The following is a 54,595-nucleotide window of genomic DNA, read 5'->3' as shown; positions in this document are numbered from 1 at the left end:
GCATCTTGGCCATTCCCTGCAGTTCTCCCCATCCTGGACTGTCTCAGATACGGGGGCAGTTCAGCGCTTCCAGCGAAGGCCAGCCCACCCCTTGGGCAGTGACCCCATCTCCTGTCTTGACTATTCCAGAACTTGTTCAAGCGATTCTCCTTTCTTTTCAACCCTATTGGATCCCCTCTTCCACCATTAGCATAGAAGCCTACTGCTAGCACTGCATCTCTTGGAGGTTCCCTGGTGATACCATTTCCTCCAGCTCTCACTCACACATTTCTCCATTCTTTCTGCAGCAAAGCTTGAAAAAATTGGATACATTCCCTGTCTCCACTTTTTCTCCTCTCCTTTTCTTTGGAAGCCAGTCAATCTTCCATTCCACCCAAAGTGCCGGTCAAAGTTGACCAGCGATTACCATGTGGTGCACCCAAAGGTGGATTCTCATTTTGAAGCTTAGTACACCCCAAGCATCACAGGACTCAGCAAAACACATGTGCAACTTCCCTCCCTTTTCCTTCTCAGCCTCCTTCACTGGGTCTCCCTCACCTCCAGGCTCCTTTGACAGCTCTTTGTATACACACGGTTTCCCCAGTAATCTCCATCTTGTGACTTTAATTTCCTCCTGTGAACTGATGATCCCCAAATTTATATCTTTGGCCTGAACTCTCCAGAGGATTCCAGACCCTGCTTCCACATCGTCTAACAGACATCTCAAAACAGAATTCCTGAACCTCTCCCCTCAAAACCCATGCCCACCCACAAAAAAATATAAAGTATGTTTATGGCCTAACCCCCAAAAAGGGTGAAAGTGACCTTGTTTGGAAAAAGTGTCCTTGTGGGTATGATTAAGGATCTCAAGATGAAATCATCCTGGATTATTTGGGTGAGCCCTCAAACCCAAAAAAAAAATCTCTCCAGGTGACGACATCTGACTACCCCCGCTCCCTTTCTGCTGAGCACCACTGATCTCTGGTATTTTGTGATGAAACAGAGAGGGAGGAAAGAAACAAAAACATTGGAGGAAAGGAAGGGGAAAAAAACAACACACATGTACCCAGGCACACACTCTACTCATTTCCATTCCTTTAGACCCGAATTATAATTTCAGAATCTGTCCCATAAAGATCATTGTCTTCTCACGTGAAAATAATTTAAGAATAACAGGATAAATCTAATTCTAGGAGCACAAATCTAATTAAGCTATGTGTTGTAGCTATGAGACAAGCTTTCTATAAATCATTTCCACACAAAGAGACACAAGTGAATTTTCTCTGAGCCTGTTTCCGGTATCAGCCATAATTAAAACTAATCTGAGGGACTGACAGGGTGTGCGCTGCCCAAATTCGTGATCTTTCAGCATGAACTTGAACCTCAAAGATACATATGTATGAATCCAGCAGAAGATGAAAAGATAAAATTACCACTTACAGAATTGTTCGGGTTGAGACATGTCAGGAGGCTTGCGGTAAATTACCTAGCATTTCTAGCATGAAGGGAGAAAAAATTAACCCACAAACCTTCGCACACAACTTGAGCACCTCACTTGTGCAGGGCTGTCTGCAAAGTAGAGGAAAATAGTGGACAGCCACCCTTCCTGTAAGCAGAGTGTTCACAGCTTAGCTGGCGAGAAAGTAAATTCTTGCAAGGGCAGGCAAGCTGCAGGCGGAACTTCTCCCCAAGGCGTGTGTGCGGCCAGAGGAGAGGGAGACAGGCACCAGGAGACTCTGCTGGGGGGAAGCAGGGTTAATGGTCCCGATTTCAAGTTGCCCAGGAATGAAGAGACCTGTCAGTCCTGCTGTATGTTCCGCCTTCCATGGCCCCTTGTGTGTATATTCCAGCTCGGCATTTATAATCTTCATATATGTACATATGTTTGGGGCATCTGGGTGGCTCAGTCAGTTAAGCATCTGCCTTTGGCTTAGGTCCTGATCCTGGGGTCCCAGTGGGGAGTCAGCTTCTCCCTCTGCCTCTTCCCCTCCACCCGCTTGTATTTTCTCTCACTTACTCTCAAATGAATAAATAAAACTTTAAAATATATATATATTTTTTAAAATATGTGTGTGTGTGTGTGTATTTAAGGTCTGATGTTTTGTGATCAAATGTAATACATAGGCATTGTAGAAAAATTGAAACTAGAGAAAGAATTTTTCAAAACTAAAATTCACTCATGCTCCTGCTCTCCAGGAGAAAACTTGTGTGAAAATCCCATGTATTTTTCTCCATTCATATACAGTTGGAACAAGGAGCCTGACAAGGGACTGGATCCCAAGACACTGGGATCAAGCCCTGGGCTGAAGGTAGATGCTTAACTGCCTGAGCCACCCAGGCATCCTAAATAGCTACTTCTAAAATCCTCAGATCTTGGGGCACCAGCCTGGCTCAGTCTAAGCAGCATGTGACTCTTTGTCTCAGGGTCATGAGTTCAAGCCCCATGGGGTGTAGAGTTTACTTACATAAACTTCAAAAAAAAAAATCCTCAAATCTTAGTAGCTAGGGTATGGATGTACAATAACAAGGTTTTCAACATTCCAAGGATTAGCACTGAACACAACTTAAGGTGAAGGGACTGGAGACATTTGGGAATATCTTCAGTATTTATCTATATTTCAGCAACTGAGTATCTTGCAGTCATACAATGGAAAACTAGAGGGGCGCCAGGGTGGCTGAGTGGGTTAAAGCCTCTGCCGTGGGCTCAGGACGTGATCCCAGGGTGCTGGGATTGAGCCCCGCATCAGGGGGCTGCTTCCCTTCCTGTCTCTCTGCCTGCCTCTCTGACTACCTGTGATCTCTCTCTGTCAAATAAATAAATAAATAGAATCTTAAAAAAAAAAAAAAAAAACTACATTAGGGTTAACATGAATGGGGATATTTCTGTGATCTATGATTGGGAATTATGATAGAAAATGATAGGAAGTTATGTTTAGGATATAGTAACTGAGAAGAAACACTCTGCACAACTATATATGTATATATTATGTAAAACTAACTATATATGTGACTATGTATATATATATATATATATATAAATATATAAGTATATGCCAATTTTTTAAAAAGATTATTTTAGAGAGACAGAGAACATGAGTGGGAGAGGGGAAGAGGGAGAGGGAGGAGAAAAGCAGACTTCCTGCTGAGTGCAGACCAGACTCAGGGCTCCATCTCATGACCCTGAGATCAGGAGCCGAGCTGAACTCTTAGATGCCCAACCGACTGAGCCACCCAGGTGTCCCTATACCAATTGTTTTAAAGCTGCACCTCTCATTTGGTATTTCTCTTAGTTTAGCTTACCTCAGTGATTTTTTTTTAAGATTTTATTTATTTATTTGACAGAGAGATCACAAGCAGGCAGAGAAGCAGGCAGAGAGAGAGAGGAGGAAGCAGGCACCCCACGGAGCAGAGAGCCGGACACGGGGCTCGATCCCAGGACCCTGGGATCATGACCTGAGCCGAAGGCAGAGGTTTTAACCCACTGAGCCATCCAGGCGCTCCTTACCTCCGTGATTTTATATCCAGAAGTTCTCACATACTATAAAATCTGCCATGGAAATGCTGTGGCTAGATTCACGGCACTCTGATCACCTGAAATCATCTGATCGTCTGGGGATGTTCCCCCACCCACCACTTGGCAGTGTCACAATGTCTGCAGTTTACTTATGACAGTGACTCTACCAAAACAAAGGAATGTTTATGTGTATGTCCATATGTGTGTGTGTCTGTGTGCATATGTTCTACATAGGCAGGTGTGGTAGGATATCAGCACCTTAACATTTCTAGAAGTGTCTGTTGTACTATTTTGTTAGTTTTTACTTAAACTTGCTCAAAATAAAAGTTGGGAAACAGAAATAAATGTCATCTGGATTTTAAGCACCCCACAAACTTACTATAAGTGGATTTACTAGACTGATTTGACTCGCTAAGGTGGATAATGGCTATTTAATTTTACTTTTACATTTTCTTAAGATTTATACATTTATTAGAGAGAGACTCTCATGCACCCGTAGAGTGGAGTAGGGAAGGGGGAGAAGGAGAGAATCCAAAATAGACTTCCTGCTAAGTGCTGAGCCCAATGTGGGACTTGATCCCATGACCCTGAGGTCACGACCTAAATGGAAACCAAGAGTCAGATGCCCAACCAACAGAGCCACCAGGGTGCCCCTTTACTGATAACTTTTTAAAGTCCTGGTTAACAGTCTCATTCTAATACTTGAGAAATCCTTTATAGATGTATCTGATTCGTGTGTGTGTGTGTGTGTGTGTGTGTGTGTTTATTTATTTATTTGACAGACAGAGATCACAAGTACGCAGAGAGGCAGGCAGAGAGAGAGGAGGAAGCAGGTTCCCTAGTGAGCAGAAAGCCTGATGTGGGGCTCAATCCCAGGACCTTGGGATCATGACCCGAGGCGAACACAGAGGCTTTAACCACTGAGCCACCCAGGCACCCCTTCTTTGTGTTATTTCTTAATGTGCTAGAAACAGAATCTAGCTTTTTACTTTTACTTAAAACTTAAAAATAGGAGTTCATGGACGGACCTAGAGGGTATTCTGCTAAGTCAGAGAAAGCTGTACCCTATTATTTCACTTATATGTATAATCTATTTTTTTAAATATGTGGAATCTTAAAAACAAACAAAAAGCAGAAATAGACCCATAAAGACAGAGAGCTGACAGTTGCCAGAGGGGAGACTAGTGCAGGGATGGGCAAAGTGGGTGAAGGACAATGGGGGGGAGGGGTACGAGCGTCCGGTGGTGGAAAAGTAAGATACCGGGAGGAATGGAACAGCAGAGGGAATAGAGTCATTATTTTAATAGTGGTGACAGATGGTAGCTGTACTCGTGGGGAGCACAGCATGAGCATGGTAGGGTTCGACTACTATAATTTTCTTAATTATTTAGATGGACCAAAGTGGGGCCATGCTCCAGGAACCACTATATATCATTCTTCTCTACTAACCAGGCAAAATAGAAGACATTATACTAACTCACTATTTCATAGGTCTCAATGAACCTCTAGACGCATTTGCTTTTGTTCTTGAAATACAGATTAAAAATATGTTGGCTATTCTGCAACCAGATCGCTAGTACGGGGAATTTTCTCTTTCCTTCCACAAAGTTTTGGCAGGCTTCATTATATGCCAGCCTCCCAAGCAGGAGCTTCCCTCCACAAGCAACAGGACTGGGAAGGACAATCAGAAACCACTAGAAACACCAAGTCAGAGATCAAATATTGATGAACCTAAAAATAGGAAATACAAGAAACCCTACAGAGAACATACCTGGGAACTATCCCCCGCGATGTCCACGGACCTGCCCAAAGCAACCGGGAGGCTTGGATTCTGCGACTCTTGAGCAGATCTAGACATCCATGGGCACCCTGTCCCACCAATGATTTCACTTGAGGAAGACCAAGCGAGACTATGGTTCACTAGGTTGAGCCACATTTAGGTTCAAGACAGAGACTCAACCAGAGGCAAAATGCTATTCCCCACACTTCACTTTAAGGAATTGTTTTTGAATCTGTTGGCTTTCCCTGTGTACCTTGGCAGGTTCAAAAATTGCAATTGTTCATGTGTCAACTTCTCATGAGAAAAGGTACAACTTACGGTTGAAAATAAATTATATTATCTGTGCCACCAATACTTCATCTAGAGAAAGACGTTCATCTGAGCATGTGAAATGAGCAGCTCAGGGACGTAGGTAGAGAGAAATCCAGATCTATGTACACACACACATGCAAACACATGACAATTATCTGAAGCATCGTTATTTGTGCTTGCTTTACTACTTCTGAAAATATAGTAGTAGTAGAATAGTATAGCTATTCTGTCTCTCTTTATGCAGAACTGTAAAACTTAGAATTCAGATTTAACTCTTTTAAAGGCAATGCTAAATTCAGATTGAAACTGCTGGCTCATTCATCTAAAATCAGAACTTAAACACTCACATTTATTTATCATAAGGCATGCTTGGGAGACTAGAGTACTAATTCAAAAAATATTGCCCAAAAAGTACATATTGCTTACACAGTATTTTAGTCTCTTCCTGGAAAAAAATTACCGGACAGTCCATGTTTCCACACAGCCTGTGCAAATAACAAGCTAAGCTTGGATATTCTTGGGAAGTCACTCCTGTGGCCTGAAGGATGATTGAGCTCACCAGGGCCCCGCCTTTTCAGACTGTATGTAAAAAATTCGGTGCATTTTAACAAATTGTATTTTTGGATGCAGCTATGCCATAGGACTTAAAGAAAATAAATCGCTATCCCGAGATCAATGTGAAGTTTGAAAGTACTAGCAGGAAGCCAAATAATTGTCTATTAACTACTCACCAAATTTTAAGATACCTTACACAGATATTGCTAGAAGTCAAAGATGCATCACTGGATTCAAGAAACTTCCAAAATAACATGGGGTTTTTTGTGTGTTTTGTTGGGCCCAGATGTCAACCCCCAGAGTGGTCAAAATGGGCAAGAACGCTTCCAGGACAAGTGTACTGTGACAGCAGCTCCACTGTCCGTCCCTCCTTGGCCTCTCCTGGCCCTTGGTACCTAACTTCAGTACGCTCGGCCACGTGGGGTGTGTGTCCAAGTCAGACTCCCTAGACCACCCGAGCTCGGACTGCACATCTGTGGCGTGACTGGAGAATGTGCCTGGGACAAGCTGCCCCAGCTGATGCTAAGGGAGGTAATCTGGAATGCTCTCTGGGAAATCCCGCTTTAGAGACCTGTTCTTCCTCCTCAGGATCACTCGAATTATCCAGACCACCATGTACCCAGCATTTTCTAAATACTAATTTTCATGAAGATGGTTTCCTCGGGTGCATAATCTGCTTAGCTCCCTTCCTCTCAGCAGGCTTGCCACCGAGGAAATCAGCATTCAAGACACGATCAACATTAAAAAGAATTCAGTTAGTCATCACTAGTGAAAGAAAAAAAAAAAAGCCCAACAGTCTGTTCACCTTACTCAGAGGTTTCCAACACATTTTATTTTTGTCGACCACTGGTCTTTAGCTTTTGAGGACCAACATCTGTTTAAATCCCTAGAAAACGTCCAACGAATGTCCGTTCCGAAGCAGCCTTTTGGGTGCCGCACACCGTACTTATGGCTTGAGTTCCAGCTACACTTGCAAAAAGGCTGCCCTCTGGCTCCTGACGGAGGGCGCATCCAAAGGGAAGCCTCTTCGGGGGCGTCCTCTCCGCAGGGGTGGCTTCCTTTGGCAAGAAGATCTGTCGTCACGGCTTTGGTGCCCGGGCGCAGGAGGCATCAGAGACTCTCAGGGCCGGCGGCTGCTTCCCTCAGGCGGACACTCGAGGAGTCAGCGCGCTGCTTACTAACCACGATCCCTCCTTATGGTTTAGTGGGTTAAAATAGAAGGAAGCCTCTGTTTTTAAGTAACACAGATAAACACCTTTTTAGATCGTCTATTTGTTCTAGCACTACAAAATTTAATTCAAGAAAATATAGGTCCCATGAAAGACTTAAAAGTTTTATAAAACTAAAATCTAGTTTTCCCCAATAAATTGTACTTTTAGCCAAAACCCTCCCAACGCTTCTCAAATGATACTAAAGGGGGCATCTGATTATACAAGAGCAATAAAAAAAATTAAATATTTATTTGAATAACAAGTTTCAGTTCGAGCTGCGACGTTGGCAATGCAGATTTTTAACACAGATCACAAAAAGCGTGCACAAAAACGTACTGGCGCCAAGGACAAAATAATGCTAAGATTTCGGCTAAAGAACTGCTGAGTTCAGGAAAACAAAAGGCCTGAAATCACTATACAAAATATAAAATGTAGTAACCACTACCATCCACAGAACAGTCTTTATTATTGATTATATTTCAAAATTATTTGTGTAGTTAATTATAGACTGAATTGTAAAGGAGTATTATTATACATAAACCCCCTTCCGGAAGGCCGATTCCTTGTTGCACGAGCGAACATCTAATTACATTGCAGTAAGGATCCTTGCTTGCTGTCCATAAAGAAAACAGTTAATAGTATTACTGTAAATATTAGGAAGGCTACAAAAAAAGAAACTAGCTTTCTTTTTTTGTCTTCAAAGTGCTTTCCATGCAGAGTTAAGCACTTGCCTTGCTGAACTGAATACACTACTGGGGAAATGTCTTGGGTCAAAAGAGACACTCTTGAATGAGGAGACCGGGCTTTACAAAGCAAGGACTAGAAGGAACCATGCAACCCTCTCACTCATGGGATACCAATGTGTCACTTACCAGTTCCATCTTTTCAGAATACCATCCAAGACACTTACAAAAGACCAGACCGAGAATGATAAATACGCACAAAATGGAAAGACACCAACTGCTATCTGACACCACGACGGGCATGTCTGTGCTACGGGAAAGCACCTTTAAAAAGAGCCTATGCGGCAAGAGATAAGTGTCTAAAGATTCAAAATGAATCAACAGTATTGGATAACAATATAATTCTCAACTCAGAAGCTGCCTCAAGATTAGGTGCATCTTCAGTTAATGTAACAGGAAAAAAAGGCGATGGATTTTATTTTATTAATTGCATCCACTCACAAATCGACCTAAGGTCACCAGATGTGTAGACACAATGAGATTTTTTTTGTGGCCGTTTATAGTCTTTAATTGAAACGATGAAAAAGGAAATAGATCTATTTAAAAACAAAACCAAAGAGCTACTTGGGTTGAGATTAAGAGGTGGCCCCCGGGGTGGGGTTCACGTTCTGAGTGGCCACCTGCGGTGCGACTTCGATGATCCGGGGCTTGTCTATGATTCTGGCCGTGCGGTTGCCCTTCTCCACGATCCCAATAATCCATGCTTGGTGGCCTTCCCCGTATTTGGGAGACTTGATCTCTGCGCAGAACCGGGCGGCTTGCTCTCGCGGTAAACAGATGAGGAGGCCTCCTGGCAAAGGGAAAAAGAGAGAGAAAGGATCATCGTCTACTGGGATGCCCTGTTGGTGGTTTCTGGGCTGCTGGCTTTCCAGGGCACATCCACCCCCACCGCCGGCTGGCCACCAACCCGTTTCTGCCTCTAAGTGAGCCACCCTTTTCAGTCAACAGACTTTCCGCTGATGACACGGTAGAGCAATGTGCGGCTTCTTGGTGAACAGCTTACTCTATTAGAGGAACACATGCAGTGAACCTTAAACTCTGAAAATGACCTCGTGAATCCCTGAACATCGTGCACAAGTGAGGGGTCTGAGGGCTCAGTAACACACGTGGTAGCTACTTTCTTCTTCCCACACTAAAAGTACTTAAAACCGAAAACGAACTTTTCTTTTTTGACTTGATTTTCTACGTGGATTCCTCCTTTTATAAAAAAAGACTTTTCTGTATTTTTTTTTTAACTTAAAAGTTAAGATCATGAAGAGGTGTATGTCTCAAAGTACTAAAGGTCCTGTCACTGGCTCTGTTGCCTCCAAAAGAGCAAAAGCATAAAATATGTTACAAAAGCCTTCACCACAATGTCGCTAGCTAGGACAGAAAATTTTATGTATTCTTAAGTAGAAATAATACAATCAGGAAAAAATATAGATCTATACTTATCAAAAAGTAGAAACTTCTCATTTTTGAGTAAAGGAAACAAAAGGAATTTGATGGTACTATTTGTTTGTTCTTTCAACACTTATTCCAGGCCCACTAGGTGGCGGACACTGTTCTAGCCAGATGCGGAACCAACAGTTCCCACTGCCCGCCTGGAACTTTCTTACTAGAAACTGGATTTTGGTTTGTTGTTGTTTTAAGGACAGGAAACTGCAGGCTCCTGGACAGAGGCCGTGGGAAGCCTATAGGCAAAGCGCAGGCCTGCCTAGCTGGCGGGTGGGCAGAGCTCTGTGGTCTCGCCTCTGGCTGTACCCCCAGAAGCCCACTGAGGCACGGATAGAATTCCTGCGCACTGGGCCCACCCTAGACTGCCAAAGTCAGGTTTCCTGGGGGTCGGGTGTAGGCACTGGTATTTTTAAATCCCCAGATGATTTCACTGCTTTGTTAGGGCAGGGAAACTATGAAGTTTGAAAGAAAAGAGAAATATGAAAAATCGAAAAGAGTGGGAGGATATCCAGAGCGAAATACAAGAGTCCAGGTAAAGGGCACTCTGGAGACATCACATACTACCTCATTCTTAAAATAGCAATTTTGGACATTTTCTTCAAGGAAAAAAATAGCATGTTCAATGTAACCTATAGGGAATCACAGTTCATTCAAATGCTAAGTTTCCTAGGAAAGCCGAGGAAGGACTCATTTCCCCATATTCTCCCTCCCTCCTGTCCTGTCACCAAAAAAGCCACGGAGTTTCATGCCGCCGGATCACACACAGACGGGCAGGAGTCGGGTGACCTACAGCCCCCAGGGAAGCTGAGGACATTCGTGTGAAGAAGGCCTAGGTTATCTGCCAGCACTGACCTCACACACAGTGGGGTCGTGCTCATGTACTTGGCTTCCTCCTTGTCAGGGGAATTTCCGTTAGCCTCGCTAGTTTAATCCTCAGGTCTGGGCCCAGGATCCTTGTACCTGATGTCTCCGGGCAAGTCCCGTGCATGAGGCCAAACATGTTTCCACAGGCCTTGCTCACAGCAGCCATCTTGGCCAGGACAGGAAGGTTGTGGATCACGAAGGACACCTCATTCCTCTGCTGCTTGGCCAGGTTCTGCGCATGACCCAAAATTCCAAAGCCCGTGATATCAGTGGCAGCGTGGGCATTGAATGTGTGCATGAGCCCGGCAGCTAAGAGAAAACAGAGGAGCCATTTATTATCTGCTGACATAAATGAAGATGGACAAAAAAGCCGCCTTTCCTCAACTCAAAATTTTGCACACTTTGATCTCAAAATTGCAAATTTGTCAGGGTGGTGGCATACTGGAATAATGAAAATGTAATTTCTAAAACAAAACAAAAAAAAGATCAGAGTGAAGTTTTGAAAGCAGATTTTTTTTTTTAAGATTTTACTTATTTGAGATAAAGCAAGAAAAAGAGAGAGAGCATGAGCCATGGGGAGAGGCAGAAGGAAAAGCAGGCTCTTCTGAGCAGAGAGCCCGACGTGGGGCTCAATCCCAGGACCCTGAGAACATGACCTGAGTTAAGGCAGATGCTTAACCAACTGACCTACCCAGGCGCCCTGAAAGCTTGTTTCTTATTCTACAAGAACCATTTAGAACTATCAGCAGCTTCAATCAACAGTAATTTTCCAGTAAACAAACAAACAAAAAATCTGTTCAGAAGAATCAGATCTAAGCCATTCTAAAATCAAAGAACAAGACTTTTTAAGACAGACGTAATTCAAAGCACTATTATAAGTGACTTGCCTAGAAGGTTAAATTTTCTAATTAAAAAAAATAGTTCTCCAGTTTTAGGTTTAAAGAAAATTGAGCAGGATTACCAGAGGTTCCCGTATAGTCCTGCCTTCTTCTCCCATTATTATTGTTATTATTATTATTTTTTAAAGATTTTATTTATTTATTTGACAGAAAGATCAGAGTAGGCAGAGAGGCAAGAGCTTGATCCCAAGACCCTGAGATCATGACCTGAGCCAAAGGCAGACGCTTAATGCACTGAGCCACCCAGGTGCCCTGCCCCTTCTCCCATGATTAACATCTACATCTGTTACAAGGGATCCAAGCCATTACTGATGCATTAAGTGAAGCTCATAGTTTACATAGACACCCACTCTTGATGCTGTACAATTTCCGGGTGCTGACGAGTGTACGATGTGTCCCCATGATTGCAGTATCATATAGACTAATTTCACTACCCTAAGAATCCTGTGCTCTGCCTACTCAACCCACCCCTCTCCCCAACTCTTGGCAACCACTCATCTTCCAACTGTCTCCATAGTAGTGTCTTTTCCAAAATACCAGAACTGGAATCAGAATATTTTTTCTTTTCAGATTGGCTTTTTTCACTCAGAATGATGTGTTTAAGTTTCCTCCACATCTTTTATGGCTTGATAGCTCATTTCTTTTTAGAACGGAGTACTATTCTATTGTCTGGATGGACCTGTTTACTTACCCATTCACCTGCTGAAGGACTTCTTGGTTGCTTCCAAGTCTTGGCAAATATGAATAAAGCTAGGACAAACATCCGTGTGCAGGTTTCCGGGCGGAGAGGTTTCAGTTCAGTTTGGTAAATACCAAGGAGAATGATGCTGGATCATATTAGTGTTTCTTGTAGGACTCTGTGGGGTATAAGGACTTTCTCCCAGTCTGTGGCTGGTCTCCTTTCTTAGCGTCTTTCACTGAGAAGTATTTTTATAAAGTCCAATTTCTCAATTTTTTCTTTAATGGATCGTGCTTTCAGTGCTATATCTAAAAAAGTCATCACTAAACCTAAGGTCACCTGCATCTTCTCCGAGGTTACCTTCTAGAAATTTAACAGTTTGGGTCTATGATCCATTTTGAGTTAATTTTTATGAGAAGTGTAAGGTCACTGACTTGAATTTCTGCCTGCGAATGTCCACTTGTTCTGAGCCATTCGTTGAAAGGGTGATCCATTCTCCATTGAACCACCTTTCCTCTGTCAAAGATCAAACTACGATTTTTATGGGTCCATCTCTGGACTGTGTATTCTGTTCCACTGATACATCTATTATCCTCTGACCAGTATCACACTGTGGTGATGACTGTAGCTTACACCGTCTTGGAACTGCTCTTTGGTGTCTGTCCTCCAAATGCTCTTCAACACTGTGTTGGCTGTTCTGAGTCTTTCCCCTCTGTATATAAACTCAGAATCAGGGGCGCCTGGGTGGCTCAGTGGGTTAAGCCTTCAGCTCAGGTCATGATCCCAGGGTCCTGGGATCAAGGTTTGCATTGGGCTCCTTGTTCAGCAGGGAGCCTGCTTCTCCCTCTGCCCCTCCTCAATCTCTCTCAAAAAAATAATTTTTAAAAAAAAAAAAAAAAAAAAAACCCTCAGAATCAGTAATAACTGGCTAGGATTCTGAAGGAGACCACACTGAAACCATACTCCAAGTTGGGAAGAAGTGACATCTTGACAATAGTGAGTCTTTCTATCCCTGTGCCTCGAAAACTTCTCCATTATTTACATCCTCTTTGACTTCTGCCATCAGTTTTACAGACTTTCTTTACATGGAGCACATACTTTGTTAGATTCATATTGAATTATTTCATTTTGGGGGGGTAAATGAAAGTCTAATTTTTAAAAAATTAAATATCTCTTTCTCATGAAATAAAATACACCCTACGTTTACAGGAGTACCCTGGAGGAAATGTGGGTTTTTTGGGCAAATATTCTCTTTGTAGTCCAACATTCTCAACCACAGAGGTGGAGAGAAGAATTGACATTTTCTGGTCCATCGTGGTAGTTAGGCAACCAGACATCCCATTCTGTTAATGCATTTGCCCCAGGGCAGTGGGGTAAGAAGCCAAGACCTCCACTTCAGAAGCTCTTCCTGGTGTCATCTTGGGAGAGCTTAGAGGCCCAGAGGATACAAGAGGACACACGCGGACTCCTAGTCAGTAACAGGGATTCCATTTTTAAGGTACTCATCACCACCTTGTCCCTGCAAAGGGAACTCCTGCCGCTAATATTTCCTATGGACATTTTAATGAAACACAGAAGCAGAGAAGAACAGTACAACAAACTCCTGTGTACCCAACAAAACCCAGCTTCATTCACTACCACCTTTCCCCTAGGGTTCCTTCTCTTCTGGACTACTTGTTCCGGGACGGGAGTAGGGTGGGTGGATCACTTTATTTTATTTATTTTTTATTTGACACAGAGAGATCACAAGTAGGCAGAGAGTCAGGCAGAGAGAGGGGGAAGCAGGCTCCCCACTGAGCAGAGAGCCCAATATGGGGCTCGATCCCAGGACCCTGAGATCATGACCTGAGCCGAAGGCAGAGTTTTAACCCACTAAGCCACTCAGGCGCCCAAAGGGGTGGATCACTTTAAAGCAAACCCTAGTCCTACCACTTCTCCTGTAAATATTTTGATATGTAGCTCTTAAGGAGTTACGTATCAAATAGATCTTAACCATAATACCACTGTTATTCCAATGCAATTAATATTGTATGTAACAGATCTCTCTTAAACCTCTGAATTTTTAAGCTTCCCCTTTTCTCCCCTATGCCCTCTGTTTGTTATGGAAATGGAGTCCCTAGAAGTTCCTGCATTCTGGATTTGGCTGTCCTCCCTGATGAGATAGATTCAAGTTCTTTTTTTCTGGCAAGACTACTTCGTTGGCAGGGATAAGGAGCACTTGTCACCTCCACTTGAACCTTTCACCTAATGGTTTTAGCAGCTGTTAATGCTTGTTGAGATTCCTTAAATCAAAGCGGGCAGCAAAAGTGGCAAGTGTGTGATTCAATCATTTCTCCTGCATTAATGAGAAGTGACTATTCTAAAGAGTTTAAAAAACAATTGTTTGGATTTCCTGAAGTACAGCCCATACAAGAAAGGTGAAATGTGGGACTGATTCCTTTAATTTATTTTCAGGATGCACTGGTGTTCTAGCAACTTCCAAAGGTGGTGGCCCAAAATGTTAATTATTGCTATGGTTTCACTGATGTTTAGGGATGTGCTTCCGCTGGCTTCAGTCACTCTCCTTGCTGATGTCCACACGGCCCTCCTCCCCATTTGATTGGCGGGAGCCTCTCGAGTTCTGGTGCAGTGACATGACCCCATCAGTTGACACCTCCATTACTTTCAGGCACAGGAGGTCCCAGGCTTATCTTCTGTACTTCCTTTCCCAGAGCTGGAATCCGCTGTTTCCCCAGGGAGTGCTGGCACTTTTTCGTGGGAAATGTTAATTTTCGGATTAGAATCTGGGCACTACAAGTTCATTACTACGGGCTTATTATCACTTCCAGGCTTGGAGATAAACATATTTGGGGGGAAAAAATAGTCCTGAGTTCATACTGATGATTCCAAAGTAAAGATTATAGTTTTTAACAACTTAGCTTCTTCAGTCTTCTTTTTATTCTTAAAATCTTTGCTGCAAATTGTATTAACTTATTTGCTTTCAGGGGCGCCTGAGTGGCTCAGTCAGTTGAGCATCTGCTTTTGACTCAGGTCACGATCCTGGGGTCCTAGGATCAAACCCTGTTGGGCTCCCTGCTCAGTGGGGGAGTTTGCTTCTCCCTCTCCCCCGCCCCTCTCACCTGCTGATTCTCTCTCTCTCAAAATAAATCAATATTCTCACAAACGCAGGCCCGGTGAATACAATGAGATTTCTTTGTGGGATTTTGTCCCAAGGATACACATTGAAAATATCGGGCTCAAAGTGACTTGAAATAATTTTTCCCCGTGTGGTTTTGCCACTAATTTAATATGTTAGGCAGCTTTTAAAAAAATTTGGTTTAGAATTGTAAGCAATGTTATTTTTTACATAATTTTTAACCATAGAAAACATTCATTCTGAAGGCAAACTACAAAAAGTTCTACTTCCTCTTACATGGAACTATTTAAAAAAAATTTTTTTTTAATTTATTTATTTAACAGAGAGAGAGAGAGAGAAATCACAAGTATGCAGAGAGGCAGGCAGACAATGAGGGAAGCAGGCTCCCTGCTGAGCAGAGAGCCTGATGTGGGGCTTGATCCCAGGACCCTGAGATCATGACTTGAGCTGAAGGCAGACACTTAACCCACTGAGCCCCCCACGTGCCCCTATGTGGAACTACTTTTATTCGGGATTCATTTTCCCATTGTTCTTTGTGAAAGTATAAAATACATATTATTAACATAAGAATGCACAAAATGTAGCCTACCATATATGTTCTTCTGTCCCTTTCTTGTTTGATTATATCTTAGAGCATCCAGGAATAAAGAGCCTGCTTTCCTTTTAATGGCTGTATAGTATTCCACAGTGACCATGTAGACTAGACAACTCTATAACCTACTGGTGGACATGTAGATTGTTCCCCTTTTTTGCAATTATAATTAGTGCTTCAATGCATAGTCTTATAGACCTGCCATTTCATATTTTGGCCACTGCAGCTTTGAGGCAGAGTTATATAAGTAGGACTGCTTAGGTCAAAATAAATGTACACATAATTTGCTACATATGATCAAATACTCCCTCATAAGCTTCTGCCATGTTGTCACTACCAGCTGTGCATAAAAATTAAGGACAGGGAATCTTAAATGCTCAAATACAAGGAAACTGAAAATTCCTACAAATAAAAATTAATCCATTACAAATCCCTTACTGTTAAATGACTTAACTTAAAGAATCAGAAAAGGGAAAAAGACTCCTTGTACAGTTTAAATTGCACAGGAATAGAAAGGAAAAGCCTTGGTGGTAAGTGAAGAGAGCATCGGGGGACAAAGAATTAAACAATTATGATGTTACTTTGGAACAGGGCCAAAGAAATAATCCTGGAATGCAGAAAACAAACTATGGAAAAATTTGATGCCCCAAAAAACTATTCAGGAGTGGGCAAAAGGTAAATTATGGTGTACCTCTCTGGTAGACCATCCAGGCATTAAAAATTGTGTTCTAGGATTATATAATGTGAAAAAAAGAACTCAAAAAGCAGACTCAAATGCAAATAAAATGTACGATAATCACTAGCTCAGAACATGAACAATAAAACATTAAGACAGTAAGCCCCGACCAACCACAGGAAAAAACCCTGGAAGGAAACACAAATATACAGTAAGAGAAGATGTTTTGGAGGGTGAAGACTATGGAAAAAGTTTCTTCTCTCCTTTTTTCATTTTCTAAGAACTTCTATAATCCGCATGTCATATTATTACAGTAAAAAATATACATACAATAAATGGGAAGAGAAAACACATTACAGAAATTTTCTAAAAGCAGTGGACCACTGGATGCCATCGTGTGTAGGGCCCCCGGAAACAGTGAGCACCGGCCACAAAAGCCACAGCACCGCTGACCGCTTACACGTAGTATCCCAGAAGCCCTGTCCTAGAAAGTTCTCAGCGGGAACCTGAATGCCCACCAGCAGTAGACCACACAAGTCAGTCACAGAGTGGAAAAGTATACAGCGGAGAAAATGAATTAAATACAAGTACATATACCAGGAGTAACGCTCCAGAACGAAACAAGAAAAACACATAGGTAGGATTCAAATAAGCAAAAATTTTAAAACTAACTGCTTAAAGATACAAGTCTCTGTGATGAAAAGACTTTACAGTGTAGGGAATGAACACGAGATTCAGAGCAGTAGCTGGGTCTCCCCCGCCCCCGCCCCAGCAGCAGTCCTGGAGCTGAGTGTGGGAGGGGTAACTCCGGGCTTCCAAGGCCAGACTCTGTTTCTCACACCAGATGGTGCTGCATTGCTGATCCTGAAGCCCTGCACAGATTTTATAAAGTTCTTTTGTATAAACTTAGGATCTCATAAAAAAAAATTAACTTAAGAGGGGAAAGGCAAATATTGGGGGAAAAAAATGTTCTCACATTTTTAAGAACCTTTAAAACCAGAGTGTCAGTCATCAAGATCTTTTCAGATCTTTTCAGATCTGCTGGTCAACCCTAACATTTCTTCTTCTTTAAAACAACCGAAGACTCCATGATTAAGTATTAAATACAAAATGATTTGGAGAAAGGTGAAGAACAGAGGGAATAAGACAAATAAAATCCATTCAAATGCATTTCTTTCTTTTTTTTTAAGAGAAGCAGAGTCAAGCAGACTCCAAACCCAGCAAGGAGCCTACTCGGGGCTCGATCCATAACCCTGAGAGACTGTGATCTGAGCTGAAATCAACAGTCAGACTCTTAAGCCTCCGAATCATACAGATGCCCCACATTCAAATCCATTTCTGGTTGGTGGCTTAGGGAACCCTGAAAAACTAAACGAAGAGTGGTTTTTTTTTGTTTTGTTTTGTTTTAGTAGGCTCCATGCCCGACATGGAGCTCAGTGCAGGGCTTGAACTCACGACCCTGAGATCAAGACCTGAACTGAGATTGAGAGCCCAATGCTCAAACAACTTAGCCACCCAGGTACCCCAAAGAGTGACTTTTTTTAAGGAAAAGATTTCTGAACTTCATTTTTCAAGTTACAAAATAAAATGTCACCCAACCCACATCCTTAAATACAACATGCCAATAATGATGAGAAAGAAAATTGGTTTTTCCAGAAAAAAAAAAAATCATAAAAATTTCCATCACTGAGCTTATCAACATTGATGAAATGTGGTACTGGAGAAAAAGCAGTGTTTACAGTTATACAGTTTTGGGTCTGAGAACAGGATCTGCCCGTATTAATGCATCTCCTCTCGGGCAAAGGGGAGAAAGAAGGTCGAGTTCTCATGATTACGAAAGAAAGGTCTGTGAGGCACCGTAAAGAAATCTAGCACGTGGTATACAAAGTGAACTCATCCGGTCCACGTTTAACGAAGACCTACAGTGAGATCGAGTCCCTCGTTCTTCGAAGCACCGGGGCCACCACAGGGAACAAAACCAGTGGAAATCCCCGCCCTCTGGAAGCTGACATTCTACATGCTGGCTCGCTTCTAAAACATCTGCACAGAAGCTTTTCTAGAAACACTTCCTCTGGCATGTCAGAGGTCAGGCCTTCAAAGACCCAGGAGAAGAGCTTCCTTCTTAATTACACAATATGCCTGATATTTTCTACATCCATATGAAAGCCAAGAAAGGGGGGAGGGAGCATAAGATGCTTGAACTGTATCAAGTAATTCCCTTGGCAAGCCTTGCTGCTTTCTAGAAGATGAACTGTGGTTCTTGAACTTTCCTGTTTCATTTTAATCTGCTTTTGAAACCGTGTGGTACACCAAAGCACTCGCTCATTTACGGTGCATAAAGACTGTGGAACAGCCTCAATCTCTTACTTAACTGTTCAGAGACGATAGATAATAATACTTGAATGTGTCATAAGCAGTAGTCCCACTAAAGCACTGTGGGGCCCTGAGCAAGTTACCGCTCCGTAACCAGACGAGCCCTCCCACCCCAGTACCTGTTCTGTTGAGCCTCGCCATGTTCATCATTGCCTCCTGGTACGCCAACTCGACGTCTTCTTGGGTGACCACTAGTTTAATCTTATTCCATTTTTCAGGCTAGTAACAGGAATAGAGGTTAGGAGGAAAAGGGGGGAAAATGTGATTAATCTTCTAACCACTTGAAGAAAAAGAATACTTGGGGGGGTCATTTTCTGGGGGTTTGTTTACCTAATTTTGTACATAAAGTTAGGTTTCCAACTTCTTGTGACCAGTGTTTTAGGTGCCCCCATTGGACGCTGAATCATGCAATCTTTTCTGTTTTCCACCCCCCTCCTGTGGTCCAGTCGTGCAGCTTCCTGGCCACATAAGCCCAGCAGGACACAGGGCTGCAGAGAGAGGCTGCGCGAGCGCCAGGGTGCCTTCTTCCCATGGTAGGGCGCAGATCACTCCGGGAATAGTTCCCAATGTCCTTTGCCGCTCTCCTCTAACAAGCTGATGACCTGCGTTTTCATACAATTATACTTTTACTGTCTTTACCTAAATTCTGCATTGAGCCATCCTGACGGACAGACGAGGGCGAAAACAGCTTTGACTACGTGTGCCCTGAGGACAGTCTTGGGTAACCACAAAGGAGGTCACAAAGGTCAGGAGAAAATTAGTTTCCTTTTTCCTCAGTCTGATTTCCAAAGACTCTAGCATCATGATACCATCATCCTGCTCCATGAGTGGCCATCATCCAGGCATCTGGTTTTTTTAATAACACCGAATAATCCACCACCCAATGCAGTCACTGAAGTCCAACCATGTGCTCCTCCCTTAACCCACAGGTCCCCGAATCTCCCCCAGAGCTAACAACTAATTAAATTTTAAATTCATCTTTCTCCTACCATACAAAATGAAGTATTCTCATACATATAGATGCCAAAACAATATATTCTTTGGTTGCTTCTGACCTTTATGAAAGGGCATTATGTGTTTATGTAATTTTTGGATCTTTCTCTTTTCAATTCTGAGCATTTAAAAAAACAAACAAACCAAAAAAGTAAAGGTGGTGTCAGGTCGGGGGTAGGGAGAAGGATCCCAAACCCCTCATCTTAAGAGGCTCCTCTGCCTCACCTGCTTCCTTGCTAAGAGACTCCGATCTCAGCAGTCACACGGAGAGTTACTGTGGACTGCTGGCCGGTTATGGCCTCCCGATCTGACTTAGAGATCGAACTTGATGGGAGGTCTCCCCTCCTCACTGGATGGAAGGGAAAAGTAACTCAAGGAAGTGGCTCAGAGATTTTTCTCTACTCTGCCATAACTAGGAAGATATATCTGCTTGATCAATAACATAAAATTATTATTCGTTTTCAACTGTTTCTCAGAAATGGTAGGTTCAGATGACAGCGGCAGAAATTAAAAGCACCAAGCTATATGAGGATAAGCTACAACTGTATTAATTTTTGAATTGTGGCAAGGAGAAGATCCCTAAATGAAGTGTGATCATAGCTCAGCAGAAAAGTGACTCAGGATAAACATCTTCATATTCTAGAGGTTTTCTCTACAAGGTAATTATTTATCAAAATGTTTGAGTTACTTATTAGTTTAAAAAGACAACACAACCAAACACCTCATGAATAAAATTAAATTGTCAGCAACGCTACCTGTATTTATACCCCCAAACACTACACTTTCCATATATTCTCCTATGATTTCTTTTAGTGATGCTTAAGACATGGAGATAAAGCACTCGATATGTGGAACTCTGATTTAATAAAAGAAGACAGCCCCCAGAATCTGTGAAGGACATGGCTAACACTCTACTCCCTGGTGGTGGAGCTGAAGAAGCTCATTTCTGGAAGCCAGAGTGAAGACATGGGGACGATCTAGGTCTGAAACGTGCGAATGCATCTAAGGGGCAACGCTCGCTCCGGAGCAGACACGTCTCGATAAAACGTACTCCGGCACGAGCAGACCAAGGAGACACTCGTCCGATCTGAGGAGCAGAGTGAATGCCCTGCTCTCCACACCCATCAACATGCTGTCCACCCCGCCCCCACGGCAGGCGGTCCTCCACTCACAATGTCCAGCCACTGGTGCACGGCCACGGCCACCTGCGTCCCCAGGGGCTTCGTCAGCACTAGCACATCCCCTGGCACCGCATTATCTGGCCTGAAAAGAACAAGTCAGTTCAGTGTAATCAAAGAGGTAACTCACTAGCAATAGAACAGGAGGAAGAAAAGCCTGGTAAAACGGCAGTAGAACCTTCATTGCGACTTGCCACTGAGGCCATTGCTAGAGCAGAAACACTGAAAGGACTGAAGGGTCTGCAAATTACCTACAGGATCGTCCACACCCCCAAGGAGTGGACGAAGAAGCAGACCACAGCCTTCGAAGGCAAAGGTCTCACTGGGTCACACCTGTGTGCTTCCTTAGTAGGGACCCACCATGGTTCTGGGGCAACAAGCCTTCTGACACCAAGCCCGTTTCTCACTATCACTTGTGAGGTAGAGACGCAGTGGGATGGGGCTCCAATCGGTGAGTCTAATGTTCTGGTGATTTCAGCAAAGTTTGCAAATTCAAACTGACCAACACTAGGTTCCCTAGTTGGCATCCAGACAGACAGGCCAACCTTAAAAACACAAAGTCCGACCCCCCAAGTGAAACCCCTGTCACACTGCATCCTCACTGAGGGTCTTCCTTATGTCAGTTCAAGCTGACCACCCAGCCACTCTGTCATCTGACGGGAGAGGACTCAGATACTCACCCATGTTGGGTCACCAAGCCAGGGGCACAGACTTAAAATCAACTGCTAGCTCCCCAGCTCACCCTATGATCTCTCTATCCACTGTTAGCTTTGAAAAATGTTCACCTGGTAATGGTATCTAAGAAACTCCTCTTCCAAAAACTAGGCTTTAAGACATTAGTGTCTTTCAGGTGTGACTCAGCTGCACTTCAGCGCTGGTAGGTTCTTAGAAGACACAGGTCATGTGCCAGCCACAAACCTGACTATCCACAACTGCCGGGTGATTTTCAAGTTCACGGGCACTACTGGAGGCACATATACTCAGGTGGGCAGGCTCCTTCCTGTCTGACAAACTAAACATAGCACTGTTGACCAAAAAAACCCACTGAAGCTTGTTTTGTTATGTTTTCCTCTCTCATTTTTGCAATGGCTTAAGTTCTTTTTCTACCGAAAAGCTGAAATGTGGGAGGCAGTGGACCCTGGGATCTTCTGTCCTCTCTGTGTGGAAGCTTGAGAACCAGCAACACATAACACAGGAAAACAAAACTCTGGTGTAAGTAAAATGCAAGACCCATCATGTGAAAGCTATCAGAAAATGTCTCTAAAATGAGCTCCCATCAATTAAAAAATGGGCAAAAGACATGAATATATGAAAAACATGCTCAACTTGCATCACGAAGGAGTAAGGTTTATGCCACCAAACAGAACAAGAGGGTTGCACGGAGTGTTGGTGGGGAGGTGGGGGCTGGGACACTCTTGTTCACTGCGGGCTGAGCCTCTACACAGGCCAGTCTGGAGAGACTGATGATGATCACTCTGCATGTATATCTGACCTAGCTATTCTTTTTGAAGAAGTTCTTACTAAGAGTCAGGCACATGCAAAGTGATGTACGTATCAGGTTACAATGAAATACCATTTGCAAAGTCAAAATAAACTGATTAATCTAAATGTCAATATTAAATTGGCTCAAACGGCTCCCTCGCCCAGTAAGGGAAACCCGGTGATGAGGAGGAGCAGAGGCCCTGGCACTGCAGATCTCTATCTTCTGAACACAAGTCATGTGAACACGGAGCCTGCTAGTACTTAAGTACTCATGCACAAAAAAAGGCGAACGGGTGTCCCGGTGGCTCAGGCGGCCCCATGTCAGGCGCCCTGCTCTGCTCGTGCTCACCTGCCCTCTCCCATAAATAAAATCTTAAAAAAAAAGGTAAACAAATGGAGTTTCTTCTTTCTTCATAAAATGGGACATTTTCCATTCTTAGTAAGACATCAAACATGTGAAGTTAACAACTTACGTCGAGAGAATCCTTCAAAAAAAAAAAAGAGAGAGAGAGAGAGAGAGAGAGACTCTTCCCTGAAGATCTAGAAATGACCAGAAAGCACATGAACAGATCATACAATCAGCTACCAGGGAAATGCCAGTTTCACACAGGGACGCAGATGCCCTCGTGCCCGCGAGGATGGCTATTCTTAAACACATAGACCGGGGAATGAGGACTAGTGAGGATGTGGACACAGGCATTCTCCTATGCTGTGGTTTTGAATATAAAATGGTGCCACCGTTAGAAACCAGTGTGATGGTGGCTCAAGCTACACAGTTACCACGTGACCCGGTAATTCTCAGGTACATCACCGTGGGAAATGCAATGTTATGTCCACAAAAAATGGCACATAGAGGTTCACAGCAGCATCATCTGTAACAGGTAGAAACAACCCAAAGGTCCATCAACTGTGAACACATGAACACGCGCTGGTCTACCATACCATGGAGTGTCATCCAGCCATAAAAAGGCACAAAGCAGTGACACACGCCATGACACGGAGTCTGGAAACGTCACGCTAACTGAAGGCAGCCAGACCCCAAATACTGAAAGGGCCTAGGATTCCATTTTTCTACTTATCAGAAATGGTAAAAATGGGCAACTTCACAAGGCAGAAAGTAGATCAGTGGTTTCCAGAACACAGGGGGAGCAGGGAGTTGGGAGTGACTGCTTATAGGCAGAGGGTTTCTTTTTGGGGTGATCTAAATGTTCTGGAATTGGACAGTGGTGATGGGTACACAACCTTGTTAATACTAAAAACCAGAGAAGAATATATTTTAAAAAGCTGAATTTTGTGGGGTGCTTGGCAGTCAGTTAAGCATCTGACTCCGGTTTTGGCTCAGGTCCCGTGTCAGGCTCTGTGCTCTGAACGAGTCTGCTTGCCCGCCTCCCTCCCCCTCCGCCCCTCCCTCTACTTTCTTTAATAAATAAACAAATAAGCAAACAAAAAAATAAAGGATTTTTTAAAACGTTGAATTTTACGTGATGTGAATTTTGTTATATGAATTGTACTTCGGTTTAAAAAACCCCACAGGGGCACCTGGGTGGCTCAGTTGGTTAAGCGACTGCCTTCGGCTCAGGTCATGATCCTGGAGTCTCAGGATCGAGTCCCGCATCGGGTTCCCAGCTTGGCAGGGAGTCTGCTTCTCCCGCTGACCTCTCTCCTCTCATGCTCTCTCTCTCATTCTCTCTCAAATAAATAAATAAAATCTTTAAATAAATAAAAATAAAAAAAAATTAAAAACCCCACAAAATAAAAAAAAATAGGAATAAAGTACTGCTATGTGCCACAAAACGATGACCCTTAAAAATAGCATGCTAGTGTCACGTGACGTGAAAGAAGGCAGAATGGGAGTCGGAGAACGTGGAGTGACAGCGAAGGGGGATGGGCTCCCAGCTGGGGTGACAAAACGTTCTACAATCCTCGCTGGTGACAGGTATCTAACTGTGACACACCACTGATGGGATATGAATTTATATTTCAATAAATCTTTACAAAAAAAGAAAAAGAAAGGCAGAACCAGGCCAGGTGATGGGAAAACAAAATATGCTTACATGATGAATTCATTGGGCTGGCAGACAGTTGTGGCCACTCCTCCCAGCACGATCCAAGGGTTTAATACCGTCTGGCCACCAGTCACAGACGTTCCTGCCTCCTCTGCTGCATCTTTAAAACCCTGTATAATTAGGGGCATCACTTTATCCCTTTCCTAGGGTTTAAAAGAACACAAATTAAAAGTCACGTAACTCAGTTCAAAACCCAGAAAAGAGAATCTACGCTTATAGTTATAAAAAAAGGATCATAAAATCCTACAGGGGGTCCTGTGGTTTACAGCCAGGGTTGGGGATCAGAGGAAAAAGCAGGGAGCACTTACACTGTAGCCATTTTTTATCAGAAGTTGGAAGGCGCTCTAGGTTACAACGTGGATAGAGCCCAGTCATCACGGAATTTAAAACTGGAATTTAAAACTGGAATTTGATGGCTCCACAGGTCTGCCCACATCTGAGAGCCAAGTCTTTCAGGGGTCCTGAAGAATGCCAGGACTAGCTTTGCATGCGTCCACACGCCCTCCTCCAAATGTGTGGAAGCGATGACCAGCTCTAATTTCTACGAGGTATGGCAAACCTCTATCTGGGGCACAAAAACAGGTACCTTTTAAAATCTATAGGGAAATCATCCCTGTGTCAAAGGACAAGGACTGGCAGCAAGGCCTTGGACGCCACTGTGTGAGCAGGTGACTGCACGGGGCACCCCGCCATGTCACCGATCAGGACCCCATCAGCCAGCGGAGAGAGGCGCTTGCCCTACGTGGGGCACACCCTGGGTCTGTTAGGGTAGGCCTGGGCCACATCAACTTTAGTAAAGCAAACAAACATGCCTGTCTTGGCTTCAGTCTAGCTGGAAGAGAGAAAGGGAAGCAGGTGGTGGAGATGAGAACAAGAATAGGCCAGAGTCTCTATTTTAATTCACCAGTAGCTGCCAAAAAATAAATGGGGAACCCGATGGAAGAGGACAGGCGTGCAGCTAGGCGCCGCCCATTACAGACGGGGGATGAAGGACTAACCAATCCAGTGACACCAGCAAGACAGCAGACCACTTACCCTGTCGGTCATTTTATTACTGATTCCAAGCAGCATCAGCATATTGTCACATTCCGTGACCCCCATGGCGTACAGGTCACTGAGGACGTTGGCACATGCTATCCTGCCCTGGAAGAGAGAGGAGGCGTGAGAGAGGACAACTAGGGGACTTTCCGTGCGTGCCTACAGAGCACCTCCCTGGACAACTCGGGGACTTTCCAGGGACAGGGTCCCCACTTTCTGTGTCCTTTATCACACAACCACGAGGCCATTCCTTCACTTTCTCAGACATTCCCGGGACCACCTCTTCTTTCTTGTGCAGAACATGTAATTTCCGTGTTCCTTCCCATTCGGAATATTGGGGGAAGCCTGCCATTTATTTAGATGCGGGAATGGGGGTGGAGAGCAGAAGCTGGGGCGAGCAAGGTGGGAGCTCATGGGTCTGAGAGGAGAGCTTAGGGAATGAAAAAGTTGGAAAACAAATGTCCTAACAAACTTGGAAACAGTCATGTATCCAGAACAGACTCTAAAAATATGTGGACTTTATTGGTTCTAGAGAAGACAGTTTTTATAACACAGGGAGGGAGACATTTTGGAAGTTTCTCTTCAAGGCTGTATAAGATAAACAGGAAAAACATCTTGCTTGAGAAATCAAAAAACAGAAGAGAGAAAAAAACATCTAGGCCTGAAGTCAGATTGTTTTCTAAAGCACATAAAAAGCATTTCCAAGAAACTATATTATTTAGTAAGGAGCTTCAATTCAAAAGAAATCTGAAAATAAACTTTTTTTCATCTCTACTGCAGAGTTTTAAAATATAAGTTGTCAGGGGCACCTGGCTGGCTCAGTGGGTGCAGCACATGACTCTTGATCTCGGGGTTGTAAGTTTGAGCCCCAGGTTGGGTGTAAAGATTACTTAAAAATAAAATCTTTTTAAAAAAGTAGGGGCCCCTGGGTGGTGCAGTCTGTAGAGCGTCTGAGTCTTGATTTCAGCTCAGGTCATGATCTTACGGTCGGGAGATTGAGCCCCATGTCGGGCTCCGCCCCACTGTGGGCATGGAGACTGCCCGAGATTCCCTCCCTCCCTCTGTCCTCCCCACCACCTCCTAAATAAATTAGTAATAAATGCAAGTTGTCATTTCTAGACAGTGAAGGAGAAAATGACAAATTATCCTTCTGACACAAGGATAATCAAATTCCCAAGTATGATCACTTCAGCAGCTGGCTTCATGCTCGTTGAGGTTTTCTTAGGACTTCCCGGCAGATCGGCAGTGAGCACGGAAGTGACAGGGGCAATGGAGGTTTGGCAGCTTGGAGGTGCCTGCCGCTGCTTGGGGAGGCAGCCATGTTGTCCCCTCTCTGATGCTTGTAAGAGACGCTGGCTAGTGGTGCCTGGGTGTCTCAGTCAGTTAAGTGTCTGCCTTCAGTTCAGGTCATGATCCCAGGGCCCTGGGATTGAGTCCCACTTTGGGCTCCTCGTTCAGCGGAGAGCCTACTCCCTCTCCTTCTGGCGTTCCCCCTGCTTATGATCTCTCCCTCTCTCTCTCTGTCAAATAAATAAGTAAAATCTAAAAAAACAACAACAAAAAAAAAAAAAAAAAAAGAAAGAAAGAAAAAGAAAGAGAGAAATGCTGGCTAAAGGCTGAATTCTGGTCCTAGCTGCCTCCACTGTCTGGTCAGGTAGGGCACCAGTCTCTCAGGAGTCCTGCTCCAGAGGAGAGAACAGATGGTCATGCAGAGGCCAGACAGGTTTCTAGCCAACCGTACGTCTGTCACTGGCACCTGAGAAGTGACTTTCCTCTTCCCCATACTTAGCTGTCTCGGGGTCCAAGTCCCTATGCATGTGTGGCTTGAGTCCAATGCCCCTGACACACAGGGAGGTCCTTTTCTTTCTTTCTTTTTTTTAATCTTATTTATTTATTTGACAGACAGAGATCACAAGTAGGTGGAGAGACAGGCAGAGAGAGAAGAAGCAGGCTCCCTGCTGAGTGGAGAGCCTGACGTGAGGCTTGATCCCAGGACCCTGGGATCATGACCTGAGCCGAAAGCAGAGGCTTTAACCCACTGAGCCACCGAGGCACCCCAGGGAGGACCATTTCTTAACAGCATGATGCTCCCCATCTCTTCATTGGCTCCTTGTCCAGGAGGGTAGAGGGTCAAAGTCAGGCAGACCAGGGGGTTGCTGGCGTAGCCAGGCACTGAGCCATCTGGAACTAGATCTAGGCAGGCCACTGTCAGTAGCCAGGAACTTAACGCCACAGTTCAGATATGCATTCTACACAGTGACCCATGACACCCTGAGGTGCGTAGTGACCAGAGTCAGAATCAATGTCCAATAGCTTAACTGTGGTGAGATGCTAAGCTATTTATTTCTGGAAGGAAACATGAATCCGGCTACTTAGTGTGATGAAGCCTGAAACACAGGAATGTGGAATTTACAAATGTCAGAAAGAGGAAAAAAGAAGAAAACGCTAAACACGTCCATCAGCAGACGTGCTGAGGACGCAACAGGTGTTGCGCAGGTCCAAGTGTGGCACAGCAGCTCCCCGCACCTGCCTCCACTGCCTTCTGCCAGGTACCGAGTGTGAGCAGGGCAAACCTGACGGCTGTGAGGGCGGCAGGATGATGACAGCTGGCATGCGTGTATGGAAAGCAAAGGCCCCGGGCCCAGCCCCAAACCCAACCAACAAGCAGTTCCAGATGCAAACACACACCCGGACCAAACTCACCATCATGTAAGGGTCATCGACGATAGGATAGATGTAATCCGTGGTTTGAACCAAAGAGAGACCACCATGCCTCAAAGGAATCACGCAAGTATCCATTCCAATGCCTGCAAAGATGAAAGTTGTCAGCATCCAGAAACCAAAAGGAAAAGCCATTTCATTTTATACCATCAGTGCTGAGACCTGGAGCAGTTTCACGCACGACGCTTACAGAGCACTGCGCCCTGCCAATAAGGCAATGTGTTTCCTATTGAGACCGGAACTGAAATAAATGTGAAACAGAACTAGCTTAAGATGGAAAGTGAGAATACGATTTGTTAGTCATAAGACTCAACTTCAATATGGTACAATTTTTAGACTTTAATGGTGCCTCCAATGGACATTTTTCCTTTGTATTACTGCATCATCTGGGCTGGCACCACAGAGAATTTCTTTAAAGACGAGAAAGGATCAGTGGAACTTGGGTTGTCTTAACTACATTGCTTTTTGAGCAGATCTTTAGGCATTATTCTGTTTTTCCCAATGGAAAATGTGTAAAATCTTTCATATATAAGAAATGTTATTATTACTTCTCCATTTTAGTCAAAAATGAAAATGACAAAGGTGGGGAGGGCACCTTGCCAGCTCAGTCTTGTGACTCCTCATCTCAGGGTCGTGAGTTCAAGCCCCATGTTGGGTGTAGATGTTACTTAAAAATAAATAAATAAGCTTAAGTGAGAGCAAGAGAGGGAGAGAGAGAAAGAGGAAGGAAAGAGAGAAGGACAAAGTCAGAACAGGTATTCATGGTTTCCAATCCAGCTTGGACAGACACTGGTACTTATGGGATCTGGTATGTAGGTTCCCAAAAGTGTTTTTTAAGAGGAAAATTTTAAAATCCCATGTTATTTCTCTTGTGGAAAACTTGTAAATGTCATCTTTACTAATGCTATAAATAGGGAAAAATATTTTGCTAAACAAGCCTGCAGGAAATACTTTATTAAAAATTGTTACTAAACATTTAGAAAGACAATATGGACGGTGGATGATCTAATTAGAAATAATTCCCTTTTACTGAAATCAGTTTAGAAATAGACAAAACTAAGATACAATAGGTAACATTACTTTGGAAATCACCTGTAAGGGGGACATTTTCAAATTAAGACTGGCCTTCTTACCAAGTAAGCAGAATACAGAGTGCTTTCCCTCCCCTCTCTCAAAAGGACACCAACTTGGATATCAACTTGGCAGCACGACAGCCGAAGGTGGAGAAAAATATCTGGTTAAAATGCCAAAGGAAGTAAGTGGATGGCACCCTCTAAATTCAGAATTCCAAATGGAACAAGAATGAATTGTATCTTCACGTTGAAACGAACACGAGCACCCCTCATAGGGAGTAAAACTGCCGTGGCACGACCATCTCCGCACTGCCATGGCAAAGAACCCACGAGACCGCGTCACAGCGGCGCCTCTTATTCTCAGGCCTTGATCCATTATTATTAATGCACAAATAGAAATTGAGTTTAATAAAAAGTCACGCTCTGTGAAGGCAGACTGATTTCCAGCACACAAGATAGCAAGGTGGTATCCAGGTGGCGAGTCTCAGGGAATGTGGAACCACGAGCACGCTGCCCCGGTCAGGAGTGTCCATGTGCATCAGATGGGACACGTGTGATAATTCATCCAAATGACACGCATGTGCACACCTCCCAGAATCTTCACCAGATGACTGCTTTTGAACAGTAAGTGGAAAGAGGGCGAGAACCACAATTTTACTCCTACGGAGTCTCCCTAAATTGACCCAACAGGTCATTCTGAGGATATTAGTGTTCGCTTTAGGAAAGAGGGAAATACAGTTTTCTTTGGGGTTTCCATGTATAAACTACAGGACTCCCGAAAGAGATTAGACATAGCTACTGAATGTTAGCTTTAAATGTTTCCCAGCAGGGTGCCTGGGTGACTCAGTGGGTTAAGTGTTTGCCTCTGGCTCTGGTCATGATCCCGGGGTCCTGGATCTAGCCCCTCATCCAGCTCCCTGCTCAACGGGAAGTCTGCTTCCTTCTCTTCCGTGGCCCCCACCCCACCCCCCCGTTTGTGCTCAGTCTCTCTCTCAACTAAATAAATAAAATCTTTAAAAAAAAGTAAATGTTTCTAATCTGGTTTATCCAAATTTGAATTAAATAAATTTGATTTGTGAAGGATTTAATTTCTATTTATATGTATCATCAGAGCATTTAAACTGATGACTCTTAAGCATGTTTACCAAAAAAACCCCAACATTTCATTAATAATATTTTATATCAATTGTGCGTTTATTTTCTTTTACAGATTTTCTTTATTTATTTGACAGAGAGTGAGCAACAGCAGGAACGTAAGAATAGGAAGTGGGAGAGAGAGAAGCAGATCACCCCGCCAAGCAGGGAGTCCAATGAGGGGCTAGATCCCAGGATCCTGGGATCATGACCTGAGCCGAAGGTAGACGCTTAACAACTAGGCAACAACTTAGCCAACCTAGGCACCCCTCAATTATGTGTTTAAATGACGTTTTTCATGTATAGGGTTAAGTAAAATACGTTAGAACTAATTTCACCCAATGCTCTAAAATTACACGTGGCACACATAGTATTTTTTTTTAAGATTTTATTTATTTATTTGACAGACAAAGATCACAAGTAGGCAAAGAGGCAGGCAGAGAGAGAGGAGGAAGCAGACTCTCTGCTGAGCAGAGAGCCCGATGCGGGGCTTGATCCCAGGACCCTGAGATCATGACCTGAGCTGAAGGTCAGGCTTAACCCACTGAGCCACCCAGGCGCCCCCACATGGTATTTTTTTCATACAGCACCCGACCACAGTGTCTGGGGGCGAGAGGGCATCTGAGATGAGCCCTTGGCCTAAAAAAACCAGGATGAAGTTGAAAGGGAGGGACAGTCCAGGGAAAGGGCAGGTGGAAACAGATGCAAATACCACAGCGGGGAGAGGAATTTGGGGTTTTCAGCAAGACTGAAACCATCCATCAAGAAGAAGAACCTTGTGGGGCGCCTGGGTGGCTCAGTGGGTTAAAGTCTCTGCATTCCCTTCAGGTCATGGTCTCAGGGTCCTGGGATGGAGCTCTGCATCAGGGCTCTCTGCTCAGTGGGGAGCCTGCTTCCCCCCCTCTCTGCCTGCCTCTCTGCCTATTTGTGATCTCTGTCTGTCAAATAAATAAATAAAATCTTTAAAAAAAAAAAGAAAAAGAACCCCAAAGACCATACTAGCACCAATGTCGGCAGTGATCAGTATTTGACAGCTCTTAAGTCCCAGGCAAGAAACACCGACTTCAACATTTCTTTAGTGAGAAAACATCTAAATCAACACATACACATTTAACAACTGTCATCATCTTAGGATCCAGGAAATCTGACACTCCTTTAGAGAAATAGTTTAAAAACAGATAAACACATTGACTGCTGTGTACATAGATTATATGTCTGTCTGGGTGAAGATACACATGGTACATACACACATAATTTCTTGTACTTCCAACACTTAGAAACCATAAGTATGGTTAGCTCATTCTAAAGATCGGGACACTGTCACTCAGATTAACATTAGTGACTCGGTAGTGACTGTGTCCAGACAAGAATCTAGATCTGATTTCAAAGCAAAGCTTTGGCTCTCTAGAAGTTACCACTTCTGGACGAGGTTTTAAATACTACGCTTCCTTCAGCACCCATCTGCTGGTAACCTGGGGTCCTTCTACCCCTGGAGAATGCCATGAATGCTCAATTTTGTGAGTGTGCATTTTTCTGGGAAAAGGTCATGGCTTCCAAATGCTTCTCAAAAGCCCTAGGAGACTAGACTCCTTCATGCTAGTCTTCTAACAGCTTTTCTCTGCCTCTCCTCTTGCTGTTCCCATCTGTCCCCTCTGCCACAGTTAGTATGTAGCCTGCAGTTCCTCTTCTCATTGCAAACATGCTGGACTTAGAGAAACTGGGCGACAAAACAGTATGGTGAGCGGAGGAATCAGAAAACATGGATTCCAGGTCCCCACCCTCGCTTGCCAAGTGACACGGAATGGGTTACCCGGCTTTCCTGAGCGTCATGGGGCTGAGGCAAGGAGCAAATGACCTAACCCATTTTCAAAGTGCTTAACAGTCCATGGCATGCTCATCAGTCAACCGGGGACGTCATCAAGAGGAACTCCTACTGTATCCATAAGGCTTCTATTGCATTTGGCAGCTTATTTCTCTCGACAGAGTTAACTGACAGCGTTCTCAGTACATTCTTATTTTTTGACAAGTAAGCCAACATCTAATCCAACTCATTCACGTGGTATTTCTCCATGCTTAGGCATCAGCTAGACGAGGCTGGTTTTCTAACTGAGCTCGTGGGAGCCAGCCCTGCAGCCCCTAGAGCGTGGGGTGTGAAGTTTCCCCTCCTCCAACCAAAGCAGCTCTGCTTTTGTATCTGCTTTACATATCAGGGAAGAAAGGAGCATCCTGGGTTGTGAGACAGAATGCTGTACGCCAGAACTGCACAATAAAACAATGGGTGAAAAAGAACAGAATGAAGACCTTACGTAAGAAAGCTGATCGGGTCACACACCACGATCACCAAACACTCAAACTTCTAGAGTCCGTGCCTGACACTCCAAAGGCCAAGTGATCATGGGCTTATGCCACGTCCTTAACACACCAGACAATAAAAGCTTAACAAATATCCCAAGAGCCTAGAATTTCCTTCTGAACTCTGTGTTTGGGAAGAAGCAAACCATTAAAAACATCAGGAATTTAGTCCAAAACAAAACAAAACACCACACTCTCCAGGTCAGACGACATCCTAGGGTCAGGCACAGACCGGGCCTCGTCTTCTCCTTCTTCCCTATCGGAGCTCATCAAACAGCGCACGGCGCAGAGGAACACCAGAGCCCGCCCCAGCCCAGTTACCACCCTCCAAGTACCGCACAATGACACATACGGACTACCTTTCCTAAGGCAAAGGAGAGAATGCAAGAGCTTTAAGGAAAATTTTAGGACAGGGGTAATAAGGAGTTTCTGCTTAATCCTCAGCTAACTATAAAATTCCATTTAGTAAAAAATACTCTTACTGTAACAGAACTGTCTCAACTGCACACTTAATGGTTTAAAAATGGTTAGAGTACATTTCTTGATGCTTTTCAATACTTCCTCCAAATAAGTTAGGATAATAGAATAGTTATCGTTGCTTTGCTCTTTGAATCCTTATATAGAAATTAAACTTGTTGAATAAGGCACCACGGGATGACAGAAATTTGGCTTTTGACTCATTGACTACAGTTGCAGCCAAGATGCTCTCCTTTTGGGAAGCGTAAAAGAGATAATGGTTCACATACCAAGCCTTGGCATAACTGCTCCCAGAAACTGCTCATCTTCTTGGAAGTGGTTCTCTTGTAAAGATTCCAGCAATTTCTGCAGGACATCTTGGGGCACTTTGCAGCCGGTGCCCTTCAGTTCAGTGAATCTGGTTAGCCGGAAGCTCTTGTCCAATTCATAACTTTCCGGGTTAAAGGACTCCCGCGTAGACATGGTTCTGGGGCGCGCACTCCTCACAACCCGGCTCCTCCCCTCCCTCTCCTAGCTGGCTGGTTTCTTCAGAGATCCACCTAGGTCAAGCCAAAAAACAAAGACACCATTAAAAGAATTCTCACCGGTACTTGCTAAGAATCAAGGGAATACAGGACAGTGACAAGTAAGTGTGAAAAGAGCTGGTCATCAGACCACAGGCACAGGGCGACCAGAGGCCCCAACAGTTCATCACAGGGATGCATAAGCCAGAACAAATCATTTTAAAAAGTGACTGTACCATCACAGACATCTTTTAAGGGAGAAGACCTGACGTCTGTGTTGCTGTAACTGGGGCTCTGAGGGGCAGCCAGGACACCTCCCCTGAAGAAGGCACTCTGTGCCAGCTGGCACATAACACAAGGCCATCTTGAGCAGTAAGTCCCAAAGGTTCCTCTGGCGGCCAGCATCATGAGAAAACTTCTAGTCACTGCATCTGTCAACCTAGGAGCTCTATGGTTTAGAAATTATAAGGCCTGGCTAACGGCACTTTTCTGGAAAACCTTTTAATATCTTCTGTTATCTCACATAGAAAAATAAAATGCCCATGAGACAGACACCCTGCAGGAAAAGGATGCTGATGGAAACGCATTTCATGAAATTCTTTGTGATGCTCAATTCAATTTTAGAAAAGCATGTTTTTACTCTCAGCCAAAAGTAGAAGATGATCTAAAACTAAGGAAGCCTCACTAAAGAACACAACTTGAAAAGTGGAATTCGCCTGTTTAACACAGCAAGATTAATTTTCTCCAAGAGAGCAGTGGAAAATTCTCTAATATTTTAATGCAGAGCGCTTTCCTAGAAAGCCAACATCCCGCCCAACCAACCAATACACACACATCATTGACAAAACAAATACGCTTGCTCCTGCTCACTACGGTGTCACTGCAAAACAAAAATGAGAAATTAAACTGTACTAAACCACCGGCATTTATGGTACTAGGTACCAGTGAAAAGTTTCTAGGGCAAACCCTTCTAAATTTGAAGTCTCCGAGGTTAAACCAGAATCTTAAAAGTGCTCCCAGGTTTTACAAACCTCCAGATTGATATTTTATTGGGCATAAGATTACAAACACCCAAGTTTTTGAGTCAGTTTCCCCTATAAAATTTATGATTAAGAACACAATTCCCATTTATAGAGTTTCTGATCTCCTGGGAAGGACATCACTCATTTAAAATCTCTCTCTCTGGCACTCACGCGTACACACACACATACACAAAATAACTAAATAAAATAAATCTCACAAAGCCCGAGTATGGGCAGTAATCCAAACTGTCCTTACAAAAACATGTTTGGGGGTGAGCAATCATTTCGGTTTGAAACCTACAACTCTGCAGGAATAAACCTCCCAAGACTCCAAGAAAACCACCTGTGCAAAAGGAGGGTGGCAGGAGAGCAAAGCAAATTACCCAGAGGGGAATTGTGAAGCCATTTCAGAGGAAGTCCAATAGCACTTTGATTTGCAAGAGTTTGGAACAAAACAACAGTGCTTTGCTCACAAAACGCCTCGCACTTAACACAGCCTCACTCCTACCAGAGGGGAAAAAAATCCAACTCACGAGGCATCCAGTTATTTTCCTACCTCCAGCCCTACCGACTCCCCCTTCCCCGAAAGAGGCGGGGAATTTGAGCGACTAACTTCTTTTTAAACGTAATTTCTATTTTCCCAGATTTTTAAGAGAAAGAAAGTTTAAAACACCTTAAGTCCAGAAAGAACTCAGGCGCCTTAAAATTCGAAATGGAACGAGGGACACACATCCACACTCTCGTCCGAACCTTGAACACTTAGTTTTTGGAGGGTGGGTGTGCGAAAATGGGGGTGGGGGGGGGGCTTGGGGAAATCGTAATAATTAATGGGGGGGAGTAAATGTGCATAGCATGAAGCAGTCCACTCCAACCCAGAAGCCGCCTGTTTACACCTTTAAAACAATGATATGAATATTTAAAGACAACGGTTAACCCTTTCCTTCTCGGCCACCTTTAATTTTTTTTTTTTTTTTAAACCGAGGGCGCCAAGCGGGCTGCACAGCTCGGGGTGCACGGTAAGCAGGGATGGGAGAGCGTGCTGCCACAGCCCCGTACCTACCTCCCAACCCCCAAGCCCCTGAGCCCAGGAAATAAACAAAGAGGTGGACTCCCGGCCCGGCGCGCGGAGACCGGGCGCTCTCCATGCAGCACGCGTCCAGGACGCAGCCCGAGCGCGGAGGCCGGCACGCGGGGACACCTTAAGTCCCAGGCTGCCGCCTTTAAAGGCAGACCGGGCCTCCGCTCTTTGTGCGGCGCGGCGCGACGGGCCGGCCGCGGCCGGGCGGAGGCAGCGCGGCACCGCAGGCTGGGCCATGCCCGCCAGCTCTCCCGGCGACCGCGACGGCAACCGCAGCGAGGGCGCGAGGCGCGCAAAGCTAACCGGCCGCGGAGGGGCGGGCGCGAGCGCAGCGGGACCCCGGCCCGCGAGGCCGGCCTGGCCCGGGCGCCAAGGGTCAGGCGGCGCCGGCGGGCCGGAGGGCGCGCGCGTGGGGGCGGGGAGGGCCCCGGAGGGGCCGCGCGCCGCGCCCGGGGACCGGGCTGGGTTCTCCCGCCGCGCGCGCGGGCCGCCGCCGCCGCCGCGCAAAAATGTCGGCGGGCGAAAAAATTAACCCCTGCGTTGCCGCCGCCGCCCTCCCCCTCCACTCCTCCCCCGCCCTTTCCTTCCTCCCTCCTTTCCCGGCTCCGCGCGGCGGCGGCGGCGGCGGCGGCGCGGGCGGTGCTTCTTTTTTAAAGCGGCCCCACCAAGCCCTGGCTCTGCCCCTCTCCAGGCAGCGCTGGAGAGCGCCGGCCGTGCACGGCTCCCGGCGGGCCCGGGCGGCCCGGAGGGGGATCTGCACGGCCGCCATGGGCCTGCGGACGAATATTCCCCTTTAAGCCTGGCGTCGCGCCCCCCCCTCCCCAAGCCAGGCGCTTACCGGTTCGCTTTGCGCCCTCCTCCTCCTCCCGAAAACGGGACTCCGGCGCTCCCACAATGCACCGGGCGCGGCCGGGCTCCCTTAAGCGTCGCCTGAATAAAAATGCCGCTCCCGGCGGCGGCGGCGCGGAGGGCGGGAGGGCCCGGGCCGCGCCTGGGCGCCGCGGGGGCTAGGCCTGGCTCGGCCGTCCCCTGCCGGGAACCGGGCCGCCGCGCTCCTCCGTGCGCCGCGCGCGAGGGGCCTTTAAGGGCCGGCTACCGCCCTTTAAGAGGCGGCGGGCCGCGGCCGGAGCGGCTCGGTGGCTGCGTGCGGCCCGGGAAGGGGGCGGGGGCGATGTGCAGGCCCGAGCGCGGCAATGATTGGTCTCGGGGGAGGGGTGGGGGGTTGCAAACCCGAGGAGCGGTGGCATCCGTTGCATGATGCAAAAAGGATTGATTTCAAAAGTTGCGAGTTGCATTGGCAGCAGCCTTTGGCGCCCGGGCCACCACCTACTTTTCCTCGACCCGCCGGAAGGGCCGGGAATGTTTTCCAAAACCTGGCCAGGCTCCACCGCGCTACACCCTGCGGGACTCTGTACCTGCTCCCCGAGCGCCGCCGTCGTTTCGGGCTGGGAGACAATGACCGTGGAAAACAATTTGAAAAGAGTGGGAGCAGAGGGGAAGCCGCCTCTGCCACGGGAAAGATTTTTTTTTTTTTTTTTACAAAAAAAAAACCATAAACGGCGCCTTTGATTAATGATGACCCCTGTCGTCTCTCCTTTCTATTGTTTAGCCTGGCTCGGGAGCCAACGTGAGCCTTAGTGGATATGCAGACGTCCCGCAAAGTTTCTTGACTGTTCAGCGTGCTTGGTGGGGAGTCCGAGCTCAGGGTTCCTCGGTTACATTGTTTGCTCTTCACATGTCCAAGTAAATATGGCAGCCTAATAACTGTCTGAATTAACACTGATAGAACAGCTTCCGCATGAGAGAAGGCTTCCTTCAGGCTTTCCACTCTCTAATGCATTGCTGATTCCAATAAAACAAAACGCTTTCCCAGAACTGCGTCTTTCAGGGCTGCCCTCAAAACCAAGCAGTGTGCAGGAATGCCAACCAAACTTTTCTAGGGTGGTTCAGCATTTTCTAAATGGATTTGGGGGCAGGAATTTTTCCGGTCACCGAAAGGTGCTTTTCGTTGTGCACCAGGTTCGCAGGCTATGCAGATGCCCTTTTCAATCTTTAAATTTCTGCTGAACGATTCCTCCGGGGTTTAATCTCAGTAAGGATGCAGAAGTGATGTAACCTAGCAGACCGGCTGATGCAGGCTTTTCCTCTCTGTGGGTCCCAGCTTCCCCCCCAGCCCCCTCCCCCAGGACCTCTACAGTAAGTTAGAAAAGAGCAGAGTAGCCAGGATTGTCTAATGTGAGTGGTTGGACTTGTGTAAGAATGGCATAACGTTGTGTTTGGCAAAGCTGCATCGCCTCTGAATCACCTGGGATCCCCAGGCAACCCTCCAGACCTCCGGAACCAGGGACAGGGGATGCAGTATCTTTATTCCTCCCATCCTCTCCTTTTTGAGATAAGTTTTGTGAGTTGTTTGGGGATTTTGGTTTTGTTTGTGAGGTGTTTTGTTTTGTTTTGTTTTTAAGCAAAGAAGTCACAACTAGGAAAAAAAAGATTTGGGGGATTAGGGGCAAGGTGAGTAGGGCCCTGCATGGAGATGGTGTGTCGCGCTGGGGAGTTTGGGATTTATGCCTTAGTCACCAGAATTTGTCAGATTTGGTTTTTACAACTTGAGCTCCTAAAAAGGCTGTACCACATCTGGGAGGATGCCCTCCCCCAGAGGGGAAAACAGGGCCACATCTCTAATTAGGAGGTAATTGTAATCATCCAGCACAGAATTGAGGGAATTTAATTTGGAGGAAGAAGCTGAAGATGACACCCAGGTTTCTGGTTTTGGGGGACTGGGTGGGTAGTAATGCTAACAGAAATAGCAACTATGAGAAGGCAAACAGGTTTAAGGCTGAGTTGGGTTTTGGAAATAGTCAATTTCAGGCACCTGCCAGATATTCTAGGCAGAGTGCAGTTGGTCAAACTAGGGCTTGGCACTTGGGGGTAGGGGGGTGGGCTCTGAGTTTGAGATGTAGATGTGGGGTCTATCAGCATGTAAATAGGGTTTAAAGCCGCGGAAAGAGGTAGGATTAACCAGGAAGGGGAGTTCGGGATGAAAGTGAAGTGGAGACCTTGGACAGAGCCCAGCGGGGCTTCCAAATGGAATGGCTAGGCGAGCTGGAGGCTGTTCCCTGCGGAGTCAGTGGGAGGCCAGCATTCTCAAAACCTGCTCCTTCCTCTCCCAGCACCCCCCACCCCCCACTTTAGCAGTTCCACAACAACTGAAGGCAAATTCTTCTGGGCAGAGGCTGTAGACTCTTCTCTAAGCCACGGATGCCTTCTTTCATATGGAGTCCGTCTCCAGCCTTGGGACCCCGTAATCTACTGGATCTCTCCACCCACCTTCTTTGCCCTAAAAGCATGCCTCTCTGTGCTTCCCCCAGTACGCTTTTCTTGCACCAGCCTTTTTCCGAGTCCTCCCCAGTGGAACCATCGAGCCCCATTTCATTGGAAGCCTTCTTCCCTGGGTTTTTATGTCCTACAGACTCCAACTAAAAGATGGTTCTCCTGGATTCCTTTACCTTGTGGACCCTTGTTTAAAAAAAAAAAAAAAATGCACATTTACCAGCCCTGCTCCAAAGATTGTATCTAGCTGGCGTAATGGGTTGAATCGCTAGAAAGATTCTTTGCTTGACCAAATTTTAGTCGGGCTCCTGAAACTTCTAGGCCCATCTAAGTGCTTCCTTGTAAAATCCCGTTTTAGCAAGATTCCCTCCCCCACCCTCAAAAATCTGATCGGTTCCTCACCCCTCACCATCCCCCCGGGTGATGTCTGATCACCCCAGCTGCCTGTTGCAAGAATCCTGTTAGGTCGGTTTAGCCAGAATCCCCCCACCCCTGTTATTTCCTCCTAGTAATTTTCCACACACGGGTCCTCACCCTGCTCCTTGACTGTAAATTCCCTCTTGCCCATGCTGTATTTGGAGTTGAGCCCAATCTCTCCCCCCCACTACAAAGTTTTCTTGCAATGGTCCTGAGTAAAGTCCGCCTAGCGGTGTCTAACCCCTGCCATAAACCATTTTTTTTTTCTTTACTAATTGTGTCCCCTACCAGAGATGGGTTTGAAGTCTTAACCCCTGGTACCTGCAAATGTGACCTTATTTGGAAGGGTCTTTGCAGGTGTCATCAAGTGAAGAGGAGGTCATAATAGATTCGTGTGGGCCTTAAATCCAAAGACTTAGGAGAACAGGGAGATTTGGGTACAGAGACACAGGGGAAAAGGCCTTGTGAAGACCAGGGCAGAGATGGAGTGAGGCGCCTTCAAGCCAAGGAACGCCAAGGATTGCTTCTGACCTCTAGAAGCAAGGAAGACCCTCACTAGAGCCATCTAGAGAGCACGGCCCTCCCAACACCTTAACTTTGGACGTCTGGTCTCCAGAGCTGTGAGAGAGTACATTTCTGTGTTCTGCATTAAGCTGTCCAGTGTTGTGGTATCTGTCACGGCAGCCCCAGGAAACGAATAGAGCCAGTTGGGGTATGTGTTTGGGAGCAAGGAGTATTAAGAATCATTGCTTTTAATGGGCTCCCCTGGTGATGGTGATGCTGATGCTGGGGAGTGGGTGGTGAGCACTATCTTATCCGGCACTCAGAGGGACAGGAGGCTGCCTGTTCCGCCTCCCACATTCTGCAAGCTCCAAAGCAGCTTCAGTGTCATGGCTTACCTCCTGTCCTGACTTTCTCACTTAGGGTTTTTGCTATCCAGCATTACCACCATCTGTTGCCGGGGTAGTCACTCCCCTATGTTGCTTGCGTTGTTCATGTTCAAACGTGGTCCCTGATTTGTCATCATGGGAGGGGGGCGTGGGAGGACTCTCTGGTCATGACTAAGACCTGGTAGGTGATGGACACCTCAAATCTAATGACTTTTACCTTCACTCTACTCTAGCTACCCATTCTCATCTCTACACTATAACTGTCTCTTCTCTGGAATATTAAGCACCAGCATCCTATCTCCGGTCCTGTAATCCCCTCATTTCTTTATACCTGGCCTCCTGCACTTCCCCTGTGTGGGGGTCACTGGTCTCTCAAAATGGTTCCTTTTCCTTCTGTCCAGCCTGGAGCCTTCAGTATGCTCCACAGCTTTGTGTCCAGCCTGGAGTCCTCAGTATTCTCCATAGTCTTGTCTCCGGCCTGGAGCCTTCAGTACACTTCCACAGCCTTGTGTCCAGCCTTGAGTTCTCAGTTTTCTCCACAGCCTTGTCTTGGACCTGGAGCCTTCAGTAAGCTCCACAGCCTTGTCTCCTGCACTGCCCTTTGACCACATCCACCCTCAGACGTCCGGCCTTAAGTCCCTTCCCTCCACCCTCTTCCCTACCATTTTACCAGGAGAGAAAACTCAGAACTTAGAGATAGTGCTATGATGGATATACGCTATCCGGTGCCCACTGGGCTTTCCCAGCAGCTCAGAAATCCTTAAATATGCTCTTTCGAATGTTCTTTATTGTCCCCAAAGTCTGTACCACGCCTGTATTGCCCTCAGGAGCAGATGTAGCTCAAGAAGAAAATGGATGCCCTCAGAGGAAACCCTCAGCTTTCCCACCGTGTCCTCACCCCTCCCTTCTGACCATCAGTGTCTCGGAGGGAGAACCATCTCTGTCTGTCTGAGGCTGGCCCCTCCCAGGGCACCAGCTGTCCCCTTCCAACAATAGCTAAATTAGGTTGAGGACTTACTATACACCCCACTGTATAGACTCTTTTATGTACGTTCACTCTTAGAATTCTCCCCAACAGTCTTGCAGTCCAAGTACTATGATATATTTTGCTTTCATGGTGGAGGAAACTGGGGCTCAGACTGATTGAGTCACTTGCCCAAGATTACTTGTCTTACTTAAGTTTCTTCTGCGGCAGATCTCGAGATGAGGATTTGGAGGAAGGGAGTTGATTTGGGAGGTGATCTCAGGAAGCACAAGGCAAGAAGTGGGCAACATGAGTCAGGGAAGGAAGAGAGTGCAGAAGAATACAAGTGAGTGGGTCGCCAGTGTAGGCTCAGCCCTGTTGGCGTCTGTCTGGGAAATTGGAACCCCCTCTGGGAGGTAGACTAATGTCCCTTCCCCAAAGACGTCTGTGTCCCAATCCCTGGGATGTGTGAACCTGTTATGTTATTGGATAAAGAGGAATTTGGGTTGCAGATGGGACTAAGTTTGACCTTAAGGAGGTTATCCTGGATTTCCTGGGTGGACAACACAGTGTAATTACGGGGTCCTTACACGTGGAAGAAAGAACCAACAGAGAGACTCCAGGACATGACAGCATGACAAGGATTCAGCCCAGTGTTGTCAGCTACGGTGGAGGAAGTAGCCACAAATCGAGGGAGATGGGAGCTTCTGGAAGCTGGAAAAGTCAAGGTAACAGAGTCTCCTCTATTTTGTCTAGGAAGGAATGCCCCCTACAAATACTTTGCTTTTTGCCCAGGGAGCTCCCTGTCCAGCTTCTGACCCACAGAACTGTCCGATCACAAATGCGCCTTTGTTCACAAAGTTAGAGGTAATGTGTGTCACCGCAACAGTAGAAAACAAGTACGCCCTCCTAGAATCATAGCACTGGCAGACAGGGAGACTGAGACATTTCCCCGATGAACACTCTGGGTCTCCCTCCCCCTGGACAGCAGGGAGAAAAAAAAAAAATGCACTGGAGCTTGAAGACTTAAAAAGAGAAAAAGAAAGTAAACTATCTCCATAGTTTTTATATCGATCCATTTTGAAATAGAATAATATTCTATTTCGGATAGGCTGGATCCTGGAAAATAGAGTATTCGTTTCATATGTTGCATTTTACTTGTTTTGCTGTGGCCACTCGGCCGCCGAAAGGACACGGCGGGCTGACCACCTGTTTCTATTGGGCGTTGCTGCTCCGGACCCTGCCCCCGACACAGGCATCCACCAGCGTCCCTCAGAACCTCACAGTCAGCGCACGTGAGGACCGAAGGAATCGAAAGAATCATTTCCTTCCAACCCTGACCCCTCCACCCCACCCCTGCACCCCGGCATCTCTCCCCCTTACGGACTATCCTGGCGAATGGACAATTATCCATAGCGTTGTACATGCCGTGGCCCCGTGGCTCGCCCCAGTCCCCCTTTTCCTTTCCCCTCCCGCTCCCCTGCGCTGCCCTCCCCTCCCCACTCCTGTCTTGATTCATTTTCTCATCCTTCACCTTGACAATTGTGAAAGTATGCTAACTTTTTGGTTTTGTTATAATGTTCACTTGTTTCCATTCATTCCGAAGGGACCGATGCTGCCGGATCCACGTAAACCTGACCATGTTCTTTTCCCTGACTACAACCTTCAGGTGGTCTGCACTGCCTCTGGCTCTGTTTCTCCAAGTCCGGGGCTCATTCATGGGTGTGTGGGGGTGATTTTAGGTGGTAGATGCAAGACCGTTTTCTTTTTGTAGTTGTGTATTTGTTTTAACACACATTGGGAAGATAGACCTATCCTATAAAACCTGTGATTTGGGGGACATTATTCTTTAGGACAAAAAAAGAGTCGAGAAAATTTTAAATGTTTTAAATTTGTATTTATTTACTTTACATTTTATTTATTTGTTGATCTGAGAGAGAGAGCAAGAAAATCTTAAGCGTGTTCCATGCTGAGCATGGATCCCCGTGTAGAGCTCGATCGCACAACCCTGAGATCATGACCTGAGCTGAAACCAAGGGTTGGACGCTCGAACTGACTGCGCCACCCAGGCGCCCCTTTATTTATTTATTTGAGAGAGAGCATGGAGAGAAGGGGCAGAGGGAGAGAGAGTCTCAAGCAGTCGCTGCTCAGAGCAAGGAGCCCCAGATGGGGCTCCATTCCCTGACGCTGAGATCTGGACCCCAGAAATCCCATTCAACCAACTGCGCCACCTAGCCACGCTGAGTCAAGAAAATTTTAAAGAAACAGTAGCCCACGTTCAAGTAATAGCATTGTTCCAGTGAATTTCAGATACATTGCAGACTCTTGACTAAGGTTTAAAAAAAACCAAGAGCAAAGAAACCTTCTGTAATCCAGCTTCTCCTTTTTCTCCCTAATCTGGTCTCAGGAGGAACTCCCTTCCAGTTCTTCAGCCTTGCAGCAAGACCGAGCGTTGGCTGATCTTCAGCCTCATCTTCTCTCTTTCTCCGCTTAGCTCAGCAAGCGCTGTTCCTCTGCTAGTACCTACCGTGTCCCCCCTTCAGGCAAATGAGAACTACACCCCCGTAAGATTCTGCTCCAAGAGTCTTCTGTCTTAACAGAATTTCAAGAGTTTTCTCTCTCTGGCAGCTCCAGGGGGAATGACTGTGCCATCTCCAGGAGGCAGCTTCTTAGCCCCTAGTATGATTTTGCAGATATAAGTTAATTAAGGACTTTTTTTTAATTAAGGATTTATTTATTTGACAGACAGAGATCACAAGTAGACAGAAGAGGCAGGCTGAGAGAGAGGGAGAAGCAGGCTCCCCGCTGAGCTGAGAGCCCGATGTGGGGCTGGACCCCAGGACCCTGAGATCATGACCTGAGCCAAAGGCAGAGGCTTTAACCCACTGAGCCACCTAGGCACCCCGAGTTAAGGATTTTTTTTTTTATAAGATTAGCCTGGATTATCTGAATGGACCAAGGCAACCACCAGGATCAGAGTGATCAGGAGTCACAAGCCAAAGAATGTGGGCAGCTTCTAGAAGCTGCAAAAGGCAAGGATATTCTCTCCTTGAGCCCCTAGGAGGAACACAGCCCTGCCCGCCCCATTCTGCTCCTCATCTTGGAACCTATCCTGATGATCTACAGTTGTTCCTTATACTTAATCTCCCTTCTCTCCCCAAAAGCCCTGCATTCCTTCTAGAAACCATCTTCAGTGTCTTTGCCTCCCAGTGCCTAGCACATTCCCTGACATTGGTAAGAATGGCAAGAGAGTGGTATTCTGGAATTGGGGGGGACAAAGAATGTTAAGAAGGTAGGAGGAGCTGACATTGTCAAGTGCTAGAGAAAATCGAGGTAAGATCGTAACTGAAAAGAGATCATTGGGTTTAAGAGGTCCCTGGTGGCCTTGCGGGGAGATAGTTACATGCAGGGTCTAGGATAGAAGGTGAGACATGAGTGTAGACACCTCAGCATGCCATAGGGACGCCTCGGTGGCTTAGTCGTTAAGCGTCTGCCTTCTGCTCTGTCAGATCATGATCCCAGGGTCGAGTCCCACATGGGGCTCCCTGCTCTGTGGGGAGTCTGCTTCTCCCTCTCACTCTGCCCCTCCCCCAATCATATGCTTACATGCATGCACACACGCTCTCTCTCAAATAAATAAATAAAACCTTTAAAAACAAAACAAACAAGAAAACAAGATTGATTGCTATGTGCTGGCCCTCTTCTTGGAGCTCTACGTATATTAATTCATTCAGTCCTCCTAACAATCTACGAAGTAGGTACCATTATTATTTCCATTTTATAGATGAGGAAATCAAGGCACAGAGAGTGTAACTTGCCCAAGGTCACAAAGGCAGAAAGTAGAGGACTTGGATTTGAACTCAAGCCCTCTGTCCCTAAGTCCGCATTCACGGATGGAGGCACTCAGTAAGTAGTTGTCAAGGGAAGGAGGAATGGCGCTAGGCTTCTCCCGCTCCCCTACATAGCAGGATGGGTTTGTTCTCCTGCATCTCTCTTCTCCCTTCTCCACAAAAGGCCCCCTCAGCATTGTCCTCTCACAGATGAGGCTTCTGTGAAAGGTCTAGCTGTCTATTGGACCAGGGCTGAGGCCGCAAAGATGTCCAAGATCTTATCCTTTAACCTCCATCCTGGTAGCAGGACTCCAAACACTCGGTTCCTTTAGCATGACCCCTTTCCAGACACCCCCCTCTTCCTTCCTCCTACATCTTGGCTGAGGCCAGAATGAGGATTCACAAGGTTGGCCCTTGCTTCCCAGCAGGTTGCTGGAATATTCCTTCCACGTGGCCCTCTGTAGGCTTGGTTTCACTGCCCTAGAATTGTCTGACAGCAGGGCTTAGAGCCAGGGTGAGGGTCCAAACACTACTGTAGGTAGGTTTCTGTCGGGGGAGGCAGAAATTCAGACGCAGAACCAGGAGGGTGAGAGAACCTAGGAAGGCATGATGGGGACTGAACAGGTCAGGCAGGAAAGTGACATGGAATCACTCATTGTGGGTAAGCTTGCAGCCAGCGTTGTCCTGGCAGGTGAATTCTGGAAAGGAACAAGTCCCCTAAGACAAATGCTAGGCTGCATTTTGATCTTTGGGAGGGGCGGTCCCCTCTGTTTTCTCCTAGGCCCCTGTTGAGGCTTATTCTTATAACTACACATTTTTCCAGATCAATTCTCCCAAGAGCTTAGGCTCTAGATCCCTGTCTGGATAAGAGAGATTGACTCTGTTTCTTCATGCTATGAAATTTCCAAGGGATCCAAATCCTAATAAAAATGAAAGGCCAATAGAACATGTTTTCTTGCACACCATAAATATGTGTTCTCCCAACTTCCTAAATATCTTTTCTCTCATTCCACCACTCTGGCCTTAAAAAGGTTAACAGTGAGTCTTAGCTTTGAGGAACTACTGGTTTACGGGCACTGCGCTCAGTATGGGGACCCTAAGAACAGGTCAAAATCCCAATCAATGAAAGAATTGCTGTAATACCAAATGCTAGGTGGAGATCTCAGATTTTTTTTTTCTTTTGGAGGGGACTCCATGAACATTCTGAAATGATGTGCAAAATTGTGTCTGCTTGTGCATTTCTGGGAAGAAGAGCATTCCTAGCTTTCACCAGCCCCTCCAGAGGGGTCTCTGACCGCCAAACTGAATAACGTGGTGGCAAGTGTTATGGGAGGGTAGAATTTGAATGTAGAGGAGAACGTTGAAATATGGGGAATACGTTGTTATTCCATTAATTCATTAATGCTACAGGGATTTCAGTAATCATCAGTCACTTTCACCAGTGGACTTTTACAATCTGCAGTAAAAACCGTAGGTTTTTTTGGTCAAGAAATAAAAGGTCACAAGAAATTTAACATGGTGTTGGCACTTCTGTGTTTGGTTTCAGAAGCAGTAACTTGATTATTTCTAAATGAAGGACACTTTTTTTTTTTAAAGATTTTATTTATTTATTTGGCAGAGAGAGAGAGATCACAAGTAGGCAGGGAGGCAGGTAGAGACAGAGGGGGAAGCAGGCTCCCCGCTGAGCAGAGAGCCCTATGCAGGGTTCCATCCCAGGACCCTGAGATCATGACCTGAGCCGAAAGCAGAGGCTTAAGCCACTGAGCCACCCAGGCACCCCATGAAGGGCATTTTTAAATTTTTTAAAGTTTTTTCTTTTCAAAGATTTTATTTATCTATTTGACAGAGAGACACACAGCGAGAAAGGGAACACAACAGGGGGAGAGGGGGAGGGAGAAGCAGGCTTCCGCAGAGCCGGGAGCCCCATGTGGGGCTCAATCCCAGGACCCCAGTGGGTCAGGACCTGAGCCAAAGGCACAGGCTTAATGACTGAGCCACCTAGGCACCCTATGAAGGACACTTTAAATAGAGTCGGTCCCAGTTAAGAAGCCTCCTCCAGACCTCCCCAGGGTCTCCCGAGTGACACCCCTCTCCCCGCTGAGCTGGAGGCTCCCTCTGAGACCGCCCCATGACACCCTCCCCTGCACTGTGCTTGGCTCTGTGATTGGGCTCAGGAGGGCTCAGGGAACCATGTCGAGGTGGCAGGTTGGTGGCAGGAGGAAGGATTCTGACTCAGTGTACACACTAATGAAAGAGGACACCCATCTGATGAAGATGGACAAAAAGACGATCCCCAGTGTGGTCGGTCACGGGGGTGTGGCCACTGAAATGCGATTAATGGTAAGGCAGTTTCCGAAATTCTGGCCCTGAACCTCCCAAAATGTGGCCACTTTCCATAAGATCCCACCATGTCGTGGTATTTTCCCCGAAAATCCTGTTTCTTTCAAGCACAAAGGTGATTAATTTGGTGCTGTGAAATGAAGATGTCATTGTTTGCACCCAGAAAGCATCTAAGGCTACAAAATTAGTAAGTTTTCCCTTTGTCTTTCTCATGCATGAAAGATAACACTGGGGGGGAAAGGATTTATTTTCTTTTATTGCATGCTCTGTCCTTCTCTCCCTGTCTCACCTGATTAAAATGCGTCTAGTTTTGCATCTCAAAAACCCGCAAATCCTGAGACCCCATAGCCAACCCCTCTTGATTATTATTCTTTTTTTAAAGATTTTTATTTACTTATTTGACAGACAGAGATCACAAGCAGGCAGAGAAGCAAGCAGAGAGAGAGGAGGAAGCAGGCTCCCCGCTGAGCAGAGAGCCCGATGCGAGACTCGATCCCAGGACCCTGGGATCATGACCTGAGCCGAAGGCAGAGGCTTAACCCACTGAGCCACCCAGGCGCCCCCCCTCTTGATTATTTACCTAGTTTTTCACTCAAACATTCAATTCTCTTCTATTCTTTTTTTTTAAAGATTTTATTTATTTGACAGACAGAGATCACAAGTAGGCAGAGAGAGGGGGAAGCAGGCTTCCCGCTGAGCAGAGAACCCTATGCTGGACTCGATCCCAGGACCCTGGGATCAGGGGCTTTATTTAACCCACTGAGCCACCCAGGCATCCTTCCAGTCTCTCTTTTAAGAAAAGCTGCTCTGGGGATGCCTGGCTGGCTCAGTCAGTAGAGCATGTGACTCTTGATTTCAGGGTTCTGAGTATGAGCCCCATGTTGGGTGTGGAGATTACTTAAGGAAGAAAAAAAATCCCTGCTCGTGCATTCTTATCAGGTAGCCTGTCCCGGCAATTTCCATCACCTCCAGCCTCCTGTCCTGCAGGGATTCTGCAGCGTAGAAAGAGTCTTGATGACCTGGGTTTGGGCACATCTCTTCCCACTTTTTTGCATCACAGGTAACTAACTGGCTCTCTTCTGTCCTCTGCTCATGGTCATATTGTAATGAATGGTGGTCGTTAGAAGCCAGGTTGTCCTGTGTATTTGGCGGAGATAGGAGAGGAAGGGAGGGGGGTGGAAGGGTTGGGTGGAGAAGGCACCTGTGTGTGAATGCGCGTCTCAGGCTTCCTGTCTCTCTCCTATTCTCAGAATTGGTTCAATTAAAACTGGCCCTAGAGGGGCGCCTGGGTGGCTCAGTGGGCTAAAGCCTCTGCCTTTGGCTCAGGTCATGATCTCAGGGTCCTGGGATAGAGCCCTGCATTGGGCTCTCTGCTCAGCAGGGAGCCTGCTTTCCTTCCTCTCTCTCTGCTTCCCTCTCTGCCTACTTGTGATCTCTGTCAAATAAATAAATAAAAAACATAAAAAAAAAAAAAAAAAAACAGAGCGTGGCCCCACCGCGGGGCCCGTCCGGGCCCAGGTGGCCGGGCGGCCGGGGGGGTCGAGGGGGGGGGGGGGGGGGGGGGGGGGACACGCTACTCATTCAGTCTTTGTTCCCAATGCTCAAGCCATGGCCGACTTTACCCTTTGCCCCCCACAGGCACCATCTTCCTTAATTATCTCCTCAGGCCGGAGGTCACTGGGGGAAGTACTTACAGATTGAGCTCCTCCTACCCCATGGTGATTGTCCTTGCCCCGCACTCTGTGTTGGAGCTCTGCTGGGCATATGCTCAGGAGTGGATGTGGCCTTGGGGTCTCTAGGCAGGATGCAAAATGAAGAAGAAAGTATAATGGTGGAGGCAAAAGTTGTTTTTATTTTTACTCCCTTCAGAGCACCCACATCTGGAACACAGGGACCACGTCTGCTTTTGGATGTTGTTCAGGTTTGGCGGTCCTCGGCTTGGTTTTCTCTGTGCAGAGCCAATCCTCTGTCCTTTGCAGCATTCCACTCTTCAAAGAGAGTGAGCAGGAAATGTTTCCATTTTGATGTTTGGCAGGCGGAGGCAGCACATGGGCGGTTGTACTGGGTGCACACTGAGACCTTTTCTGGCTCGGAGAGTCTGTGATTCATTTGAAGGGGAGGCGCACCCCTGATGGTTTGCTGGTATTGATTTCCTCTGCTCAGTCTGGCTTCCAGGGGATCCTACAAAGGCTGAGACCCCACTCAGCTGTTACAGGAAGCCCTGCCTTGTGCAGTGACTGCCTACCTCTCTGAAATTCCTGGAATGTCCATGGTGCTTAGATGTCCCACCCAGCAAGCCCAGTTCGAATGGCTCATCATCACCCAGTGCCAGATAGTCTTGTCCTCACTCTTGAAATGAGGAAGGTGGATGAGGAAGGCTCTTAGAAGTCCAGACAGTAGAGGCCCCTGTGTCTTCCATCACGTGAGCATGAAAAATGCCAAAACTTGTAAGCAGGAGTGGTATCATTAAAATATATATATTTAACGAATTAATGGTTTTCATACCCATACACAAAAATCAATGCAATATAATTGTACAAGTTGCAGGGTAATTACAAGGTTTATTGAGGAAAAGCAAATCTTTACACTTAGAAAAGGAAGTATCAGAGTTTATGTCCGATGAGCAAGAAAGATTTTCTTTCTTTTTTTTTTTAAGATTTTATTTTTAAGCAATTGCTATACCCAGTGTGGGACTCGAACTCACAACTCAGAGACTGTGTCAGAGACAACTCAGAGACTGAGCCAGCCAGGCACCCCAAGAAGGATTTCTTAAACAAGACAAAAAGCACATATCAGAAAGAAAAATATCAGTAAGTTCGGCTATATTAATACTTGAAAATGTTCTGTATATTTTAAAAATATGCTTAAACCAAGTTAAAGGACTAGGAGTAGAGACGTGTAATTTGTAATCAACGAAGGAACACTTTCCAGAATATGTAAAAAATTCATAGAAATAAATAAGGAAAAAAATCCAGTGGAAAAGAAATGGTAGAGATCTGAACGGGGAATTCACATAAGAGGACATCCGAGTTGCTAATTCATGAGAAGATGTTCAACTTCCCCAGTAATCAGCAGAATGTAAATTAAAACAAGATAGCATTTTATGGCCACTAGATTAGCAAAAATTAGCAAGACCACATGTGGTCAGGAATGTGGGGGAATTAGGGCTCTCTGATGCTGATGGCAGGAACTGAAGAAATTAGTAAAGCCATTTGGGAGAGAATTGGACGCTCTGTAGTAAAGCTGAAAGGTGCATGAACCTCCTGACTCATTAATTCCTCTAGCAGGTGGATGAATGCACAAAGAGACCTATGTAAGAGCCAAAAATTGGAAACAATTTACATTTCCATCAAAAAGAGGGGGGTGCCTGGTGGCCCAATCAGTTGAGCTTTGGACTCTTGGTTTCAACCCTACACTTACCATTTGCCTCCTAGAGATGTTCTCCGACATCGGTTTGCAAAGGCTGGTCTCACCTGGGAAGTTACTGGACATGCAAATTTGGGGCCCGGCCCCCCACCACCACAGGTGAACTCCGGTCCTTCTGGGGTGGGGCCCAGCAGTCTGCTTTAATGAGCCCCTGGGAGTGATTGTGGTGCTGGGGCAAACTTGGGGAACCATTGCTTTTCTATAATGAAGAGATCTGAGGCAGGGAGAAATTTCCCAGAAGTGCTACAGCTCCCATGGAACAGTGGGATATTGTCACATACCTGCATATGTTCTTCACAGTCCACAGACACTCTCCCCTCACCCCCTAACCCCCACCCCTAGCCCCTGTCTCGTCAAAATATCGTTCTATCCTCCTTAGCTTGGCTTTTAAGACCTTCAGGAACCTGACCTCATCTGCTCTTGTCTCTCCCCTGAAAGCACCTTAGGCTCTAGAAAACAGCAGTACTTGCTCATAGAAGATCCTCGCGCTTTCCTGTGTCTGAGGCTTGCATTTTGTTGTATTGATATTTCTTCAGTCTGGTGAAGGGTTTCCGTATATGACAACTCCATCCCATCCCCCAACCCATCCCCAGAGACGTAGCTTATCATTTCAGATCAGTCTCAAATGCCATTTCCTCCTTCTCTAGCTAGAGGCAATTGCTTCTTCCTTTGTGTTCGCCTCATAGAGGGTTTTATCAGCCTCTGTAACCTGCCATTTATCTCCTACATCCCATCTGGTATTCTAGTTTATGTATATGTCTTACCAGGCCATAAATCCTTTTATTCGAACCTCTTAGTCAAGTTGAAGCTTCTAATAATGCTGGGCATATTTTCAAATTCAAGTGATATAAATAAGTGTATTATTCAAAAATACCTAAGACATGCTCTAAGGTATGTCTATGTCTAAAATACCTAAGACATACCCTAAGACCTCCAGTTTTTGGAGGTCTAGAGGGTGACGGGGACACCTATAAACAAGGTGACAGAATTAAGGACATGGTGATGTGGTTGCTGGGAGGACAGAGTCAGCTTGGGAAGAGGTGTGGGATGGAGGTGGGCATAGTTTGGACAGAAGGTGATACTGGATGCTGTCGATGAAGAGATACTTAGACCAGGCACAGACCTCCTCTGCTTTTTTGGGGTTTGGCCGGGGGCGGTCAGAAAGGTATATGGGGCAAAGAAGAGAAGTAAGTTCAGTTTCACAGGAGCCAGGGCCAAAGTATGGAGCTATAAACAGCACCAAAATTTACGTACAGAGATGCCACAACAAAAGGTCATCATTCCTGCAAGACTTATTGTGGAAAGTATTCAAGGTGCATAACCCCCAGTACAAAGACAAAGTCTGCGCTTTGCACAGAGCTGGAAACTGAAGGCACCTCTTAGAATTTAAGGCTTGATTGCTGTTTGAACTTCTTCATTTTCATGATTTAGAATGGTGTTTTTCAATCTGGGGACTGCAGATATATTTAAAAGAGATCCCCCCTTCCCTTTAGAAAGTCTATTATGAAGCACTGAACGACAGTTTTCCTACCTGTGGGCTTTGTGCAGTGTCTCAAGGTGGCCAGAAGGGGGCAGCACGACATAATGTTCTGTGTCAGGAGCCCCAGTTCCGTGCTTGGGTTCTTTTCTCTATATCCTGGAAAAGGTAGGAATTAACAAATAGCCAGACATCTTCAAACGTTCAATGAAGTGGGGGTTCTGTGCCTTGGCCCTGAAATCTTGAAAAGCTCAAAGCTTTTTACAAGCTCGTCTTTCTCGTTATTGCAAGTGGAAAGTGGCATATAATTCACAGTAGACAAAAAGTAAGAAGACTGGCGGTGGACCTCTGGTGTGCAGACATACCTGAACTAAAATAAACACCCGAACACACTTGCACCTACAGGTGTGAAAAAGTGGAAAAACATGGAAGAGAATAAATATACATCTAGAACAGGAAGTTAGGACAAAATGGTGGTTGGCTCGCGTATGTGTTTGGATTCCCTGGCTGCTACAGTCTCTTACGGATTCACGACGTGCTTTAGTGTAGGGGAAGCTCAGAGTAGCTCTGTCCCACAGAAACAGAATACAAGCCCCAGGTGCAGTTCTGAATTTTCTAGCAAGCCACATCAAAAAAGTTAAAAGGTGGGGCATCTGGATGGCTCAGTCGGTTGAACGTCCAACTCTTGACTTAGGCTCAGGTCATGATCTTGGGGTTGTGGGATCAAGCCCTGCATGGGGCTCCACGCTCAGCACGGAGCCTGCTTGAGATTCTCCCTCTCCCTCCCTCTGCCCCTCGCCCAATACCCCCATTCCTGCACATGCATGCCAGGACTTGCTCTCAAAATATGTAAATCTTTAAAAAGTAAAAAGGAACGGATGAAATTAATTTTAACAATATATTCTACTGAACCCAGTATACTCAAAATAGTATCATTTCAATGTGTTACTTATTATTTTAAAAACTAGTGTCTTGGAGTGTCTGGGTGTCTCCATCGTTAAGCATCAGCCTTTGGCTCAGGTCATGATCCTGGGGTCCTAGGATCGAGCCCTGGTTTGTGCTCCCTGCTCAGCAAGAAGCCTGCTTCTCCCTCTCCCACTCCCCACTGCTTGTGTTCCCACTCTTGCTGTCTCTCTCTGTCAAATAAAGAAATAAAATATTAAAACAACAACAACAAGGAACACAAGCCTCTTAGTCTTTGACATGAGGTATGTGTTCTACATCTCAGCACATCTCACTTTGGATGAGTCACGTCTCAGTCTCCAGGGCTCAAGGGCCACACGTGGTCGCTGGCTACCGTATTGCACAACCCAGTCTCAGAGAACCCGTGCCTAGAGGGAATCTTAAGGAAAACCTGAAACATCAAGAAGGTACCGGGAAAATAAGGGAAAAGAATCAAAGGCACCTTTAGGTTAATTTGTTAATTTCAAGATCAACATCTTAGGAGAGTGTTAAATGATGATGACTTACATTAAGATGAAAAACTTCCTTGTAACTGTGTTTCTGCTTGCACTGCTGGCAGAGATCAAGCGAGGTGCTTGCGGTCAAGGCCAGGAGGCAGGAGGGCCTCGTGTTTGCTGCTTTGGCTTCTCGCTTAATCTTAGGTTTAGCTGCTTCTGAGTGTCTGCAGGTTGAGGCTGTGATTTGGTTGGGCGATTTTGGGTTGGGCGATTTTGTTTTATTTTAATCGGCAAATCGTGTATAGTAACAGCAACTATTTCTCAAACTCTTTGGTAACACGTAAGTTTAGCTCCCCGTGTCATCCCAATTTTCTGGCTCCCTTACTTTTCACTGTGTCTGCGTGCTGACATACTCTTCACTCCCCCGACCCCCGACTCTCCCTTCCCTTTGTCTCATCCTCAGACCAGGTTCCCCCAGACTGAAAAGGTGACAAACCTGAAGTATTCGGTCTCCTTTTGACCTGCTCTGATACCTCCCCGCACCCGCGCCTCCGTAAAAATGTTGTATGATTCACCACATTAATGAGAGTGGTTCTTTTTCTTCTTCCTTCCTTCCTTCCTTCCTTCCTTCCTTCCTTCCTTCCTTCCTTCCTT

General features: G+C 45.8%; 1 protein-coding gene across 5 annotated transcripts; it reads right to left on the bottom strand.

Moving 5' to 3' along the window:
- Positions 1-6,935: 6,935 nt before the first annotated feature.
- SEPHS1 (selenophosphate synthetase 1) lies at positions 6,936-36,844 on the bottom strand. Of its 5 annotated transcripts, none has more exons than XM_059404302.1 (10): positions 36,706-36,844; positions 33,534-33,803; positions 28,211-28,314; positions 25,505-25,612; positions 24,458-24,612; positions 20,916-21,006; positions 18,870-18,969; positions 10,492-10,704; positions 8,715-8,884; positions 6,936-7,368 (listed from the first exon to the last, which is right to left on the bottom strand). In XM_059404302.1, the coding sequence occupies exons 2-10, from the start codon at positions 33,724-33,726 to the stop codon at positions 7,342-7,344; spliced, it is 1,161 nt and encodes a 386-aa protein (XP_059260285.1). In that variant the 5' UTR covers positions 33,727-33,803; positions 36,706-36,844; the 3' UTR covers positions 6,936-7,341. The 5 variants fall into 5 exon arrangements, with proteins under 5 accessions (XP_059260285.1, XP_059260281.1, XP_059260282.1 ...); XM_059404298.1 differs by having other exon boundaries at positions 6,936-7,333; XM_059404299.1 differs by lacking the exon at positions 36,706-36,844 and adding an exon at positions 35,850-36,187 and having other exon boundaries at positions 6,936-7,333.
- Between the last annotated feature and the right edge of the window lie 17,751 nt (positions 36,845-54,595).

This window comes from Mustela nigripes, chromosome 6 (assembly GCF_022355385.1).
Source record: "Mustela nigripes isolate SB6536 chromosome 6, MUSNIG.SB6536, whole genome shotgun sequence".
NCBI lineage: Eukaryota > Metazoa > Chordata > Mammalia > Carnivora > Mustelidae > Mustela > Mustela nigripes.
The sequence above is the reverse complement of the archived record's forward strand: the minus strand, read 5'-3'. Positions and strand labels throughout refer to the sequence as shown.

Bases quoted from the DNA above. Each gene is read 5' to 3' on its own strand.
- SEPHS1 (XM_059404298.1), bottom strand. From the start codon at position 33,726: ATGTCTACGCGGGAGTCCTTTAACCCGGAAAGTTATGAATTGGACAAG. The intron at 28,315-33,533 runs GTATGTGAACCA...TCATCTTTGCAG, and splicing joins AGCAGTTATGCCAAGGCTTG to GCATTGGAATGGATACTTGC. The intron at 24,613-25,504 runs GTAAGTGGTCTG...TTTAAACCCTAG, and splicing joins GTAATAAAATGACCGACAGG to GAAAGGGATAAAGTGATGCC.